Source organism: Haliotis rufescens, unplaced genomic scaffold, assembly GCF_023055435.1.
Source record: "Haliotis rufescens isolate VD_foot unplaced genomic scaffold, xgHalRufe1.0.p SCAF_184, whole genome shotgun sequence".
Taxonomy (NCBI): Eukaryota; Metazoa; Mollusca; class Gastropoda; order Lepetellida; family Haliotidae; genus Haliotis; species Haliotis rufescens.
Window position 1 is genome coordinate 51,132 of NW_025963873.1, and position 66,369 is coordinate 117,500.

A 66,369-nucleotide genomic window follows, 5' to 3' on the forward strand; every position below is an offset into this window, starting at 1 on the left:
TTGTAATAAAGATAAGGCCGTTATCATCTCCCGCCCGACCTGAAATTATTAAAATACTTCTAATACTTTTCTTATCACATCTCTCCCGCTGCAGTTTAAATTTATGTATCGCCCGATTAACCAAAAAGTAAAAAATGCTGCTTCTATTGCATACTAAAAAACCCAACTCTCCTTGATCATTCTTCAGCTATATTTATTAAAAAATCGATTCCAAAGCAAAATGACTAGATCTACGTCATCAATTTAAGGACTGCTTGCGTGTTCTAAACCTTAAGCCTGGCCGCTGACAATGAAAATGACACATATTTATTCCACTTTTTGTCAATTATTACATTACATTACATTACATTACATTACATAACATTAAGCCCAGCCCAGCCCAGCCCAGCCCAGCCCAGCCCCGCTCCGCTCAGCATAAAATATACGCACGCAGGGGAAGACATTTTCAACCACTAGTCGATAGCAACACAACACAGCACGGCAGGAAACAAACATGAATGGTAGATATGAGCCCTATCCCATCCTGTGCTAGATATAATACCTTTTCCACACCCAGAGCAAAGCCATCTTGCTCAAGAGATATATACAGTACTATGCAATATTGTACTGCCATCTAAACCACGCATTATTACAACAATGTTATTGATAGGCCGTAACAACCTCAGTTGATACATTGTCACACTTTCCTCTCACAAGTTGTTGCAAGTAAACTTTATTCTAAAATGTTTCCACGTAAAAGGACAGATGTTCCCACTTGGATTCGAACGTCAACCCTTGCGATTCTGAACTCAGCAACCCTACCCCTCTGCTACCAAGACTCTCGTGATCGAATTGGATATTTGGAGACTATTTATGTTTTTAAGAAATTGTTCTTGAGAAGGGTCAAGGCGATATAGTTACTTATATCCGTTTTGTATCTATAGTGTGGGGTGTGGTATTACCAGCTGATCATTCCGTACATGAGGTATGGGCCGGGCCAGAACACCAACACCATTCTTAAACTTTCTCGGCCGACAGATGTTTCAGTGGCAACACAGGAGAGAGGACACCGGTCGTTTGTAGTTTTATAAATCAGAATATTCATATTGGCAAACACATTTGCGACGAGACTGTGTGCAAAGAGGAAAGTCCCCACATCGTGCAGCTTGTGTTACACAGAAAGTTAAAAAATACCACCGTATCTGGTCCCCTGTACTTTGTTCTTGGAGAAAATGAGTACATTGCAATCATAACCTGCAAAATTCTTCCACTGCTTATCAGTGGCTGTGTGGGCGAATGGGTAGCGTGCTGAACTTACGATATATACAGTGGATGGAATTTCGAGTTCGATCCCACTTGGATGTTTTGTAAATATTAGATTTTGATGACACTGTATAAAGTGTTAATTTAAAGCAGAACATACTTGTAATTCAGAGCACCCGAGGCTGCATGACGATAATTAACCTTTCCACTTTGAATATTAGGCAGGTGACGCTCATCATATCGTCATAATTTATTTTCGTGGAAAATATGGCGCTTTTTCGAAGGAGCTCAAGAGAAGTGCGACCGTCAGATATGAGTTTTATACAAATTTGTCCCTTCCTTTGTCAGACACAGAATATTTGAAATCACAAACTTGTGGCTGAAGTGCATTTCCAACATCAAGGAAATGACGTTTACATACACGCCTTCCTTTCACTGGCCTTAGATTTAGGGGATTTTGAATTTAAAGTTTGAATAGTGCCCTGAGAAATGGTAAAAGTTATATAAATATAACATACAATATTCAACAAAATATTATTCAAAATCAACGAAAAGCTTTGCTCTTTTTCTTTTCGATTCTATCAGTCGTATATGTCTTTGTGGTTGAGGCTTCTTCTGCGTATTTACAAAAGTGGAACTATTATGTAATATGTAGTATTCACCCAGGAACTACTTCTGCCACGTTTTCAACTAATTAGTATGCGCTGGGACACCAACCACCTTGCACCCCTTGCACCCTGCACCCCCACAAAACAAGGACAGAAGGGGCAACTTACTCCAAGACCCAAGTAGTCAAAGGGCAGACAATTAACGGAGGGCATAAAACCACACGTGCCCCGAGTCCTCCTGCCTGGTGTCTTATCAGTCAATCACAACGACGACGACAACAACAACAACAGCTTCAGCATCCTAATGCAGCCGTTTCGTATTCAGGGCACAGATAGAAAAAGGTAGAGTATATGTTAACACTGCAACTTCATGTTCGTCTCCCATTCGCCACTCCAGAAAACCCCTGTGTCTGTCATCCGTATTTCTGCTTTGCAACGTCTTTAAACCTGAACCGAAATAAATACCATTGAATCAGTGAAAGTACCAAATTAATATATCCTCGTCATTAGCTCCACGTTCAGCACAATGTGACCTTTACTTGCCTATTTACTGGTTAGGGATTCCTTCACTGAATTCCCAAATATAAATGCATCAAATCATGAATGACTTGGCCTCGATAGCCTCATAACTTGACTCATATTGTCGATTTGTGCATTTCAATTGTTCTTTAAAATTTGATAAGTAATCAGGCGAATATGTCGTTCATTTCACAGAACGTCGGGGTTTGGGTGGGTGTGGTTTTGGGGTGGGGTGGGTGGGGGGGGGTTGTATGAAAACATCGTTTGGAATTAAAACTTAGTATTTGTTGGTTGGCCATGTCATCAGGACAGATCCGAATCCGTACATGTGTTTAGTGTCGGATCTGCGTCGAGGTTCGCCTGCTGGATGATAACGTTAAGCTTCGTCTCGGGTAGCGCACCTAATTGCCATGGGGATTTTATGGACGCATCAAACAATTGCGAAACAGAACTAAGCGTTATTATTACAGCAACATGACGGCAGTTTGTAAATAATCGAGTCTGGAGGGAATATGCTCGGGATTGTAGGAGTCAATGTTTGCCAAAGACAGGAACAACATAAAAAGACTCCAAACCCAGCTAGACAATTAGTTGTGGAGTCAGAAAGTAGCTTACAAGATGAGGATTTGAAAATATTGTTATCACATATGGCGCCATGGTTTGTGTATTTCATGCATTAGAATTGAAGAATGGATTTTAATCAATTGTTTTGGTATCTCTTTTGAAATGTTGTTGAATATTGCTGACTTGAACATCATGATGTTGATCTTTACTGGTGTTAACCAAGTCAGATTTAGCGATAGTTTTGTTTGAGTACTCCCTTCGTATTGACTCACGTCAGGGATGGTTACAAGTGTAGGCCCAATCAAACGTGCCCGGTCAGGACAACCTTGTCGGTCTCTCGGCAGGCTTACAACTGTACCAGAAAAGATTGAACAAACATACATGTGTACTATACTCAGAGGAATATTGTCAGGGATGGAGTAACTTTGGTCCCAACTGGAGACATTTAGACCTTTGTTCATATTTATGAACTCTTTAGTCTGTAAACTGGAATGTCATTTGATTAGCAGGCATGTTTTAGATAGCACAGGGACACGTTGTGGTGGGAAATATTTGTCTTAATGCATGGTGAAAAAGATAAATTTTTATACCAGAATATTGCTTGATAAACATTAGTTTTATATGGCCTTTTGACATGCACCAAAGGGATAAGCAATATATATTACAAATTAGATAAATATTTGTATACACATGTATAAAGATATGAAATAATGTATGTAAATGATATTTTAGCACTTTCTGTAATCAAAAAAGTTTTTGTCTGGAGTAACAGATGTTGCATTTAATGTTATTGATATACAGGCTGTGCCAAAGACTATTGAGTCAACTTGCCCAAAACTTGGCTCTTTGCTTCATTTTTCATGCATTTTAGTGTTAATTGTATGGTCTAAAGGGACTAGTATTAGTTAAAGGCACATGACTGATCTGAATTTTACTAGACTGCCGCTTTAGACTAGTGGCTAAAGTCGCCAAAAGTACAGGCAACCCCTAGACTAACACCTAGTCAATGAAAACATGTCTTTAAAAATACTATAAAATTGTTTTTTCGAAAGCTAACTAGACCTGGTTAGTTTGATCTAGACTTGCATAGGCTTCTAGTAGAAAGAGAATATAAATTCCACAGTCATGGTGCAGGACACAGGCAACCCATATGTATTCATTCATGGTAATACCCAGAGACATCTCCACGGAGCCTGGGATGTACATATTGCCTTACTGGACAAACATGGGAGCTGGATTAGTGAGAGTTACAGTGTCATTAAGATTGATGTTGTTGTTGTCGCAGGCAGGCATTGTTGGGGATGAGGGATGAGGGATATGGGAGGATGGTGAAACAGAATACTGTGGATACAGATGATGTTATTAGGGAGCCCAGTCTTTGGGGACCCGTGTGGTTTGGATGTCACGGACTTGGCTCATGTCGCCCACCTAACCCTTGTGGGGCTTTACTGACCACGAGGTCGTGGTAGATGTGTTGTTGAAGTGTGACCAGTAATTGGGTGTTTGTAATTGTTGTTTGGAACACATTCATAGCCAATTCATATTCCTGTGACTTGGGATATGTTTGAGTATGAAGGTAATGAACATGTTATCACAATTGTTGGTTGGCCGATAGTTCCAGTGCTGCTCATTCTGGGGTGGTCCAGAGGGTAAAGTGGTTGCTCATCATGATGAAGATCCAGGTTCTATTCTCAACATGGGTACAATATGCAGTCTGCAATTTTTGCCACTAGTCCAAAGCCTGAGTCTGGTAAATTGTTTCCAGTTTCAGCAATAGAAACTAACAGTTTTAGTCCACTAACCCCTAAAATGATAACAAATAGCAAAACCCTGAGGGCCAATTTCTATTAGTCCTATTGGGCAATTTGGCAAGGACTATAGGAGTAGTGCCAATCTCTAATGCTGAGATTAGTAAGAACAGTTGATCATTGTATAGCATCACCACCAGGTATAGCATCACTGTATAGCATCACAACCAGGTATGGCATCACTGTAGAGCTTCACAACCTGGTGTAGCATCACTGTATAGCATCACCACCAGGTATGGCATCACTGTTTAGCATCACAACCAGGTATAGCATCACTGTATAGCATCACAACCAGGTATAGCATCACTTTATAGCATCACCACCAGGTATAGTCTCACTGTATAGCATCACAGCCAGGTATAGCATCACTGTATAGCATCACAACCAGGTAGAGCATCACAACCAGGTAGAGCATCACTGTATAGCATCACTGTATAGCATCACTGTATAGTATCACAACCAGGTATAGCATCACTGTATAGCATCACAACTAGGTATAGCATCACAACCAGGTATAGCATCACTGTATAGCATCACAACCAGGTATAGCATAACTGTATAACATCACAACCAGGTATAGCATCACTGATAGCATCACAACCAGGTATAGCATCACAACCAGGTATAGCATCACTGTATAGCATCACAACCAGTTATAGCATCACTGTTAAGCATCACTGTATAGCATCACAACCAGGTATAGCATCACTTTATAGCATCACAACCAGGTATAGTATCACTGTATAGCATCACAACCAGGTAGAGCATCACTGTATAGCATCACAACCAGGTTAAGCATCACTGTATAGCATCACAACCAGGTATAGCATCACTGTATAGCATCACAACCAGGTATAGCATCACTGTATAGTATCACAACCAGGTATAGCATAACTGTATAACATCACAACCAGGTATAGCATCACCACCAGGTATAGCATCACTGTATAGCATCACCACCAGGTATAACATCACTGTATAGCATCACCACCAGGTATAGCATCACTGTATAGCATCACAACCAGATATAGCATCACTGTTTAGCATCACAACTAGGTATAGCATCACAACCAGGTATAGCATCACTGTAGAGCATCACTGTATAGCATCACAACCAGGTAGAGCATCACTGGATAGCATAACAACTAGGTATAGCATCACTGGATAGCATCACCACCAGGTATAGCATCACTGGATAGCATCACCACCAGGTAGAGCATCACTGTATAGCATCACAACCAGGTATAGCATCACTGTATAGCATCACCACCAGGTATAGCATCACTGTATAGCATCACCACCAGGTATAGCATCACTGTATAGCTTCACAACCAGGTGTAGTCTCACTGTATAGCATCACTGTATAGCATCACAACCAGGTATAGCATCACTGTATAGCATCACAACCAGGTATAGCATCACTGTATAGCATCACCACCAGGTATAGGGGCACAGGTTCGCTATGCAGAGTGGCATCCCTTGGGCACGCCAGAAACCTATGATTGTGGGTTCGAATCCCGGTTCGCCCCGATTATGTTTCTAGGTTTGTCAGCACCATACCCGTGCTCGTGGGTTTCACCGAAGTGGTAAACGTCTGAGACCTGCATCACTTCGGGCTTTCCTCCCACATTAGGCTGACACGCCGCGATATGACTGGAATATTGCTTAAAGCGGCGTAAAACCATACTCACTCACTCACTGTATACTGTGTCTGAGTGGGGTATCTACAGATTATTTACAGATCGCCGTCATATAGCTGGAATATTGCTGAGTGCGGCGTAAAACAACAAACCAACCAACAAAAATCAATTAGTGATATGATTGCACGTTCTTTTCTTTCTGTAGGGTCAGATATTTTCTGCCAAGAACCACCGTATCTACCTCCTGGGCAATCCTGTCATCTTCTGGGGACTGCTTGTTATCAAGGCCTTGTTCCTCGTGTTCTTCGTTATACACAGGATAAAGTTAAAGCGTGGTATTCAAGTACCTGAGCCTATCAAAGGTAAGTGAGAGATCACCGCCTCAGGTTGTATGCTGTCATATCTACTGAACACAGACACTGCTCCTTGACAGACAGGTCCCCAATGTCTGTGATGTGTGCAAATTGTGAACAATCGATTACCTTCTGTTGATTATTTATATATGTAAGATATACATCTGATATCACTTTTGCCTTTCTTTTTGAGCAGAGTATATTATCTATTGATATTATTTATTCTTCATCATGAATCGTGTGCTGGATGTCCTCCTATACGCATAATGCACTGTGACCTACTTCATGCACTGTGACCTACTTCATGCACCATGCACTGTGACCTACTTCATGCACCATGCACTGTGACCTACTTCATGCAGTGTGACCTACTTCATGCAGTGTGACCTACTTCATGCATCATGCACTGTGACCTACTTCCTGCACCATGCACTGTCACCTACTTCATGCACCATGCACTGTCACCTACTTCATGCCCTATCACCTACTTCATGCATCGTACACTGTGACCTACTTCATGCATCATGCACTGTCACCTACTTCATGCACTGTCACCTACTTCATGCACTGTCACCTACTTCATGCACTGTCACCTACTTCATTCACTGTCACCTACTTCATGCATTATGCACTGTCACCTACTTCATTCATTGTCACCTACTTCATGCACTGTCACCTACTTCATGCACTGTCGCCTACTTCATTCACTGTGACCTACTTCATGCATTATGCACTGTCACCTACTTCATTCATTGTCACCTACTTCATGCACTGTCACCTACTTCATGCACTGTCACCTACTTCATTCACTGTGACCTACTTCATGCATTATGCACTGTCACCTACTTCATTCATTGTCACCTACTTCATGCATTGTCACCTACTTCATGCACTGTCATCTACTTCATGCACTGTCACCTACTTCATGCACTGTCACCTACTTCATGCATTATGCACTGTCACCTACTTCATTCACTGTCACCTACTTCATTCACTGTCACCAACTTCATGCACTGTGACCTACATCATGCACTGTCACCTACTTCATGCATCATGCACTGTCACCTACTTCATTCACTGTGACCTACTTCATGCAATGTGACCTACTTAATGCATCATGTGACATACTTCCTGTCTGTTTCCCTTCCAGTGTACAATGAGAAGATGTTCCGGGCGTGCTGGTGGCTGCTGCTGGGCTGGGGGCTGCACTACCTGCCCTTCTGGGGCATGGGCCGCGTCCTGTACTTCCACCACTACTTCCCCGCCTTCCTGTTCAGCGCCATGTTCGGAGGTACAGTAACCTACCCATGCACTGACACCACGGGATCACGTCTTGGGATATTGGGTTAAGACACATGGAGGCTAATGACAGTGTGAGGGTTCAATTGGTTTGGAATCTGGAGATGGATGTTGAGGTGGCAATGATGTTGTCATCGAGACTTAATTTGTTTTTACGGAACTGAAAGCAGAAATGACAACCTTCTGATATTGGCATAATCATTACCATATTGTGAGCAGAATTCTGCCACTATGATAAAGTGAAGTATATTATAAAGTTTATGAAAACATCATTGCCATTAATTTTGACTAGTTATTGACCTCGCAACAGGAATTGTCATTTATACAACCATTTGATATATCTAATCACTTGATTTAGCTTGCAAAGTTTAGATGATAATATACAATGCAAAAGATATATATTTTAATCAAAACCATAGTCAATCATGCTAATCAGTGCTAATGGCAAATACGAATCTGCCTTTTGATTTTTTTTTCAAATCGGATTCAAGTGACCTTGTATATCATATCATATCATATCATATCATATCAAATATCATATCATATCATATCATATCATATCATATCATATCATATCATATCATATCATATCATATCATATCATATCATATCATATCATATCATCCATAGCCTGTCCTATTCTATTACTTATGTACCTGAAAACTCATGGTTTATGATGCTGAAACTTGTTAGCAATGGTCTCATTATTGGGGCAATCTATGATGAGCTTGGGTCAATCTTAGCGCTAAGATGATCGTAACTCCCATACTCCAACATAGGCTCACAACAGTCATATCGCTAAGATCTCTTTGTGGAATGGGCCTGCCCTTGTTGCTGTTTTGCTGACACGTCTACTGTCTGCGTGTCACAGGTGTGATGCTGGACTACCTGATCACCCGATTCTGTCTGACACTGCCGGAGAACTGGGCGGTGAAAGTATTCCCCTGGCTGCTGGTGTTAATCATCTTTGTGCTGGTTGGCAGGTAATGTCCTTCACAGACATATATACAGTCAAGAGACTATCTACAGTTTGAAATACACTTCTGATAATACAGTTACCCTGTGTGGCGCTCGGCATTAAGGGGCTACCTCCGTGGTCTAGTGGTAGGTCGTCCACCCAGAGAGCGGAAGGTCCGGGGTTCAATCTCCACCCGCGTCATACCAAAAGACGATAAAAGGTGGTACTTGTTGTTACCCTGTCTGGCTCTCGGCATTAAAGGGCTAAAATAAGGACTGGTCGGCTTGGAGTCAGTATACTGTGTCTGAGTGGGGTATTCATGTTAAACTGCGGCATGGTATCTCAGTGATCTAGCACTATAATTCGGCATCAGTCCGGACCAGTACTAGCAGCCACACAAACACACACACGTGCATGCACGTTGCTATATAAGTGCAATAATCTTGGACACTACGTTAAACCCCATTTCACTTGTCTTCATCCTGTGTGACAACAATATTAATTATCATTTTTAAGCCTTTTTTTCAAATCATATTTTTCATATATCTGTGTATAGAGTAAGAAACAAGGAAATACGCATAGCAGTTTTCCTGATCTGTAGGAGGGGGCACGGGTGGCCCAGTCGTCTAAGGCGCCGCGATTCGCTGTGCAGAGTTGCGTCCCTTGGGCACGCCAGAAACCTATGATTGTGGGTTCGAATCCCGGTTCGCTCTGATTATGTTTCTAGGTCTGTCAGCACCATACCCGTGCTCGTGGGTTTCACCGAAGTGGTAAACGTCTTAGACCTGCATCACTTCAGGCTTTCCTCCCACATTAAGCTTAAACGCCGCGATATAACTGGAATACTGTTAAAAGCGGCGTTAAACCCAACTCACTCACTCATTGATTTTGAGCCAGTGGAGGTTCTATAGAATCGGTGTGATATGGTCAAACTTTTTGGATTTAGTTGCTGTTGCTAAGTTGCTGTAATCTAACATTCCAGTTTTTACCTGTTCTACCCCCTGACGTTCGGCACATCTGGTCCAATGGCCAGTGAAGAAGGGTCCGTGATGAGTGGCCTCAAGTGGATGGACTCATGGGACATATGAAAGATGGTTGTGTGATGTACGAAAGTTTCCTGAGTCCGATTGATGGTGTTGGCAGAGGGTATCCTCCAAGCCATTGCTGCAATACAAGATAAACCTGCCAGCATATTACATTTACAAAACAAATTGTCATTCAACCATCGTCATCATCAACGTGGTCCAACTTGATATTATATTTTCTTGAGCCTAAGGTCCTTTACATGTTTTTGTGTGAACCATACTGGAGTTCGGAATGACAATACTGGTCATTTATTTACAAAATACTTATTCTGTGTAGTTTTACTATTTTAATGGTTTTGTTATTTTTTACAGATTTTATGATCTGGTATTTTGTACATTTAACCTTAAGCAAACCTTATACGGAAGTCATTGAATCCTCAAGTAACAGATCAGTTCAGTTTGTTTTGTTTCCACCGTTCTCGTTCGGACAACAGTGGGAAAATGGCAGCTGTGATGAAGTGATGTAGGAGTGAGTGAGTGAGTTTGGTTTTACGCCGCTTTTAGCAATATTCCAGCTATATCACGGCGGGGGACACCAGAAATGGGCTTCACACATTGTACCCATGTCGGGAATCGAACCCGGGTCTTCGGCGTGACGAGCGAACGCTTTAACCACTAGGCTACCCGACCGCCCCAAGTGATGTAGGAAGTAAAAGTAACAAGGAGAGATGCCTGGGATGTATTCATGAAGTTATCAAGGACTAACCAATCAAAGTCGTGTTTGGATAATATTTCAGAAAAATGAAATGAAATCCAAAACTGAGCGGTAAGATTCTACCGGTCTTGACAAAACTCTCGGCATGTAGAAAACAAAGACATCAAATGTATATGTCAGAATCCGGTGTTTTGTACCAAGCCATGTTCCTCCTCTAACAGTTTATCATGGTCAATTGTTGTATCATAGATTACTGTTTCAATTAATTATGGGGAAGTAGACCTGTATTTGTTTTATCCTTCATTCTGAAGGTTTTGTGCAATTACATGTTGTTAAAATACGGATGTACATTTCTGATACAGTAGATTGCTCTCTCATACTCTGTGAGGTGCATCGTAGATAGACTTGAGGTGCATCGTTGATGGACTTGAGGTGAATCGTAGACTGACTTCAGGTGCATCGTAGACTGACTTCAGGTGCATTGTAGATGGACTTTAGGCACATCGTAGACTGACTTGAGGTGAATCGTAGACTGACTTCAGGTGCATCGTAGACTGACTTCAGGTGCATCGTAGACTGACTTATTCATGCAGTAATTCATTCATTATTGTGTGTATATAATAGACCTGGACCCCGCTTCAGGAAGCAGTCTTAACGCTACGGCTATCGTTGATATATGTAAACTATGAGCGTTACAATCATCTTAGGGTTACAACTATCGTAATAGGCGGAATCCCGCCATTTTTATGGAACATTTTTTTATGAATCCCCCTAATCTCTACTCCCCCACCCCCCTTCTTAAACAACCTTCACCCATACAACAATGTAGAAAAGTAATTGTCTTGCAAGTCTTTTGTACGTATGCCATTGCAAATGTTGGCTTGTGTTTTGTATTGTTTATGGTTGTCACATTCCATTCAAAGTGTATGCAATAGATTGTGAGGGTAGCATGTTATGGTTCTTGATGATAGTCATGTTTGGGTAACCATGGTAACACATATCATTACACAGAGATGACAACAACGTAGGACAACATTATGCAGATATATATTCATCTTCCCCGTCATATATCACTAGTACTATATTTATGATGCTTACTTATGATAACAAGTCAAAATTAAGATCACATGCTGATCCTGTCAAATGCATCTTCCCTAGGCAATAGAATCAACTAGCCTTTATATCAAAGTCTTTTTTCCACCCTTGCCACATCAAGCCCACTTTCCTGTGCTAAAAGTCAACATCAATGATTTAACGCTGCCTGTCTTTGTTAACATGAATATGTCTCTTCATCTTGTAACCCCCAAAACGATTGCCTATGTTTTTGTGTCATGGATGAAGACGTGAATGTTTTCGTTATCTCATGAAAGAGGTCATCATCGTCTATGGTAGTCGTCATTTTTGTGAAGCTGTACGAGATCAGAACAGCGATCTGATTGGATATCGTGGTTTCATTATAAGGGGCGCAACTCTTGATCTACGCGAGGTGGCGCCAGGGTCGAGCCAAGAAAAGTGGCCTTAGTGTGGCAAGGGTAGATACTAGGCTTTGATATAGGCTAGTGGACAAGGTTGCCTTGGGAAGATGACCAAAATATTTTGTCCAATCATATAACATATAACATGTAATCCTGGTACTGGCGGGTGTATATTTCCAAGGATAATGGTTATGTTGAAGCACATGCCACTATGCCATCTACACAATGCTGTATCCTGAATATCTTATGGTGAATGTATTTTGTAATCATGTGCTATATCATATATCTGTTAGTATGATAAGGGGTCTGTATAGGAGAAAACATTTATTTTTATAGTTTGTGGAAAGTACTTTCAAAAAGGAGCTCAAGAAGTGTGCATGCTGATACTGAACGTGAACGAATATGATTGTGTTATCGAAGACGTCAATTGAAATTGTTATGATTGTTATAAGATATGTTTATGTGAATGAGAGCTAGACTTTGTTCATTTCAACACATGCATATCTAGGACTTATTTAAATATAAGGTTTAAATGTATCAAAAAGGCTGATTTAGAGGTTTTTAAAAAAGCATTTTAACATTTAAGCATGAGCAAGTCTTTGACCCAAGATGATTTTTTTGGGACACGTAGATCAAGACTATAAAAATTTGCCAAAAAATTCGTCTTGGTCACAGATTTGCTCATAGTTAGATTTGGTTTTAAGTTGGAAAAATCAGCATTTTTTCTAATATTAGCCTTTCAGAAGTAAAAGAACTCACAAGTGTAAGAAAGAACAGCGTTTCTTGTCAACCATTCGAATTTTTTTTAGAAATGTCATTACATACAAAATTTGTCAGAACTTTAAGATTTATTATTTCTAATTGTCCAAAAAGGGCCCTTACCCTACATCGTGTTTTATGAAATCAGACATTCCAGACTATAAGAGGGATAACTGTGTCAAAGTATTTTTCAAGCGTAGTCAGAAATGGAAGTCGCCAGGTTGAAACGAGTGCCGTAAAGCTCGAGAAAGCTGCTTTCTAATTGGCTGATGTTGACTTCTTGTTAGTCATTTTAGTGGCCGGTCAAAGTTCGCGAAAGGTCGTTCTGACATGACCCGTAAAGGGATGTCCTCAGATCTTTGTTTAGCGCAGCGGGAAGTTAGATCTGATTTTTATGAGATTGCTGGTTGTTGTTAAAAAAATGTTTTGTGGGTCCCAAAACAGCTGTTCCTTCTTGTATGTCTTGATGTCAGAAAAATGTCCAACAAAATCCCCCCCCCCCCCCCCCCGCCCCTACACATCGTTAAACGGCTGATCCAAGATAATCACTAATGACATGAGTTGTCCCCCCTATTCCTGGCATCAAGGTCACATTTGTCAAATGCAATAGTGTTGTTTTTGCCTCTTCCCCCCTCCCCACTTAGAAGACTTGGAAACAGTCTATATTCAATACACACAAAGTATCAGAGAAAACTATATGACAAAAGCAAGCTTTATATCTCGTTACAATAATCATATTGTAACTTCCCTTTTCAGAACGGTTTTTGATATTATTCACCCACAAAAACATAAATTCATAAATATCCAGAATAGTATTTTCACATTAATGTTCCTTGTAACTTTCTTTGTAATGCCAGTATTGATTGATGGGGGGGGGGGGGGGGCGGGCGGTCAGGTAGCCTAGTGGGTAAGGCGTTCGCTCGTCACGCTGAAGACCCGGGTTCGATTCCCGACATGGGTACAATGTGTGAAGCCCATTTCTGGTGTCCCCCGCCGTGATATTGCTGGAATATTGCTAAAAGCAGCGTAAAACCATATTCACTCACTCACTCCATTACCAGAGTCACACTTTTTAACTACCTTGTGAAATTAAAACTTTAACATGGAGGAAGATTGCAATATAAGTGCAATAATCTTTAATGTGATGTTGAACCCCATTTCACTTCACCCCCCTCACCATGGAAGGAAATCTCTCCCATTGTTAAAACGTTTTGCATGAAAGTATCATTTATAGTATTTAACCTTTATGAATAGTTTAATTACATCTTGATATCATGTTTTTCAATATCTGTTATTAAAATAAATAAAATTTCTTTATGTGAGTGTGATAATATTTTAGCAAATGGATAAAAATATGCACATTTAGTCTTTCCCTTATATTTCTTACATGTAGAGACTTATACTGATGTCAGATGGTGTTATGACTTAGACTACAGTGTAGTGGCATTAGAGTTTAAAGAACTTAACAGTGCTATTCTCATCGCATGTTTGCTGTATGCAATATTAATTCGCGATCTATGGCAAAATAGGAATCAATTGGTATTTCATTTGATACAAAGTGACCTATCTGATGATTTGACTTTTTGTCTGTTATCATTGGCTGAATAGCCTCATTTTTGTGACAGATTTTTTAAAAACTTTTGTGTTGTTAAAACCTTACATTTCAGTATAAGGTCACCATCTGACCTCCTCCAAATCCAGAACATACAAATCAAAATCATATACACCATGTCAATAAAACAGTCCGCGTGATTTTTGTACTCGAGGTGGATGTTGATATGATTACTGCTGACTTTCAAGAGTACATGGCGCATGATGCTTTAGTTACTCCTATCAGTATTTGAACATGATGATCTTGCTGCAAGATTCTGCAGTGTGACCTGACACATTCCAGTGGCCATCTTCCCGAGGCAAGAGAGTTAATTGACTTTAAAAGTCCAGTTTCCACCCTTGCCGAACTAAGCTGGAATTACTGGGCTCGATTGTAGCGCCACCAGTGGCTGTTACCAGTCATGTCCCTTCTAAGCCTCTACTATGGACCAATCAGATCCACCTCTCGTTTCACCTGGGTTTGCTTCACACAAAATGGTGGCGCCCAGTCAGGACGATCTGATCGATAATCAAGATCTATATTGTGATAAAACGGGTCTTACATCGCGAAATGCGTCAAATCACGTGAGCACCTTGATTAAAAACATGAAAAGATTTGGAAAATAGCTGCTGACAACGAGTTGGCGGTGCATATGCTTTGCAAATCCTGCAATCGACCGAAATCTGCATGACAGCTTACGAACCGGATTTCGATTTTGGTGCGCGATTTTGATTGGACTATGCATAGACTGGTTAGTTCAGCCAAAATGTAACTCCATAATACCAGCTTAGTTCGGCAAGGGTGGAAACTGGACTTTTATAGTCAGTTAACTCACTTGCCTCGGGAAGATGTCCAGTGGCTGGGCAACAATATCACTTGTGTGTATAAGTATGATATTGTCTTGAAGTATGTTATATTTTGTGCAATACACATTACTTCTCTTAAATCACAGCATTTCTTGTAAATCCTTGCAATAAGCAGATGGTATTTAACTGATATCTAATCTACAGTGGTCCCTCGCTACAACGCTACCAATGGGGTCCAAATAATTGGTGGGCGTTATAGACGATGAGCCGTTTAACCGAGGCCGAGGCGGGGGAGCGCGCTCGGCAAATCTCAAATCATCAATATGTGTTTATCTCACGTCACGTCAAAATAGTATATATTTTTATGGACCTAGATCTACCTGTAATATCATACATTTATTAAATGTGTCACATTTCACAATGTCTGAAATACGTATTCCATTTCAATTTATCATTTTTTATGTTTTAAAACAGATTATTAGAACTCCATTCAGCGATAAACGGTTGATTATGCAATGAGAAGCGTTATGTGCAAATGAACAACGAACAATAATACAATTATGTCTGTGTAAAACTCTCAGTAATAAAAGTGTACATAAATTTTGGGAGCCATGCGTTACCGCGCGTAGTAACCGAGGTAGCGCTTTATCGAAGAGCGCAATAGCGAGGGATCACTGTATTTGTGACTGTTGTTGGGTGTGTGAAAGGTGTTATCCATATTGCTATGCATATATCAGCTCTCCCGTCCATGTATGATCTGCTGAGAGTAAGGAATGCTATGCATATTTCACAGTGAAAAATACCCATGGACAAACATACCAACTTGCTGATGGTATGGTTGAATTTTATTGTGTTAAATGTTTTGTGATAAGCTGAATTTTGTGATAAGCTGATCAGTCATATAAAACAATGATTATCACTTTTTTCAGTCTTATTCTTGAAAATTGTATGTATATATGTTACTGTTGACAATGCATTGAAATGGAGCACATGGAATATTTGTTGTGCAGTATTTGTGCACTTTAGTGATCAAATTCATAATGTATTTTTCTATGATTGATTGTATGTTGTAATTTTTCTGTTTCTAAGTTATATCATTTTATTATTTGTCAATAAATGCACCAATAGAATGCTAATTTGTTGAAAGTGATCCCTCGCTACAATTCTACCTTCGGGGTCCAAATAATTGATGAGCGTAATAGATGATCAGCGGTTTTATGAAGGTCGAGTTGTAGGTGGTGGATGACCAACAAAACAGTTTACATGCTCTGCCTACCTAACACGATCTACGTTGCACGTTTCTGAGTTTCAAAAAAAGATTAGAATAGAAGTTATTTATGATTCTTAGTGTAAAAAAAGATTTATCGAGTATTAATATGCGCTTTAAAATAAAACATCACATCGTATTGCTTCAGGTGAATAAGCAGGTAGAATCTAGATCTATAACAAACATGGTCAATAAAAGTATGAAATTTTATATACAACATCACCAGACATGATGATTTACCATTTAAAATGTATATCCTGCTCTCAAAGGCATTGTTTTATAAGTAGAGATTAAGATTACCGTGGGGGGTATGGGTGGCTCAGTCGTCTGAGGCGCCGTGATTCGCTGTGCAGAGTTGCGTCCCTTGGACACGCCAGAAACCTATGATTGTGGGTTCGAATCCCGGTTCGCCCCGATTATGTTTCTAGGTTTGTCAGCACCATACCCGTGCTCGTCGGTTTCACCGAAGCGGTTAACGTCTGAGACCTGCATCACTTCGGGCTTTCCTCCCACATTAAGCTGACACGCCATGATATAACTGGAATACTGTTAAAAGCGGCGTTAAACCCAACTCACTCACTCACTCACTAAGATTACCGTGTGTAATTTCTCGTAAACTAAGCCGGAAATAGCAATCAGCTGTGCACAGATTTCCTCCCAATTTGTATTTGGTCTTTATGTTTATGGTAATGCCAAGAAAACATGATGACAGAAACAAACTTCTTCACTTTATGTGTTTTCAGATTTGTTGGTGTCATTGAGTTTTCAGTGCTCAGAACTTTCAGTTTTGTCATCCACATTGTTCAGCTTCCCATGCATTAAATGAGGCCTGAGAGTCTGAAAACTTAGACTGTTTCACCACATTGAAAATGCTAAAGTTTCCTGTAGTTTTTCCAAGCACTCTCCTTCTACATGTACCCTTCTCTGCAAATAGCAGCAATAATACTGATTTGACGTATTGCAGTATTCACTCACTCCTAGTGTACTCATCACAGGGAATAGCAGCAAGATTGCTGGTGTGGCATTATGCAGTACTCACTCACTCCTAGTGTACTCATCACAGGGAATAGCAGCAAGAGTGCTGGTGTGACATTATGCAGTACTCACTCACTCCTAGTGTACTCATCACAGGGAATAGCAGCAAGAGTGCTGGTGTGACATTATGCAGTACTCACTCACTCCTAGTGTACTCATCACAGGGAATAGCAGCAAGATTGCTGGTGTGGCATTATGCAGTACTCACTCACTCCTAGTGTACTCATCACAGGGAATAGCAGCAAGAGTGCTGGTGTGACATTATGCAGTACTCACTCACTCCTAGTGTACTCATCACAGGGAATAGCAGCAAGATTGCTGGTGTGGCATTATGCAGTACTCACTCACTCCTAGTGTACTCATCACAGGGAATAGCAGCAAGAGTGCTGGTGCAGCGTTATGCAGTACTCACTCCTAGTGTACTCATCACAGGGAATAGCAGCAAGATTGCTGGTGCAGCGTTATGCAGTACTCACTCACTCCTAGTGTACTCATCACAGGGAATAGCAGCAAGATTGCTGGTGCAGCGTTATGCAGTACTCACTCACTCCTAGTGTACTCATCACAGGGAATAGCAGCAAGATTGCTGGTGCAGCGTTATGCAGTACTCACTCACTCTTAGTGTACTCATCACAGGGAATAGCAGCAAGATTGCCGGTGCAGCGTTATGCAGTACTCACTCACTCCTAGTGTACTCATCACAGGGAATAGCAGCAAGATTGCTGGTGCAGCGTTATGCAGTACTCACTCACTCTTAGTGTACTCATCACAGGGAATAGCAGCAAGAGTGCTGGTGCAGCGTTATGCAGTACTCACTCCTAGTGTACTCATCACAGGGAATAGCAGCAAGATTGCTGGTGCAGCGTTATGCAGTACTCACTCACTCCTAGTGTACTCATCACAGGGAATAGCAGCAAGATTGCTGGTGCAGCGTTATGCAGTACTCACTCACTCCTAGTGTACTCATCACAGGGAATAGCAGCAAGATTGCTGGTGCAGCGTTATGCAGTACTCACTCCTAGTGTACTCATCACAGGGAATAGCAGCAAGATTGCTGGTGCAGCGTTATGCAGTACTCACTCACTCCTAGTGTACTCATCACAGGGAATAGCAGCAAGATTGCCGGTGCAGCGTTATGCAGTACTCACTCACTCCTAGTGTACTCATCACAGGGGATAGCAGCAAGATTGCTGGTGCAGCGTTATGCAGTACTCACTCACTCCTAGTGTACTCATCACAGGGAATAGCAGCAAGATTGCTGGTGCAGCGTTATGCAGTACTCACTCACTCCTAGTGTACTCATCACAGGGAATAGCAGCAAGATTGCTGGTGCAGCGTTATGCAGTACTCACTCCTAGTGTACTCATCACAGGGAATAGCAGCAAGATTGCTGGTGCAGCGTTATGCAGTACTCACTCACTCCTAGTGTACTCATCACAGGGAATAGCAGCAAGATTGCTGGTGCAGCATTATGCAGTACTCACTCACTCCTAACGTACTCATCACAGGGAATAGCAGCAAGATTGCTGGTGCAGCGTTATACAGCATTCACTAACTCACTCCACATGTACTCATCACAGGGAATAGCAGCAGGGGGCACGGGTGGCCCAGTCGTCAAAGGCGCTGTGATTCACTGTGCAGAATTGCGTCCCTTTGGCACGCCAGAAATCTATGATTGTGGGTTCGAATCCCGGTTCGCCCCGATTATGTTTCTAGGTTTGTCAGCACCATACCCGTGCCCGTGGGTTTCACCAAAGTGGTAAACGTCTGAGACCTGCATCACTTCGGGCTTTCCTCCCACATTAAGCTTACACGCAGTGATATAACTTGAATACTGTTAAAGCGGCGTTAAACCCAACTAACTCATTTAATAGCACCAAGATTGCTGTTGCAGTGTTATGCAGTATTCACTCACTCACTCTACATGAACTCATCACAGGGAATAGCGGCCAGACTCCTGGTGCAGCATTCTGCAGTATTCACTCACTCACACTACACCTATTTTTCCAGACCACGCACTTCTTGCCTTTTATCTCCAATTGAATCTGTGTCCTCAATCGAGGGTTATGCACTAGTAATGACGTTATAAACTACCGGGCAAAAGAAAGTTTTCACCGACTTCACTTGACCAAACACCAAACACAAAGGCATATGTGAGATTTATGATGATTAATTTATAAACAGAAATCATTTTCTATGAATAAGAATGAAAATGCATTGTAATGCCGATATTGCATTTTTTTGCAATACACAAAGAAAGAGTCAAGGGGGCCAAATTAAAAATTACACAAATCAGAGTTCATTGAAAAAGTGCATGAAGAGTCCATTAATGACACAGTAGTAAGGTAACACGTCATCAATAGCGAGTGTGACCACCCTGGGCATCCATGCACGCCAACACACGCCTCCTCATTGACGTCAGTCGGCGGATAACGTCAACAGGAATCCTGTTCTATAAGTTCAATAGTGTCTGTTCAGCGAACCGACAGAAGCTTGGAGGCGTTACATGTTGTCTCAGCTGACGATCAAGATGATCCCAGAGATGTTCAATGGGGTTCATGTCTGGAGAACAAGGTGGCCAGGGCAATACGTTGACGTTAACGTTGTTCAGGTAGTCTTGATCAATTCGGGCGGTGTGAGGCCCTGCGTTGTCTTGTTGCAAAATTAATCCTCTTGGCTGATGTTGAATAAAGGGCAAAAGGTCTCAACACTTCATCACTGTATCGCTGAGCATTCAGGTTTCCTCGGATGATAGCCAGCCGTGTTGTAATCTGGCCACAAATGCCACCCCATACCATGACGCCTCCACCTCCAAACGGGTGAACTTCTCTAATGCAGTTTGGCGCCAGTCGCTCTCCCCTTCGTCGAAAAACTCGAGCTCTGCCATCGTTCCCGAACAGACAGAACCGACTTTCATCTGTAAAGAGCACTCTCGCCCAGTCACGTCGCTGCCACCGACGTACAGTTCGTGCCCATTGCAGTCCGCGTTGACGGTGTAGACGGGTCAAGGCCATTCCACGGAAGGGTCGGTAGGCTCGTATACCAGCCGTACGAAGTCGTCGAAGGACTGTTCGTCTGCTGATGGCATTCCCTAGTGCTGTTGCCTCCGTTGACGTCGCCGTCATACATCTGTTTCGGAGGTGAATATGCCGGATGTAGCGCTCTTCGGCCGGTGTTGTCACTCTCGGTCTTCCCGATCTTGGCCGGTCTTGAGTCTGTCCTGTCTGTAGGTTCTGGCTATCTGACGTAGAGTAGACCCAATATTGGCCACACCGATCGTTCTGTCTCGTTGCCATTGTGCAAGTCTGGGCATATTCTTGGTGGTTTTTTGCTTACTGAATGCCTGCTCTGTCCAACGTCGGTATTTATGCCACAATCACGCACGTGCATTTGGACCAATGTCTCAAAATCACGTTTTGCACGTTTTCAACAATGCATGATTTGGAAAGCTGCTTTCGAAAATCTGCGTTGTTGTCGTCATGTTGCATTTGGGCGAATGTTTTCTGCGGGGATTCAAACCTGTACCAGCTGTTTTGCTTTTTATACAACTATTTTTAAAGTGAAAGATTTCCTTTGCCCGGTAGTTTATATCAGACATACACTGAACGTGAAACGAATCATTCTCAGTATTGCTGATTGAATATTTCTTGAGATGAACTTGACCTGCATGTGTTGGAGTGAATGAGAATGGATTTACATGTCTTCAGGCATAATCTAGCATAATCGCATCAGGGAACACTAAGATTGTGTCTTCACCCATTGTACCATGTGTGGCATCAGACGGGACTGGATGTCTCGCATGCAAATTATCCATGAATCATTTGATCTTTAATAAGTGAATGACACTGAGCATTCGGTTAACTGTTTCTGGCAGGCCTTGAAAACGTGTTCACGATGTCAACTGTATGGCTGCACGAGGCATTGCTATTAAACACTGTTAAAGAGTGGATGGACTTCATATAAATTTTGTCTGCATCATCTTTAAATACGTATCAACAACACGATTTACACGTTTACATCAAAATAGGCCTGAACACATGTAATGTGTTTGTTTGGACTAGTGAATTTTAAATTTGTGAAAATATTTCTGCATTTCATCGCAATTATACACTGTTGGACCCACTTGTTTCTGTTCTGTGATTTAAAGTTTGACCTTAACCTCCTTTAGTTTTTAAGTACATACACGAGGCACACTTACATTCAGTCTAAGGGTTACTGGATTACGTGACTGACCACCACAGTGGAACTACGCAGTGGAACTACGCAGTGTCTGCAGGATACATACAACACGCAGGTATTGTGTTAGACCGTGGCTTGCTTCTGTCAACGCATGTAGTATTTTAAAGAAACGCCACGCCACTGACTGTAACACGTCCGGCGCCCGCGGCTTGCTTCTGTCAACGCATGTTTTATATTAAAGATACGCCACTCCAATCACTGTAACACGTCCGGCGCTCGTGGCTTGCTTCTGCAAACGCATGTTTTATATTAGGGGGGTCATAGAACTACGGGTCAGGTCCAAATACTATGGGGTTCTAAATATTTCTTTACACCGGCGCTCGAGGCCTGCTTCTGTCAATGCAAGCATTATATTACAGATACCACACGCCGAAAACCGTAATTCATCCGGCTTGTTTCTATAAACATGCAGGAAATTCAAAAAATGCATCTTATGTGTCTCTCTTAACTGCATTTGCTTCCTCGAAACAAATGTTATGGTAATAAGTTTGGTGCGTCCCTTTGATAGGTTAACGTTCAATGTCTGCAAATGAAAAATGTAACACGTCCAACATCCGGCTTGTTTTGTCAACACGCAGTATGTGAAGAAATGCAACCTACCTTTTCTTTCTGTTCATTGTTTCCTGTGTCTAATCTTAAAAACTGTTTAGTACTTTCTTCTAATATGTTTTAGCACATCTTCTTTCCATGTTTTGTCCATCTTCCCGAGGCAAGGGAGTTAACTGACTTTAAAAGTCCAGTCTCCACCATTGCCAATCTAGGCAGGAACTCCTGGGCTTGATCGTAGCGCCAAGTGTGGTTATTACGAGTTATGGCCCTTCTAAGCCTCTCCTAAAGACCAATCAGATTCCACCTCTCGTATCACTTGCATTTGTTCCAAACAAAATGGCGGCGCCCAGTCAAGACATTCTGCTCGATAATCAAGATCTATATTGTGATAAAAGAGTGCTTACATCGCGAAGTGCATCAAATCACGTGAGTACCTTGATTAAAAACATGAAAAGACTTGGAAAATATCTGTTGACAATGAGTTGGCGGTGCATATGTTTTGCAAATCGCACCACAGTTTACGGACCGAATTTCCATTTCGTTGCACGATTTTGATTGGACTAGCAAACACCCGTACGTCCACCCAAAATGTAACTCCATAATACCAGCCTAGTTTGGCAAGGGTGGAAACTGGACTTTCATCGTCAGTTAACTCTCTTAACTTTTGTCATGTCATTATGTTGTTTTCAGGTGTTTTTTTTATATTGTCTTGTTGCTTGCATGTGCTTTGTTATGTTGTCATGTTGTTTTCAGGTGTTTTTGTATATTGTCTTGTTGCTTGCAGGTGTATTGGTATGCTGTCATGTTGTTTTCAGGTGCTTTTGTATATTGTCTTGTTGCTTGCATGTGTTGTGTTATGTTGTCATGTTGTTTTCAGGTGTTTTTGTATATTGTATTGTTGCTTGCAGGTGTTTTGGTGTGCTGTCATGTTGTTTTCAGGTGTTTTTGTATATTGTCTTGTTGCTTGCAGGTGTTTTGGTATGCTGTCATGTTGTTTTCAGGTGCTTTTGTATATTGTCTTGTTGCTTGCATGTGTTTTGTTATGTTGTCATGTTGTTTTCAGGTGTTTTTGTATATTGTCTTGTTGCTTGCAGGTGTTTTGGTATGTTGTCATGTTGTTTTCAGGTGTTTTTGTATATTGTCTTGTTGCTTGCAGGTGTTTTGGTATGTTGTCATGTTGTTTTCATGTGTTTTTGTATATTGTCTTGTTGCTTGCAGGTGTTTGGTTATGTTGTCATGTTGTTTTCAGGTGTTTTTGTATATTGTCTTGTTGCTTGCAGGTGTTTTGGTATGTTGTCATGTTGTTTTCAGGTGTTTTTGTATATTGTCTTGTTGCTTGCAGGTGTTTTGGTATGTTGTCATGTTGTTTTCATGTGTTTTTGTATATTGTCTTGTTGCTTGCAGGTGTTTGGTTATGTTGTCATGTTGTTTTCAGGTGTTTTTGTATATTGTCTTGTTGCTTGCAGGTGTTTTGGTATGCTGTCATGTTGTTTTCAGGTGCTTTTGTATATTGTCTTGTTGCTTGCATGTGTTTTGTTATGTTGTCATGTTGTTTTCAGGTGTTTTTGTATATTGTCTTGTTGCTTGCAGGTGTTTTGGTATGTTGTCATGTTGTTTTCAGGTGTTTTTGTATATTGTCTTGTTGCTTGCATGTGTTTTGGTATGTTGTCATGTTGTTTTCAGGTGTTTTTGTATATTGTCATGTTGCTTGCAGGTGTTTGGTTATGTTGTCATGTTGTTTTCAGGTGTTTTTGTATATTGTCTTGTTGCTTGCAGGTGTTTTGGTATGTTGTCATGTTGTTTTCAGGTGTTTTTGTATATTGTCTTGTTGCTTGCAGGTGTTTTTGTATGTTGTCATGTTGTTTTCAGGTGTTTTTGTATATTGTCTTGTTGCTTGCAGGTGTTTTGGTATGCTGTCATGTTGTTTTCAGGTGTTTTTGTATATTGTCTTGTTGCTTGCAGGTGTTTTGGTATGTTGTCATGTTGTTTTCAGGTGTTTTTGTATATTGTCTTGTAGCTTGCAGGTGTTTTGGTATGCTGTCATGTTGTTTCCAGGTGTTTTTGTATATTGTCTTGTTGCTTGCATGTATTTTGTTATGTTGTCATGTTGTTTTCAGGTGTTTTTGTATATTGTCTTGTAGCTTGCATGTGTTTTGGTGTGCTGTCATGTTGTTTTCAGGTGTTTTTGTATATTGTCTTGTAGCTTGCATGTGTTTTGGTATGTTGTTATGCTGCTTTCAGGTGTTTTTGTATATTGTCTTGTTGCTTGCAGGTGTTTTGGTATGTTGTCATGTTGTTTTCAGGTGTTTTTGTATATTGTCTTGTAGCTTGCATGTGTTTTGGTATGTTGTTATGCTGCTTTCAGGTTTTTTTGTATATTGTCTTGTTGCTTGCATGTGTTTTGGTATGTTGTCATGTTGTTTTCAGGTGTTTTTGTATATTGTCTTGTAGCTTGCATGTGTTTTGGTATGTTGTTATGCTGCTTTCAGGTGTTTTTGTATATTGTCTTGTTGCTTGCAGGTGTTTGGTTATGTTGTCATGTTGTTTTCAGGTGTTTTTGTATATTGTCTTGTAGCTTGCATGTGTTTTGGTATGTTGTTATGCTGCTTTCAGGTGTTTTTGTATATTGTCTTGTTGCTTGCAGGTGTTTGGTTATGTTGTCATGTTGTTTTCAGGTGTTTTTGTATATTGTCTTGTTGCTTGCATGTGTTTTGTTATGTTGTCATGTTGCTTTCAGGTGTTTTTGTATATTGTCTTGTTGCTTGCATGTGTTTGGTTATGTTGTCATGTTGTTTTCAGGTGTTTTTGTATATTGTCTTGTTGCTTGCATGTGTTTTGGTATGTTGTCATGTTGTTTTCAGGTGTTTTTGTATATTGTCTTGTTGCTTGCAGGTGTTTTGGTATGTTGTCATGTTGTTTTCATGTGTTTTTGTATATTGTCTTGTTGCTTGCAGGTGTTTTGGTATGTTGTCATGTTGTTTTCAGGTGTTTTTGTATATTGTCTTGTTGCTTGCAGGTGTTTGGTTATGTTGTCATGTTGTTTTCAGGTGTTTTTGTATATTGTCTTGTTGCTTGCAGGTGTTTTGGTATGCTGTCATGTTGTTTTCAGGTGTTTTTGTATATTGTCTTGTTGCTTGCAGGTGTTTTGGTATGCTGTCATGTTGTTTTCAGGTGTTTTTGTATATTGTCTTGTTGCTTGCAGGTGTTTTGGTATGCTGTCATGTTGTTTTCAGGTGTTTTTGTATATTGTCTTGTTGCTTGCAGGTGTTTTGGTATGCTGTCATGTTGTTTTCAGGTGTTTTTGTATATTGTCTTGTTGCTTGCAGGTGTTTTGTTATGTTGTCATGTTGTTTTCAGGTGTTTTTGTATATTGTCTTGTAGCTTGCATGTGTTTTGGTATGTTGTTATGCTGCTTGCAGGTGTTTTGTTGCGTTGTCATGTTCTCAGGTGTTTTGGTATGTTGTTATGATGCTTGCAGGTGTTTTGTTGCGTTGTCATTTTGTTTTCAGTTTTTTTTGTGGAGTACTGTACAGAATGAAGTTTGCAGCTCTCCTGCTTCTGGGAATGTTGATGGCACGAGCACAGAATTTTGGTATTAGTACCAATAGAATACTTCATATTGTTCCATAGTCCATAACTGGTATTAATCTTCTAAAACTGTTTGTCGTTCAAGGCTTTCCAAAGTAAAACGTCAGTCAATTATCCACGATTGTCCCATAACTGTGACGTTATAGCCGATAAAATATATGCATATAAATTCATTTACTTTTACATAAATTATTCACTCTTATGATGGGTCTTTTTAAAGATTAAATCGAACTGTACAAAATGAAGTTAAACAGAAGTGTTTGACACCCATCTCTTTCAAACTTTCCCAAAACCTTTGTCAGCTCCATTTGGACCCCAAACCCTACTTTAACCAATAACCTTACTCCTGCAGATAGATGTGACGTTGTCAACTTCTTGTGGTGGATGAACGACCTCTGTCATTTGACCCTTCTCAGATATTACGTCACCCTCGACGGTGTTCTGACACAGCAAGACATCCACAGCACCCTCAACGCTGTCTGCAGGTAAACCTTGCACATCTTCGCTTACCCAGGGTATAATATCTCCATTCTATTGTCATAAATACCCTTTACCAATTCGCTGCCTTCCCACAACTTGGTTTCGAATGATGAGATGCTAAAAATAGCCATCCAATCAAATTGCACAGGTGAGCGAGGGACGTTCGGTGCTAAGTTGGATATAATAGAGAAGTCGAAGATGATGTCACGAAGCCGTGATGGCGAATGGGTTCAGGGTTTTTAATGGACGAACACTTCGTCCAACAAATAAAGTTATCTCATTTAAAAAATATATCTACAGAATATAAATAAAATCCAAATGGACCCCAGAACAATGCTCATTTTCTAGACTTATCAAATCATTCTACACTTGAATTGGTTCATTTTATAATTTATTCTCTAGGGTCTGGGAGACAGACTTGGAATTGATCTTAAAATGGAGATAGGATATATTTGTATGTACCCTTTGTAAGCACCGGACATCTGAGGAGCATCAAATATTGTACACAAGCCATCACGTGCGACGTGTTGTGTGATATTTTTGCTGTTGTGAAAGTGTTACATCAGTTCATTCCACATTAACTGATCAACAAAACAATCTGATACCTAGACCCTGTTCTGATGTGTGTTAATGAAGATTACACAACAGCTCGGACCTTGCTCTACACGAATAAACGCCGATGGGTTAGATTAGAAAAGCACTTCTAGTTCCATATTACAATCAAAAGTGTCTACGGTGTGAGTATGGCTTTACGCTGATTTGAGCAATATTCCAGCAATATTACGACAGGGGACATTAGGGCTTCACATATTGTAACCATGTGGGAAATGGAACCCGGGCCTTCGGCATGACGTGTGGACGCTTTAACCATCAGGCTACCCCACCGCTCCGGGGACAGTAACAATCAAAGGTAGATATTCACATGAGTTAGATATTTGGTTCTGCGTTCTACACTTGGGATTAGTATTCTACAGACAAACTTCAATATTTAAATACTTTTTAACATGCCGTTTTTTTAATTGCCACTTTGATTGCCGCTTTGTTGTTAAATCGTGAATGACTACAGTCACAGCATTTGCCCAATGACATGCATATGCATACATAAGTTTCACAAAGTAACTTACCGGGAAAAAGATAGTTACCCTTGTTTGATGGGGGGGGGGGGGGGGGGGCACGGGTGGCCCAGTCGTCTAAGGCGCCGCGATTCGCTGTACAGAGTTGCGTCCCTTGGGCACGCCAGAAACCTATGATTGTGGGTTCCAATCCCGGTTCGCCCCGATTATGTTTCTAGGTTTGTCAGCACCATACCCGTGCTCGTGGGTTTCACCGAAGTGGTAAACGTCTGAGACCTGCATCACTTCGGGCTTTCCTCCCACATTAGGCTGACACGCCGCGATATGACTGGAATACTGTTAAAAGCGGCGTTAAACCCAACTCACTCACTCACTTGTTTGATGGTAGCTAAAAATGAAACAAACAAGAAATGGGTGTATATTTCAATGGTGATGTATGTTAATGGTGTGGTTTGATAACGTTTGAAATCTTTAGGTCAAATCAAACTTTCTTTTGTCCGATTGTTTTTTTTAATGTGCAGCTTACGTTAAAACTGAACGGGCCGTGTTGGTCTTGAGTGTTGTGAAGACATATCGCTCAATTAGCTACAGGTGGATAACAGTTCGTTTTCAAACAAAACCAAATCATCATCAATTACAATTTCCATATAGCTTTTGCATCTCTAGGACACATTATTCTGATGGTCATCTTTTACCAGCTACTACTGACATGTCCTCACGGGGACACAGTTTATTTCATGGTACAGTAAACTACGGTTATAACGAACACGCTTTTAACGAACTAACGGATATAACGAACTAACTTTTTTGTCCCAACTATATGCTGTTGTTATGCTGTATATATGCTTATAACGAATTACGGTTATAACGAACTAAAATTAGTAGTCCCTTTGAGTTCGTTATAACCGTACTTTACTGTATTAACAACTGGGTGCACAGCTGTTACAGCGGGGATATATCATCACATGCATCTTATCAACACATCCACCAATGTTGCCATTCTGTTGACTCGTGGTGGTGGCAACAACTTAGGTCGTATTTAGTTTCTTTTAGATCTTTTGGCTTGAATTATTTGTATATCACTTCGGGACAGGATTTTATGTTTCTCTGTCGTAGCACGGACTTGTATAACTTATATAGGTCCGTGGTCGTAGTAAGCGACTGCTGTCGTTCACACTTGTTCCGAAGTGATATGCTATAATATTGTAAAAATACGGTAGGCACCCGCCTTTACTGTGCAAGAGTGTAGGGCGGCGAAACAAAAGGCACTTAAATCACAATATCGTCCAAATTTAGACTCATCATTAGACAGCGTTTAGAATCATTCACTAGATCCACCATTTCGATCTAATACCTGCTGGGTTGTCTCTAGTCCTGCACCATGACCGTGGAATATATTTATTTTATGAAAAAATAATAATCTAGAAATGCATACAAAAGCAAGTCTAGTCAGCTCAAGCTAGCTCTGAAATCAGCATAGGGAATTTTTTTTATTTTTAGAGTCAAGAAGGATATTGTGTAATATAAGATTTCAGAGACTAAATGTAAGTCTAGGTTGTCTCCTTCCAGTGAAGTTACCGAGGAGCGACGTCTGTGTGCATTCCAGCGGACGGTGACCTGTGACAACCGCGACACCCTCCGCAGCTTTGCTGCTGTCAACGGCATCTGTATCGACGACCACCCCTCACCCTATGCCCTGCAGCGTAAGTACAGGAACATCCACGCTAAAGGTTCAACAAAATTCACCTCTCAAATCACCTCTCCCACCTCTCTCTCACTTTTTACGATTTACATGAACAGTAAATTGAAGTGTACTGCGAAGTGTGACTGTTTGGCCAGCATCATTACTGAGAAAAGTTACGCAAAGTAAGGCTAGCATTTTGTTTCGCTGTTGTAGTACTTGCGTCCATCCCTCCCCGAGTGAACGCTTCATGCATGGTAGGGGAAGCGACTGGAGTCATCCGCAGCTGTACCGAAGTGGTTGCGTGGAGAGCAGCCTTTGGTTTCAACCGCTCCATGTCGGAGGCCGCCATTGTTCAGCATCACCAGATGTAGGTATCATTATCAAACCAAAGAACACAATCCGATGGCGATAGTCCAGCATTGTGAAAAGTGCTTTTATATCTTGTTGGAATCATCTTCCCGAGGCAAGGGAATTAAAAGTCCAGTTTCCACCCTTGTCGAACTAGGCAGGAATGTCTGGGTTCAATCGGAGCGCGATCAGTGGCGATGATGAGTTATGTCCCTTCTATGACCCTTCGATCGAGAGATTCCACCACTCATATCACTTGTATTTTCTTCGAAATAAATGGCGGAACCCAGTCAATAGTATCTGATTTTCAAAATCAAAATCTATATTTGAATAAAACAGTCTGACTTCGCGAAGTGCAATAAATCACCTTGAGCATCTTCAATAAATACAGAAAAAGATTTGGAAAATATCTGTTGATGCCGAGTTGTCAGTACACATGCTTTGCAAATCCTGCAATCGACTGAAATCTGCAGAGCTGTTTACGAACCGTATCCTGATTTCGTTACGCGATTTTGACTGGACTGTGTATAAACTCGTTAGTCCAGCCAAAATATAACTCCATAATGCCAGCCTAGTTCGGCGAGGGTGGTACCTGGACTTTCATAGTCAGTTAACTCCCTTGTGTAGGGAAGATGGTTAAAATGAGTGAGTGGGGATTTTTGCTGCTTTTATCTATACATCAGTCATATCACGGAGGGGATCAGATATTGCCGCCTTACAATTTTGGGGACTGAATCCGAGCCTTCAGTGTGACGAGCGAATGCTGCAACCATTAGACTACCCCCGATTCCGTTGCTATGTTTACCAGAAGTACTGACAGTTGACCCAATGCCATGTTTCACTGTCACAGATTCGGTTCCTCATTCACAGTTTGGGGTTGACAATTGGTCTTCAGGAACCCATGCTGAACAACAAAAAATATGCTGATTTAGTTTCTGTCAACAGATTTACATCTATTTGCTGATCTGGAAACTGCAGTCCATATACATTTATATTTCTTGTCATTATGCAAGACTAATATTTGTACAAGTTTATCCAAGCCCTGTGGCCCTGAAACAAACAGGGCCCTGTTCCACAAAGTTTTCTTAGTCGTATTCGCAACCTTTATATTCATAACGTTCATCGCAGCGCTAAGATCACTTTGTGGAACGACCCTGTCTGCTTCAGGTGAAAGGTATGCAACCAAACACTTTATAATATTAAAGAATTACCCCGCCTGTTGTGATCAATAACATACTAGATTGATGGAGTGAATATGTTATGAAAAGACATAAATATGATACTAAGAAATAATATATCCGATCACAAGTTGATTCCTCAATACAATCGATCACAAGTTGATTCCTAACTACAATACAAGTTCCAAGCATATATTACTTTTCCATTTCAGTCAGGTGAACAGGGGCGTATTATGTATGTACTCGGGAGCGGACGGCAGAATGGCGCGGTGTGCGGAGGAGGAGGGGAAGTTGGAGGGGTTGAAGGCTGCCTACCTGTTGTTCCTGCTCGCATACGCTCCCCCGGGATTCACCTATAACCATACCTACATCACCGATACCACTGACAGACATTAGACATCGCCTTCATAAACAGTGTCACTGACAGACGAGGGCTGATGTCCATGTAGCCTCAGTAGCAACTAGTCTCTAGGCTACGGAGTAACTGCAAATTGACTGATGTCCACGTAGCCTAGAGTAGCAACCATTGCCCCCATACGGACCGTCTCTAGGCTACGGATTAACTGTACATTTGCTGGTGTCCATGTAGCCCTCAGTAGCGACTAGTCTCTAGGCTACGGAGTAACTGCAAATTGACTGATGTCCACGTAGCCTAGAGTAGCAACCATTGCCCCCATACGGACCGTCTCTAGGCTACGGATTAACTGTACATTTGCTGGTGTCCATGTAGCCCTCAGTAGCGACTAGTCTCTAGGCTACGGAGTAACTGCAAATTGACTGATGTCAACGTAGCCTAGAGTAGCAACCATTGCCCCCATACGGACCGTCTCTAGGCTACGGATTAACTGTACATTTGCTGGTGTCCATGTAGCCCTCAGTAGCGACTAGTCTCTAGGCTACGGAGTAACTGCAAATTGACTGATGTCCACGTAGCCTAGAGTAGCAACCATTGCCCCCATACGGACCGTCTCTAGGCTACGGATTAACTGTACATTTGCTGGTGTCCATGTAGCCCTCAGTAGCGACTAGTCTCTAGGCTACGGAGTAACTGCAAATTGACTGATGTCCACGTAGCCTAGAGTAGCAACCATTGCCCCCATACGGACCGTATCTAGGCTACGGATTAACTGTACATTTGCTGGTGTCCATGTAGCCCACAGTAGCGACCACTGCCACAATACGGACCGTCTCCGGGCTGCAGAGTAACTGTAAATTGACTGACATAAATGTAGCCTTCAGTAGCGACCACTGCCACAATACGGACCTTCTCTAGGCTACGGATTAACTGTAAATTGACTTGACATAGATGTAGCCTTCAGTAGCGACCACTGCCACAATACGGACCTTCTCTAGGCTACGGATTAACTGTAAATTGACTGACATAGATGTAGCCTTCAGTAGCGACCACTGCCACAATACGGACCTTCTCTAGGCTACGGATTAACTGTAAATTGACTGACATAGATGTAGCCTTCAGTAGCGACCACTGCCACAATACGGACCTTCTCTAGGCTACGGATTAACTGTAAATTGACTGACATAGATGTAGCCTTCAGTAGCGACCACTGCCACAATACGGACCTTCTCTAGGCTACGGATTAACTGTAAATTGACTGACATAGATGTAGCCTTCAGTAGCGACCACTGCCACAATACGGACCTTCTCTAGGCTACGGATTAACTGTAAATTGACTGACATAGATGTAGCCTTCAGTAGCGACCACTGCCACAATACGGACCTTCTCTAGGCTACGGATTAACTGTAAATTGACTTGACATAGATGTAGCCTTCAGTAGCGACCACTGCCACAATACGGACCTTCTCTAGGCTACGGATTAACTGTAAATTGACTGACATAGATGTAGCCTTCAGTAGCGACCACTGCCACAATACGGACCTTCTCTAGGCTACGGATTAACTGTAAATTGACTGACATAGATGTAGCCTTCAGTAGCGACCACTGCCACAATACGGACCTTCTCTAGGCTACGGATTAACTGTAAATTGACTGACATAGATGTAGCCTTCAGTAGCGACCACTGCCACAATACGGACCTTCTCTAGGCTACGGATTAACTGTAAATTGACTGACATAGATGTAGCCTTCAGTAGCGACCACTGCCACAATACGGACCTTCTCTAGGCTACGGATTAACTGTAAATTGACTTGACATAGATGTAGCCTTCAGTAGCGACCACTGCCACAATACGGACCTTCTCTAGGCTACGGATTAACTGTAAATTGACTGACATAGATGTAGCCTTCAGTAGCGACCACTGCCACAATACGGACCTTCTCTAGGCTACGGATTAACTGTAAATTGACTGACATAGATGTAGCCTTCAGTAGCGACCACTGCCACAATACGGACCTTCTCTAGGCTACGGATTAACTGTAAATTGACTGACATAGATGTAGCCTTCAGTAGCGACCACTGCCACAATACGGACCTTCTCTAGGCTACGGATTAACTGTAAATTGACTGACATAGATGTAGCCTTCAGTAGCGACCACTGCCACAATACGGTGGGTGGGTGAGTTCGGTTTTACGCCGCTTTTAGCAATATTCCAGCAATATCACAGCAGAGGACACCAGAAATGGGCTTCACACATTGTACCCATGTCGGGAATCGAACCTGGGTCTTCGGCGTGACGAGCTAACGCTTTAACCACTAGGCTACCGACCGCCCCGCCACAATACGGACCGTCTCTACTGTACATTGGCTGAACATGAACTCAATAAATAGATACGATGAATGATATCGAAATATGTTTGGTTTGGGTTTTTTTACACGTCACCTCAACGTTTTCGCATACGTCTGAACAGCGACAAAACAAGTGCAGGTAAATACGCGTGCGCGGTATGGTGGTCGCATATCAAATGTATCCTTACGTCGCTATTATTTGAAACCTCTGATTGATTGATCAGTCAGAAATGGATGTTCTCTGTTGCTATTTTAGTGTTGTAGTTAAATTGTCATTATGGTGTGCATGAAACATCAAATGTACTTTGTATATTACTTCATTTATTTGCCGTTTCTAAGGCAGACAACACTATGTCCATACTTATTTATCATGTGCCAAATTTCAAGTGTTTTGAGGTACAACGTATTGATTATATGTCCGTCGAGATCTCAAACTCCCTTCAAGTCTTCTTCATACTAACTTTGACTTACGAAATACCCAAGGTCTTGTGGACTCGTGTTGTTGTTGTTGTTGTTGTTATTGTTGTTGTCGTTTGCCAATACCATATTTTAGCTGCAAAACCCGTTTTCTTCTCCAACACGTTCTCAAATATTAATTCTCTCTCGCCATGATGATTTGGAAGGGCGACGTAAGGTGCGTTTCCTTGGCAACAACCCACATGACGGAAATGGCTATGGATTTGTATCTTTGCGTGTAACAGGTCTGTCGGCAGACCTTATGGTGTCTTCAGACCGATGTTGCAAGACAACTTGGTACATCCTCAAGTGCAGATGTTGATGATTTAAAATGGATAATATTATTATGATTATACTGAGTGACTACGAGGTCCTTGAAAACGGAAGAATGTCTGATATTGAATGAACTCTCAAAGTTTGTCCTTTTTGAATAAGTCAAAATGTTGAAACAGAATATCCCTTTACTTTTGTAAGTCAATTTTCTAAAACTCAGAGAGAATAAGTGAGTGAGTTGGCTTTCAACGCCGCTTTAATCAGTATTCCTGTTATATCATGGTGTGTCAGCTTAATGTGAGAGGAAAGCCCGAAGTGATGCAGGTCTCAGACATTTACCACCTTGGTGAAATCCATGAGCACAGGTTTGGTGCAGACAAACCTTAAACCATAATTGGGTGGAACCGGGATTCGAACCCACAATCATAATTTGCTGGCGTGCCCAAGGGACGCAACTCTGTACAGCGAGATGCGGCGCCTTAGACGACTGGGCCTCCCTTGTCGGCACAATAACAAGTAGATCTCAGGTCGGATTGCCAATGAAAATGTTATAAAGTGTTACTTGAAGAGTTTTTATACAGTTCAATTCAAATGAGGGGTAGCCTTGTGGTTGAAGCGTTCGCTCGTCACGCCGAAGACCCGGGTTCGATTCCCGACATGGGTACAATGTGTGAAGCCCATTTATGGTGTCCCCTCGCCGTGATATTGCTGGAATACAATGTATTTTTAAAAGCGGCGTAAAACCATACTTACTCAATATTTATTATATATATTATATTATATATACAGCAGTATCAATATATCTGCCAATGAACATTGAATAACAACTCTGTTATCACCACAACGTGATTATCATTCTAAGAAATGCGATCGTGGGCTGGCACACTATCTACAACACGACACACTGACAGATGCTTCTGACTACTGTGATTCAAGTGACTGTTATCAGGACCGTCCTTAACAGAGCATCACGCTGGTCACATGTCCAGCTCGCGCAACTGTGGGAAACTTACCTATGTATTCCGTAAGTAAACGAAACCTTTTACAGCATTAGAGGATACAGTTTATACAGTCGTATGGACAGTTTTAAACGACATCTTCATATCGCAATTAGAATCAAAGAGCGAAACAAATAATATAAAGCAAGTTGGTTTTCTCGTTATTGTGAAACTGTAGAATAACCTGTGTCAATTGTCCGCCGAAACATATTCCATTGACCTAAAAGGCAATATAGTAGTAAATGTTATATGAATGGATTACTGAAAATCAATGATGACACACTCTTATTTAGTATACAGTAAACTACGGTTATAACGAACTCGAAGGGACCACTAATTTTAGTTCGTAATAACCGTAGTTCGTTATAAGCATATATACGACATTTATACAACAAATAGTCGGGACTGAAAAATAGGTTCGTTGTATCGGTCAGTTCGTTATAACCGTAGTTTACTGTATCTGATATTCGGACTTACATATACATGCATTGAGTTCAGATATGACGTCACGTATTGCAATAGTGATATACTGAAAAAACGTTATATTTTTATGAAATTGTGTGCTTAATTTTCACTACATTCATGATCAGTGGCGATCCGTGAAGGTCCTTGGTAGAATAGGTCTTCAGCAACCCATGCTTGCCGTAAGAGGCGACTAACGGGATCGGGTGGTCAGGCTCGCTGACTTGGTTGATGCATGTCATCGTATCCCAATTGCATAGATCGATGCTCCTGACATCAATCATTGGATTGTCTGGTCCAGACTCTTTTATTTACAGACCGCCGTCATATAGCTGGAATATTGCTGAGTGCGGCGTTAAACAACAAACAAATCATGATCCCGACCTTTTTGTTGTTTAGTATGTACTCTTAAAAAGGTAGGAGATCATGAATCATAAAATCATAATCATAAATCATAAATGTTAATACCAAGTAATAGAACAAAGATTAGTGTTGACGATAAACATTATGCAAGAACGTTTATGTCTGTAAACCTGAACCCCAAAACACAACCTATACCTCACGCAGTAGCGCCACACACCTGCGTAGAGCGTCATTCCTGCTTTTGACACTTACAAAGAGTGAGTGAGTGAGTGAGTTGGGTTTAACGCCGCTTTTAACAGTGTTCCAGTTATATCACGGCGTGTCAGCTTAATGTACGGAGGAAAGCCCGAAGGGATGCAGGTCTCAGACGTTTACCTTCGGTTTCTGGCGTGTTCAAGGGACGTAACTCTTCATAGCGAACGCCGCGATTCGCTGTGCAGAGTTGCGTCCCTTGGGCATGCCAGAAACCTTCGATTGTGGGTTCGAATCCCGGTTCGCCCCGATTATGTTTCTAGGTTTGTCAGCACCATACCCGTGCTCGTGGGTTTTACAAAAGTTGTAAGCGTCTGAGACCTGCATCACTTCGGGCTTTCCTCCCACATTAAGCTGACACGCCGCGATATAACTGGAATACTGTTAAAAGCGGCGTTAAACCCAACTCACTCACTGTACTCGAAATCATAGTAGAAAACACATTGTGTCTCTTATCTATTTATAAATAATTGTGAGAGTAGAAATCGATCTAATGTGTGAAATGTACAATTTAGTGTTATTTTCTTTGGAATCCCTCGCCTATTTATAAAATATATTTATGTGATTTTCGGATTATAAACAGGTTTCCATATTCTACTATTTGAAAGAAGGAAGGAACATCTAATCAACATTTACAAATAGTCTCCTGTATCCACACGTGTGAGAAAATATGCGAGGATCATTATCCTTTATTAACTGTTCAATAGAATGTCTTTTTATTAATTGTGATTTAAGCAGGACCCGGTCGGGACACGGAGAAAGTAGCTTATCATATCAGTGGCTTGTGGCCTATCTAACGAACAGAAACGAGTGCAGGTCATATCTTCTGATTTAGATATGACAATATCAAGTATTGGTCTGTCTGTCGCCCTTTGGGATCTCTATTCTCTAGTTTTACAAGTTATTTGTCCTTACAGGTTTTGTGTTAAAACATGCAAACAAATAAATCATGCATGTATTCTAACTGGTGTGTACTTATATTCAGTATGATTTAAGCAAAGGGCTTAATGAATATGCATGGTTCACCAAGTATTCCTGTGTCATGTACGTAGACTAACGTAGGGAGTATGCCTGTTTATCTACCACCCATCCCTCGGCAGGTGTGTTATGTACGAAGACTAACGTAGGGAGTATGCCTGTTTATCTACCACCCATCCCTCGGCAGGTGTATTATGTACGAAGACTTACGTAGGGAGTATGCCTGTTTATCTACCACCAACCCCTCGGCAGGTGTATTATGTACGAAGACTTACGTAGGCAGTATGACTGTTTATCTACCACCCATCCCTCGGCAGGTATATTATGAACCTTGACATATCCATCACTGGGGTGTCTTTAGCAAATATTCAACAGATGACACAGTTACATTGCTCTCCGAGCGGTCCATGTACTCGAAATTGTAAGTCACTACAGCAAGAACGTATTATGCTGCACACATGGTCCATTGACTCTTGGAGTTCAGGGACAGAGGAAGCTGGGTTGGGGATCGGTTGGAATCTAGAGACAGAGAAAGCTGAGTTGGGGATCGGTTGGAATTCAGGAACAGAGAGAGCTGAGTTGGGGATCGGTTGGAATTAAGGAACAGAGGAAGCTGAGTTGGGGATCGCTTGGAATTTCGAGACAGAGGAAGCTGTTGGGGATCGGTTGGAATTCAGGGACAGAGAAAGCTGAGTTGGGGATCGGTTGGAATTCAGGGACAGAGAAAGCTGAGTTGGGGATCGGTTGGAATTCAGGAACAGAGAGAGCTGAGTTGGGGATCGGTTGGAATTCAGGGACAGAGAGAGCTGAGTTGGGGATCGGTTGGAAGTCAGAAACAGAGGAAGCTGAGTTGGGGATCGGTTGGAATTTAGAGACAGAGGAAGCTGAGTTGGGGATGGGTTGAAATTTAGACACAGAGGAAGCTGAGTTGGGGATCGCTTGGAATTTAGAGACAGAGAGAGCTGAGTTGGGGATTGGTTGGAATTGAGGAACAGAGGAAGCTGAGTTGGGGATCGGTTGGAATTTAGAGACAGAGAAAGCTGAGTTGGGGATCGGTTGAAATTTAGACACAGAGGAAGCTGAGTTGGGGATCGGTTGGAATTTAGAGACAGAGAGAGCTGAGTTGGGGATTGGTTGGAATTGAGGAACAGAGGAAGCTGAGTTGGGGATCGGTTGGAAGTCAGGGACAGAGGAAGCTGAGTTGGGGATCGGTTGGAAGTCAGGAACAGAGGAAGCTGAGTTGGGGATCGGTTGGAATTTAGAGACAGAGAAAGCTGAGTTGGGGATCGGTTGGAAGTCAGAAACAGAGGAAGCTGAGTTGGGGATCGGTTGGAATTCAGAAACAGAGGAAGCTGAGTTGGGGATTGGTTGGAATTCAGGAACAGAGAGAGCTGAGTTGGGGATCGGTTGGAATTCAGAAACAGAGGAAGCTGAGTTGGGGATCGGTTGGAAGTCAGAAACAGAGGAAGCTGAGTTGGGGATCGGTTGGAGTTCAGGGACAGAGAAAGCTGAGTTGGGGATCGGTTGGAATTTAGAGACAGAGAAAGCTGAGTTGGGGATCGGTTGGAATTTAGAAACAGAGGAAGCTGAGTTGGGGATCGGTTGGAATTTAGAGACAGAGGAAGCTGAGTTGGGGATCGGTTGGAATTCAGAAACAGAGAAAGCTGAGTTGGGGATCGGTTGAAATTTAGAGACAGAGGAAGCTGAGTTGGGGATCGGTTGGAATTTAGAGACAGAGAAAGCTGAGTTGGGGATCGGTTGGAATTTAGAGACAGAGGAAGCTGAGTTGGGGATCGGTTGGAATTTAGAGACAGAGGAAGCTGAGTTGGGAATCGGTTGGAATTTAGAGACAGAGGAAGCTGACTTGGGGATCGGTTGGAATTTAGAGACAGAGGAAGCTGAGTTGGGGATCGGTTGGAATTTAGAGACAGAGAAAGCTGAGTTGGGGATCGGTTGGAATTTAGAGACAGAGAAAGCTGAGTTGGGGATCGGTTGGAATTTAGAGACAGGGGAAGCTGAGTTGGGGATCGGTTGGAATTTAGAGACAGAGGAAGCTGAGTTGGGGATCGGTTGGAATTTAGAGACAGAGGAAGCTGAGTTGGGGATCGGTTGGAATTTAGAGACAGAGGAAGCTGAGTTGGGGATCGGTTGGAATTTAGAGACAGAGGAAGCTGAGTTGGGGATCGGTTGGAATTTAGAGACAGAGAAAGCTGAGTTGGGGATCGGTTGGAATTCAGAAACAGAGGAAGCTGAGTTGGGGATTGGTTGGAATTCAGGAACAGAGAGAGCTGAGTTGGGGATCCGTTGGAATTCAGAAACAGAGGAAGCTGAGTTGGGGATCGGTTGGAAGTCAGGAACAGAGAAAGCTGAGTTGGGGATCGGTTGGAATCCAGGGACAGAGGAAGCTGAGTTGGGGATCGGTTGGAAGTCAGGAACAGAGGAAGCTGAGTTGGGGATCGGTTGGAGTTCAGGGACAGAGAAAGCTGAGTTGGGGATCGGTTGGAATTTAGAGACAGAGGAAGCTGAGTTGGGGATCGGTTGGAATTTAGAGACAGAGGAAGCTGAGTTGGGGATCGGTTGGAATTCAGGAACAGAGAGAGCTGAGTTGGGGATCGGTTGGAATTTAGAGACAGAGGAAGCTGAGTTGGGGATCGCTTGGAATTCATAGAAAGGGGAAGCTGAGTTGGGGATCGGTTGGAATTCAGGGACAGAGGAAGCTGGGTCAGTGATCGGTTGCAATTCAGGGACAGAGGAAGCTGAGTGAGGGATCGGTTGGAATTCAGGAACAGAGAAAGCTGAGTTGGGGATCGGTTAAAATTCAGAAACAGAGGAAGCTGAGTTGGGGATCGGTTGGAATTCAGGGACAGAGGAAGCTGGGTCAGTGATCGGTTGCAATTCAGGGACAGAGGAAGCTGAGTGAGGGATCGGTTGGAATTCAGGAACAGAGAAAGCTGAGTTGGGGATCGGTTAAAATTCAGAAACAGAGGAAGCTGAGTTGGGGATCGGTTGGAATTTAGAGACAGAGGAAGCTGAGTTGGGGATCGGGGTTGGAATTTAGAGACAGAGGAAGCTGAGTTGGGAATCGGTTGGAATTTAGAGACAGAGGAAGCTGACTTGGGGATCGGTTGGAATTTAGAGACAGAGGAAGCTGAGTTGGGGATCGGTTGGAATTTAGAGACAGAGAAAGCTGAGTTGGGGATCGGTTGGAATTTAGAGACAGAGAAAGCTGAGTTGGGGATCGGTTGGAATTTAGAGACAGGGGAAGCTGAGTTGGGGATCGGTTGGAATTTAGAGACAGAGGAAGCTGAGTTGGGGATCGGTTGGAATTTAGAGACAGAGGAAGCTGAGTTGGGGATCGGTTGGAATTTAGAGACAGAGGAAGCTGAGTTGGGGATCGGTTGGAATTTAGAGACAGAGGAAGCTGAGTTGGGGATCGGTTGGAATTTAGAGACAGAGAAAGCTGAGTTGGGGATCGGTTGGAATTCAGAAACAGAGGAAGCTGAGTTGGGGATTGGTTGGAATTCAGGAACAGAGAGAGCTGAGTTGGGGATCCGTTGGAATTCAGAAACAGAGGAAGCTGAGTTGGGGATCGGTTGGAAGTCAGGAACAGAGAAAGCTGAGTTGGGGATCGGTTGGAATCCAGGGACAGAGGAAGCTGAGTTGGGGATCGGTTGGAAGTCAGGAACAGAGGAAGCTGAGTTGGGGATCGGTTGGAGTTCAGGGACAGAGAAAGCTGAGTTGGGGATCGGTTGGAATTTAGAGACAGAGGAAGCTGAGTTGGGGATCGGTTGGAATTTAGAGACAGAGGAAGCTGAGTTGGGGATCGGTTGGAATTCAGGAACAGAGAGAGCTGAGTTGGGGATCGGTTGGAATTTAGAGACAGAGGAAGCTGAGTTGGGGATCGCTTGGAATTCATAGAAAGGGGAAGCTGAGTTGGGGATCGGTTGGAATTCAGGGACAGAGGAAGCTGGGTCAGTGATCGGTTGCAATTCAGGGACAGAGGAAGCTGAGTGAGGGATCGGTTGGAATTCAGGAACAGAGAAAGCTGAGTTGGGGATCGGTTAAAATTCAGAAACAGAGGAAGCTGAGTTGGGGATCGGTTGGAATTCAGGGACAGAGGAAGCTGGGTCAGTGATCGGTTGCAATTCAGGGACAGAGGAAGCTGAGTGAGGGATCGGTTGGAATTCAGGAACAGAGAAAGCTGAGTTGGGGATCGGTTAAAATTCAGAAACAGAGGAAGCTGAGTTGGGGATCGGTTGGAATTTAGAGACAGAGGAAGCTGAGTTGGGGATCGGGGTTGGAATTTAGAGACAGAGGAAGCTGAGTTGGGGATCGGGGTTGGAATTCAGGGACAGAGGAAGCATGGTCGGTGATCGGTTGCAATTCAGGGACAGAGGAAGCTGAGTGAGGGATCGGTTGGAATTCAGGAACAGAGAAAGCTGAGTTGGGGATCGGTTGAAATTCAGAAACAGAGGAAGCTGAGTTGGGGATCGGTTGGAATTTAGAGACAGAGAAAGCTGAGTTGGGGATCGGTTGGAATTTAGAGACAGAGGAAGCTGAGTTGGGGATCGGTTGGAGTTCAGGGACAGAGGAAGCTGAGTTGGGGATCGGTTGGAATCTAGAGACAGAGGAAGCTGAGTGGGGGTTCGGTTGGAATTCAGGGACAGAGAAAGCTGAGTTGGGGATCGGTTGGAATTCAGAAACAGAGGAAGCTGAGTTGGGGATCGGTTGGAATTCAGGGACAGAGGAAGCTGAGTTGTTGATCGGTTGGAATTCAGGGACAGAGGAAGCTGAGTTGGGGATCGGTTGGAATTCAGGGACAGAGAAAGCTGAGTGAGGGATCGGTTGGAATTCAGGGACAGAGAAAGCTGAGTTGGGGATCGGTTGGAAGTCAGGGACAGAGGATGCTGGGTCGGTGATCGGTTGCAATTCAGGGACAGAGGAAGCTGAGTGAGGGATCGGTTGGAATTCAGGAACAGAGAAAGCTGAGTTGGGGATCGGTTGAAATTCAGAAACAGAGGAAGCTGATTTGGAGATCGGTTGGAATTTAGAGACAGAGAAAGCTGAGTTGGGGATCGGTTGGAATTTAGAGACAGAGGAAGCTGAGTTGGGGATCGGTTGGAATTTAGAGACAGAGGAAGCTGAGTTGGGGATCGGTTGGAGTTCAGGGACAGAGAAAGCTGAGTTGGGGATCGGTTGGAATTTAGAGACAGAGGAAGCTGAGTTGGGGATCAGTTGGAATTCATAGAAAGGGGAAGCTGAGTTGGGGATCGGTTGGAATTCAGGGACAGAGGAAGCTGAGTTGTTGATCGGTTGGAAGTCAGGGACAGAGGAAGCTGGGTCAGTGATCGGTTGCAATTCAGGGACAGAGGAAGCTGAGTGAGGGATCGGTTGGAATTCAGGAACAGAGAAAGCTGAGTTGGGGATCGGTTGAAATTCAGAAACAGAAGGAAGCTGAGTTGGGGATCGGTTGGAATTTAGAGACAGAGAAAGCTGAGTTGGGGATCGGTTGGAATTTAGAGACAGAGAAAGCCGAGTTGGGGATCGGTTGGAATTCAGGGACAGAGGAAGCTGAGTTGGGGATCGGTTGGAATTCAGGGACAGAGGAAGCTGAGTGAGGGATCGGTTGGAATTCAGGAACAGAGAAAGCTGAGTTGGGGATCGGTTGGAGTTCAGGAACAGAGGAAGCTGAGTTAGGGATCGGTTGGAATCTAGAGACAGAGGAAGCTGAGTTGGGGATCGGTTGGAATTCAGGGACAGAGGAAGCTGAGTTGGGGATCGGTTGGAATTTAGAGACAGAGAAGGCTGAGTTGGGGATCGGTTGGAATTCAGGGGTATAGTAGACGAACTGGGGATTGGTTGACGACAATGGCAGCATGGTATATATTTGTATAGAGTAAATATCCTAATGAGTTGCCAATCGGTACGAGGGGCGTTCAATACGTTTTGCAACTTCAATATAAGACCAAGTCGCAGAATATCTTTTGACCTTTTATTTTTCAATATCATCTCCATTCACCTCAATACACTTATTTCATTTGTCCTTCAAGCTGTTAATACCACTTTCATAGAAATCCGCAGATTGACCCTCTGACCACGCCTCTGTGGCAGCCTTTATGTCCTCGTCATCCTGGAGGCGCCTTCCACGAAGGGAAGCTTTCATTTGCCGGAACAGGAAATATTCACTGGGGGCTAAGTCTGGGCTGCAGGGTGGGTGATTTAACTGAGAAATAAAAGTGCAAAATATATTCTGCGACTTGGACTTATATTGAAGTTGCAAAACCTATTGAACACCCCTGGTATATACCCTGGTAAATAAAGCTTAACGTCGTATAGTGTGAACACATGACCGAGTGCTTACAGAGATTGTATTGTGATACAAGCTTTCGTAATAACAGGTAACACGTATGTATGTAGCGTGATTAAGTCTACTTCTATAACAAGAATGTATTCATGTACTGATAACGCTTCATTGATGCTATGTGAAATACACTCAGTGAACTGATAATGAAATGCACCGTAATTTCTGTGATAATGTATGACGAAGCTACTGACATGTTATGTCATGTACGACTAGCTTATCAAATCTACAGCACGACACGATCACGGCGAGAGTTCAATGAGATGGTATGTCACGAGATGGTATGTCACAGCCCAAATCCAGGGTAGATCACGACTACAGAATATTAAACACCCGGGACATTGACATTTGTCGAAGAAAGTAAGTGAGTGAATATGGTTTTAGGCCGCTTTTAGCAATATGTTCCAGCAATATCACGGCGGGGGACTCCAGAAATTGGTTTCACACATTGTACCCATGTCGGGAATCGAACCCGGGTCTTCGGCGTGACGACCGAACGCTTTAAGCTACCCGACCGCCCCTTGTCGAAAAAGAAGGAATCCTTCTTCCTTGATTTTATGAAAGATCGTTATAAGTACAGCAGAACACGGATATAACGAACTACAAGGGGCCAGAGAAATCAGTTCGTTATATCTGTTGTTCGTTATACACGTTTTCGCTCGGAAACGTCCGCCATCTTGGATAAGACAAAACACAATACGCGTTATTGCAGTGTTACACGTGAAATCTTCATGGCCTAATTTCACTGCAAGTTCGTCAGCTTTGGTCTGCAGTAACGGACCACTAAACGGAATAATTTCGCTTCTCGCGTATTTTCACGATTTTGGAATGTCAAATTCCATTGCAATGTATTTCTTGGTTTTTATGCCAGTATCAACAGCATTAATAATTCTCAATTTCGTGTCTAAACTGATAGCTTTCCTCTTACTATTGCCCGCCATGATAGCATATGCAAGTGAACTGACACAGTCAAACCACTACAGTGAACTGAAATAAGTCGGGTGCTCAGCTCTGACACAATATCCATGTCCTGTCACGTGAAGACTGGAATTAAAGACTGTGAAGATTTGCGTATATTTTGACACATCGCGGTATTCGTTATTTTGTAAAAACATGAATTCTGAAAAATCTTATCCATGTTATGTTTCTGTAACGTTATTAACACAGAATATAACAGCTAATGCAATGCCATTTGTTAAAGGAACTTTCCGAAATTGTAAATAGTCACCACACGAAGAATGTATTAAGTTCATACAGTTGAATGCCCAAAGTAGTGACAACAGTGCAGTAGCATGGTGAATGGCCTTCAGCCAAGACCTGGTGACAACAGAGCAGTGCCTGCTAAACGGTCTTTAACCAAGACCTGATGACAACAGAGCAGTGCCTGCTGAACGGTCTTTAGCCAAGACCTGATGGCAACAGAGCAGTGCCTGCTGAACGGTCTTTAGCCAAGACCTGGTGACAACAGAGCAGTGCCTGCTGAACGGTCTTTAGCCAAGACTTGATGACAACAGAGCAGTGCCTGCTGAACGGTCTTTAGCCAAGACCTGATGACAACAGAGCAGTGCCTGCTGAACGGTCTTTAGCCAAGACCTGATGACAACAGAGCAGTGCCTGCTGAACGGTCTTTAGCCAAGACTTGATGACAACAGAGCAGTGCCTGCTGAACGGCCTTTAGCCAAGACCTGATGAGAACAGGGCGGTACCTGCTGAACGGCCTTTAGCCAAGGCCTGATGACAACAGGGCGGTGCCAGCTGAACGGTATTTAGCCAAGACCTGATGACAACAGAGCAGTGCCTGCTGAACGGTCTTTAGCCAAGACCTGATGACAACAGAGCAGTGCCTGCTGTAGGGCCTTTAGCCAAGACCTGATGACAACACAGCAGTGCCTGCTGAACGGTCTTTAGCCAAGACTTGATGACAACAGAGCGGTACCTGCTGAACGGTCTTTAGCCAAGACCTGATGACAACAGAGCAGTGCCTGCTGAACGGTCTTTAGCCAAGACCTGGTGACAACAGAGCAGTGCCTGCTGAACGGTCTTTAGCAAAGACTTGATGACAACAGAGCAGTGCCTGCTGTAGGGCCTTTAGCCAAGACCTGATGAGAACAGGGCGGTGCCTGCTGAACGGTCTTTAGCCAAGACCTGATGACAAAAGAGCGGTACCTGCTGAACGGCCTTTAGCCAAGACCTGATGAGAACAGAGCGGTACCAACTGAACGGCCTTTAGCCAAGACCTGATGACAACAGAGCGGTACCTGCTGGACGGCCTTTAGCCAAGACCAGATGACAACAGAGCAGTACCTACTGAACGGCCTTTAGCCAAGACCTGATGGCAACAGGGCGGTACCTGCTGAACGGCCTTTAGCCAAGACCTGATGATGACAGAGCGGTACCTACTGAACGGCCTTTAGCCAAGACCTGATGACAACAGAGCGGTACCTACTGAACGACCTTTAGCCAAGACCTGATGACAACAGAGAGGTACCTACTGAACGGCCTTGACATACTGTACAGATTAGATATACTCAAAGGCAGTAAACGTGATAATATACATGTATGAAAAACGAATTGGTGATACGGAGAATGTGGCTTTACAAATAGATTTATCATTGATAATCTTCTTATTGAACTTTGATGATTGAATAACAGGTTGTGGAAATAGGGAAAAGGTATTGAACGAGTTTATTTCGCCATCAACCTTTTCTTAATTACAGGATTTAAGGTACATTTTACATTTTATTTGTGTATCTTGAAGTGGTGCTTATGTAGCAGTTGGTGTGAAATATATATATATAACAGTATTACATCTTACGAATCACTATCTCTCCACCCCGAAAAGCTACCTGGCTTCACGGTGACAGTGCTGTTTACAAATGACATGAACCCGGGGAACAATCCCTGTCTGTAGTTATGGCCAACATGTCAACAATGAAAGTGCCATTGTTAAGTATGGGGCGGTCGGGTAGCCTAGTGGTTAAAGCGTTCGCTCCTCACGCCGAAGACCCGGGTTCGATTCCCGACATGGGTACAATGTGTGAAGCCCATTTCTGGTGTCCCCCGCCGTGATATTGCTGGAATATTGCTAAAAGCGGCGTAAAACCAAACTCACTCACTCACTCACTCACACTCACCATTGTTAAGTATGGATGAATACCGTCGTTTGTAGCTGTCGACGACGAACGAGGGGGACTGCTTATTTTTGTGACTATTTAGTATGTGGCCCTGACATAGTGGTCAGTGTGTGTTACTTAATCGTGTGGGGTTTTAAATAGATTTCATCAAGATTTTAATCTGTATGGGCACAATGTGTGAAGCCCATTTCTGGTGTCCCCCGCCGTTATATTGCTGGAATATTGCTAAAAGCGGCTAAAAACCATACTCACGCACTTACTAATAAGCTGCAGTTCTGATTTCGAACGTATGACATATTCTAAAGGGTTACCGGCAGCCATTGTTGTATGCATCGATAGGCTGTCCTTAAATCGGTATTTTCATACACACGGCTTAATTTAAATAGGTATCAGTAGGGCAAAGGATACCTCTTTTTAAACAATCAGAAGCAAGCATTCTTCAATGTCAGGGTAGAATTACCAGTAACCCACCCATCTAGAAACATAATCGGGGCGAACCGGGATTCGAACCCACAATCATAGGTTTCTTGCGTGCCCAAGGGACGCAACTCTGCACAGCGAATCGCGGCGCCTTAAACGGACAGCTAAACATAATCAGGAGAAACGGGATTCCAACCAACGATCACGTGTTTCTGGCGTGCCCAGGGGACGCAACTATCGAGGTGCCTTAGACGACTGTGCCACCCGTTCCCCTTGGATGGTGTCTAATCGTGTCTTTGAATAAATATCTACTCAAAGAAAAAATGCTAGATTGAAACTGTTTATACGAATCCTAAAGCTGTGAATAAACATCAATATTCAGTTTATATTATTTATAATTTCATAACAACACTAAATCAAGTATTCGTCCTTCAACCATTTTCCAAAATTATTAATTATTATTTATTAATTTTATTATTATTATTTATTATATCATTTTCGAAAAGTGAACAAGTGTATGACTGAGTGAGTGAGTGAATGAGTTGGGTTTAACGCTGTTTAACAGTATTCCAGTTATATCACGGCGTGTCATCTTGATGTGGGAGGGAAGCCCGATGTTGGTTTATGAATAAGTAACCGTGATTTGATATTACGAGTGGGTTTGTTTTTTTTGGTTTTGGTTTCGTTTTTTTGGTGGTTTTTTTTTGCGTTTTTTGGTGGGTGTGTTTTTGTTGTTGTTTTTATTGGATGGGCACGCCAGAAACCTATGATTGTGGGTTCGAATCCCGGTTCGCCCCGATTATGTTTCTAGGTTTGTCAGCACCATACCCGTGCTCGTGGGTTTCTTGGTGAACGTCTGAGACCTGCATCACCAAGAACTGATGACAACAGAGCAGTGCCTGCTGAACGGTCTTTAGCCAAGACCTGATGACAACAGAGCAGTGCCTGCTGAACGGTCTTTAGCCAAGAACTGATGACAACAGGGCAGTGCCTGCTGAACGGTCTTTAGCCAAGACCTGATGACAACAGAGAAGTGCCTGCTGAACGGTCTTTAGCCAAGACTTGATGACAACAGAGCAGTGCCTGCTGAACGGTCTTTAGCCAAGACCTGATGACAACAGAGCAGTGCCTGCTGAACGGTCTTTAGCCAAGAACTGATGACAACAGGGCAGTGCCTGCTGAACGGTCTTTAGCCAAGACCTGATGACAACAGAGCAGTGCCTGCTGAACGGTCTTTAGCCAAGAACTGATGACAACAGAGCAGTGCCTGCTGAACGGCCTTTAGCCAAGACCTGATGACAACAGAGCGGTACCTACTGAACGGTCTTTAGCCAAGACCTGATGACAACAGAGCAGTGCCTGCTGAACGGCCTTTAGCCAAGACCTGATGACAACAGAGCGGTACCTACTGAACGGTCTTTAGCCAAGACCTGATGACAACAGAGCGGTACCTACTGAACGGCCTTTAGCCAAGACCTGATGACAACAGGGCGGTACCTGCTGAACGGCCTTTAGCCAAGACCTGATGACAACAGAGCGGTACCTACTGAACGGTCTTTAGCCAAGACCTGATGACAACAGAGCGGTACCTACTGAACGGCCTTTAGCCAAGACCTGATGACAACAGAGCGGTACCTGCTGAACGGTCTTTAGCCAAGACTTGATGACAACAGAGCAGTGCCTGCTGAACGGTCTTTAGCCAAGACCTGATGACAACAGAGCAGTGCCTGCTGAACGGTCTTTAGCCAAGACCTGATGACAACAGAGCAGTGCCTGCTGAACGGTCTTTAGCCAAGAACTGATGACAACAGAGCAGTGCCTGCTGAACGGTCTTTAGCCAAGACCTGATGACAACAGAGCAGTGCCTGCTGAACGGCCTTTAGCCAAGACCTGATGACAACAGAGCGGTACCTACTGAACGGTCTTTAGCCAAGAACTGATGACAACAGAGCAGTGCCTGCTGAACGGTCTTTAGCCAAGACCTGATGACAACAGAGCGGTACCTACTGAACGGTCTTTAGCCAAGAACTGATGACAACAGGGCAGTGCCTGCTGAACGGTCTTTAGCCAAGACCTGATGACAACAGAGCGGTACCTACTGAACGGTCTTTAGCCAAGACCTGATGACAACAGAGCAGTGCCTGCTGAACGGCCTTTAGCCAAGAACTGATGACAACAGGGCAGTGCCTGCTGAACGGTCTTTAGCCAAGACCTGATGACAACAGAGCAGTGCCTGCTGAACGGCCTTTAGCCAAGACTTGATGACAACAGAGCAGTGCCTACTGAACGGTCTTTAGCCAAGACCTGATGACAACAGAGCAGTGCCTGCTGAACGGCCTTTAGCCAAGACCTGATGACAACAGGGCGGTACCTGCTGAACGGCCTTTAGCCAAGACCTGATGACAACAGGGCGGTACCTACTGAACGGCCTTTGACATACTGTACAGATTAGATATACTCAAAGGCAGTAAACGTGATAATATACATGTATGACAAACGAATTGGTGATACGGAGAATATGGCTTTACAAATAGATTTATCATTGAAAATCTTCTTATTGAACTTTGATGATTGAATAACAGGAAATGGGGAAAAGGTCTTGAACGAGTTTATTTCGCCATCAACCTTTTCTTATTTAAAGGATTTTAGGTACATTTTACATTTTATTTGTGTATCTTGAAGTGGTGCTTATGTAGCAGTTGGTGTGAAATATATATATATAACAGTATTACATCTTACGAATCACTATCTCTCCACCCCGAAAAGCTACCTGGCTTCACGGTGACAGTGCTGTTTACAAATGACATGAACCCGGGGAACAATCCCTGTCTGTAGTTATGGTCAACATGTCAACAATGAAAATGCCATTGTTAAGTATGGGGCGGTCGGGTAGCCTAGTGGTTAAAGCGTTCGCTCCTCACGCCGAAGACCCGGGTTCGATTCCCGACATGGGTACAATGTGTGAAGCCCATTTCTGGTGTCCCCCGCCGTGATATTGCTGGAATATTGCTAAAAGCGGCGTAAAACCAAACTCACTCACTCACTCACTCACTCACTCACTCACTCACTCACTCACTCACTCACTCACTCACTCACTCACTCACTCACTCACTCACTCACTCACTCACTCACTCACTCACTCACTCACTCACTCACTCACTCACTCACTCACTCACTCACTCACTCACTCACTCACTCACTCACTCACTCACTCACTCACTCACTCACTCACTCACTCACTCACTCACTCACTCACTCACTCACTCACTCACTCACTCACTCACTCACTCACTCACTCACTCACTCACTCACTCACTCACTCACTCACTCACTCACTCACTCACTCACTCACTCACTCACTCACTCACTCACTCACTCACTCACTCACTCACTCACTCACTCACTCACTCACTCACTCACTCACTCACTCACTCACTCACTCACTCACTCACTCACTCACTCACTCACTCACTCACTCACTCACTCACTCACTCACTCACTCACTCACTCACTCACTCACTCACTCACTCACTCACTCACTCACTCACTCACTCACTCACTCACTCACTCACTCACTCACTCACTCACCATTGTTAAGTATGGATGAATACCATCGTTTGTAGCTGTCGACGACGAACGAGGGGGACTGCTTATTTTTGTGACTATTTAGTATGTGGCCCTGACATAGTGGTCAGTGTGTGTTACTTAATCGTGTGGGGTTTTAAATAGATTTCATCAAGATTTTAATAAGCTGTATGGGTACAATGTGTGGGGCCATTTCTGGTGTCCCCCGCCGTTATATTGCTGGAATATTGCTAAAAGCGGCTAAAAACCATACTCACGCACTTACTAATAAGCTGCATCTCTTCTTTCGAACGTATGAAATATTCTAAAGGGTTACCGGCAGCCATTGTTGTATGCATCGATAGGCTGTCCTTAAATCGGTATTTTCATACACACGGTATAATTTAAATAGGTATCAGTAGGGCAAAGGATACCTCTTTTTAAACAATCAGAAGCAAGCATTCTTCAATGTCAGGGTAGAATTACCAGTAACCCACCCACCTAGAAACATAATCGGGGCGAACCGGGATTCGAACCCACAATCATAGGTTTCTTGCGTGCCCAAGGGACGCAACTCTGCACAGCGAATCGCGGCGCCTTAAACGAACAGCTAAACATAATCAGGAGAAACGGGATTCCAACCAACGATCACGTGTTTCTGGCGTGCCCAGGGGACGCAACTATCGAGGTGCCTTAGACGACTGTGCCACCCGTTCCCCTTGGATGGTGTCTAATCGTGTCTTTGAATAAATATCTACTCAAAGAAAAAATGCTAGATTGAAACTGTTTATACGAATCCTAAAGCTGTGAATAAACATCAATATTCAGTTTATATTATTTATAATTTCATAACAACACTAAATCAAGTATTCGTCCTTCAACCATTTTCCAAAATTATTAATTATTATTTATTAATTTTATTATTATTATTTATTATATCATTTTCGAAAAGTGAACAAGTGTATGACTGAGTGAGTGAGTGAATGAGTTGGGTTTAACGCTGTTTAACAGTATTCCAGTTATATCACGGCGTGTCATCTTGATGTGGGAGGGAAGCCCGATGTTGGTTTATGAATAAGTAACCGTGATTTGATATTACGAGTGGGTTTGTTTTTTTTGGTTTTGGTTTCGTTTTTTTGGTGGTTTTTTTTTGCGTTTTTTGGTGGGTGTGTTTTTGTTGTTGTTTTTATTGGATGGGCACGCCAGAAACCTATGATTGTGGGTTCGAATCCCGGTTCGCCCCGATTATGTTTCTAGGTTTGTCAGCACCATACCCGTGCTCGTGGGTTTCTTGGTGAACGTCTGAGACCTGCATCACCAAGAACTGATGACAACAGAGCAGTGCCTGCTGAACGGTCTTTAGCCAAGACCTGATGACAACAGAGCAGTGCCTGCTGAACGGTCTTTAGCCAAGAACTGATGACAACAGGGCAGTGCCTGCTGAACGGTCTTTAGCCAAGACCTGATGACAACAGAGAAGTGCCTGCTGAACGGTCTTTAGCCAAGACTTGATGACAACAGAGCAGTGCCTGCTGAACGGTCTTTAGCCAAGACCTGATGACAACAGAGCAGTGCCTGCTGAACGGTCTTTAGCCAAGAACTGATGACAACAGGGCAGTGCCTGCTGAACGGTCTTTAGCCAAGACCTGATGACAACAGAGCAGTGCCTGCTGAACGGTCTTTAGCCAAGAACTGATGACAACAGAGCAGTGCCTGCTGAACGGCCTTTAGCCAAGACCTGATGACAACAGAGCGGTACCTACTGAACGGTCTTTAGCCAAGACCTGATGACAACAGAGCAGTGCCTGCTGAACGGCCTTTAGCCAAGACCTGATGACAACAGAGCGGTACCTACTGAACGGTCTTTAGCCAAGACCTGATGACAACAGAGCGGTACCTACTGAACGGCCTTTAGCCAAGACCTGATGACAACAGGGCGGTACCTGCTGAACGGCCTTTAGCCAAGACCTGATGACAACAGAGCGGTACCTACTGAACGGTCTTTAGCCAAGACCTGATGACAACAGAGCGGTACCTACTGAACGGCCTTTAGCCAAGACCTGATGACAACAGAGCGGTACCTGCTGAACGGTCTTTAGCCAAGACTTGATGACAACAGAGCAGTGCCTGCTGAACGGTCTTTAGCCAAGACCTGATGACAACAGAGCAGTGCCTGCTGAACGGTCTTTAGCCAAGACCTGATGACAACAGAGCAGTGCCTGCTGAACGGTCTTTAGCCAAGAACTGATGACAACAGAGCAGTGCCTGCTGAACGGTCTTTAGCCAAGACCTGATGACAACAGAGCAGTGCCTGCTGAACGGCCTTTAGCCAAGACCTGATGACAACAGAGCGGTACCTACTGAACGGTCTTTAGCCAAGAACTGATGACAACAGAGCAGTGCCTGCTGAACGGTCTTTAGCCAAGACCTGATGACAACAGAGCGGTACCTACTGAACGGTCTTTAGCCAAGAACTGATGACAACAGGGCAGTGCCTGCTGAACGGTCTTTAGCCAAGACCTGATGACAACAGAGCGGTACCTACTGAACGGTCTTTAGCCAAGACCTGATGACAACAGAGCAGTGCCTGCTGAACGGCCTTTAGCCAAGAACTGATGACAACAGGGCAGTGCCTGCTGAACGGTCTTTAGCCAAGACCTGATGACAACAGAGCAGTGCCTGCTGAACGGCCTTTAGCCAAGACTTGATGACAACAGAGCAGTGCCTACTGAACGGTCTTTAGCCAAGACCTGATGACAACAGAGCAGTGCCTGCTGAACGGCCTTTAGCCAAGACCTGATGACAACAGGGCGGTACCTGCTGAACGGCCTTTAGCCAAGACCTGATGACAACAGGGCGGTACCTACTGAACGGCCTTTGACATACTGTACAGATTAGATATACTCAAAGGCAGTAAACGTGATAATATACATGTATGACAAACGAATTGGTGATACGGAGAATATGGCTTTACAAATAGATTTATCATTGAAAATCTTCTTATTGAACTTTGATGATTGAATAACAGGAAATGGGGAAAAGGTCTTGAACGAGTTTATTTCGCCATCAACCTTTTCTTATTTAAAGGATTTTAGGTACATTTTACATTTTATTTGTGTATCTTGAAGTGGTGCTTATGTAGCAGTTGGTGTGAAATATATATATATAACAGTATTACATCTTACGAATCACTATCTCTCCACCCCGAAAAGCTACCTGGCTTCACGGTGACAGTGCTGTTTACAAATGACATGAACCCGGGGAACAATCCCTGTCTGTAGTTATGGTCAACATGTCAACAATGAAAATGCCATTGTTAAGTATGGGGTGGTCGGGTAGCCTAGTGGTTAAAGCGTTCGCTCCTCACGCCGAAGACCCGGGTTCGATTCCCGACATGGGTACAATGTGTGAAGCCCAATTCTGGTGTCCCCCGCCGTGATATTGCTGGAATATTGCTAAAAGCGGCGTAAAACCAAAGTCACTCACTCACTCACTCACTCACTCACTCACTCACTCACTCACTCACTCACTCACTCACTCACTCACTCACTCACTCACTCACTCACTCACTCACTCACTCACTCACTCACTCACTCACTCACTCACTCACTCACTCACTCACTCACTCACTCACTCACTCACTCACTCACTCACTCACTCACTCACTCACTCACTCACTCACTCACTCACTCACTCACTCACTCACTCACTCACTCACTCACTCACTCACTCACTCACTCACTCACTCACTCACTCACTCACTCACTCACTCACTCACTCACTCACTCACTCACTCACTCACTCACTCACTCACTCACTCACTCACTCACTCACTCACTCACTCACTCACTCACTCACTCACTCACTCACTCACTCACTCACTCACTCACTCACTCACTCACTCACTCACTCACTCACTCACCATTGTTAAGTATGGATGAATACCATCGTTTGTAGCTGTCGACGACGAACGAGGGGGACTGCTTATTTTTGTGACTATTTAGTATGTGGCCCTGACATAGTGGTCAGTGTGTGTTACTTAATCGTGTGGGGTTTTAAATAGATTTCATCAAGATTTTAATAAGCTGTATGGGTACAATGTGTGGGGCCATTTCTGGTGTCCCCCGCCGTTATATTGCTGGAATATTGCTAAAAGCGGCTAAAAACCATACTCACGCACTTACTAATAAGCTGCAGTTCTGATTTCGAACGTATGACATATTCTAAAGGGTTACCGGCAGCCATTGTTGTATGCATCGATAGGCTGTCCTTTAATCGGTATTTTCATACACACGGCTTAATTTAAATAGGTATCAGTAGGGCAAAGGATACCTCTTTTTAAACAATCAGAAGCAAGCATTCTTCAATGTCAGGGTAGAATTACCAGTAACCCACCCACCTAGAAACATAATCGGGGCGAACCGGGATTCGAACCCACAATCATAGGTTTCTTGCGTGCCCAAGGGACGCAACTCTGCACAGCGAATCGCGGCGCCTTAAACGGACAGCTAAACATAATCAGGAGAAACGGGATTCCAACCAACGATCACGTGTTTCTGGCGTGCCCAGGGGACGCAACTATCGAGGTGCCTTAGACGACTGTGCCACCCGTTCCCCTTGGATGGTGTCTAATCGTGTCTTTGAATAAATATCTACTCAAAGAAAAAATGCTAGATTGAAACTGTTTATACGAATCCTAAAGCTGTGAATAAACATCAATATTCAGTTTATATTATTTATAATTTCATAACAACACTAAATCAAGTATTCGTCCTTCAACCATTTTCCAAAATTATTAATTATTATTTATTAATTTTATTATTATTATTTATTATATCATTTTCGAAAAGTGAACAAGTGTATGACTGAGTGAGTGAGTGAATGAGTTGGGTTTAACGCTGTTTAACAGTATTCCAGTTATATCACGGCGTGTCATCTTGATGTGGGAGGGAAGCCCGATGTTGGTTTATGAATAAGTAACCGTGATTTGATATTACGAGTGGGTTTGTTTTTTTTGGTTTTGGTTTCGTTTTTTTGTGTTTTTTGGTGGGTGTGTTTTTGTTGTTGTTTTTATTGGATGGGCACGCCAGAAACCTATGATTGTGGGTTCGAATCCCGGTTCGCCCCGATTATGTTTCTAGGTTTGTCAGCACCATACCCGTGCTCGTGGGTTTCGTGGTGAACGTCTGAGACCTGCATCACTTCGGGCTTTCCTCCCACATTAAGCTGACACGCCGTGACATAACAGGAATACTGTTAAAACCGGCGTTAAACCCAACTCACCCACTCACTATTATGTGGAGTTTGAACATCTGCTGAGGTTCAACTGAGACTTTGCTATGTTTATCTATTTTTGACATCAATCTTGTTGCATGATAAAGACACTAAATTACTGTAAGTGCCCTAAATAAAACGAATGTTTTTTTTTTGTGTGTGTTTCAGACAGTCGTCAAAGGCCCTGTCGCCTACTTGGCTTGGGTAACCACTTCATATTTGTGTCACCTCTCAACGAAATGTTTCTTGACAACCTCACAAAGACATGTTCCCTGGATCCCCGGCCTTGTCTGGGCGTGTCTGGCTACATCATCACAGATGGGTCTCTGTCTCCTGATGATGAAACAGGCTGTCCAAAACAACGCCCCTACCAGCGGTGTAAGGCGCCACCTGCCGGCACTCGGCCACCTCGTCGGGACACTCTGTAGTAACTGTAGCATGACATTCTTAGAGGCTTCCTCAACCATTGCCATCAGACTCATGGAACCTATCACAACTGCCCTTTTAGATGCATTGGTATACAGAACATCACTTCCAGTGTCGGTGCAAACCAGCCTACCATTGGTCGTGATTGGGTGTATCATTTTCACTGGTCAGTCCTTTAAAAACATCGATCACCTGTCGGGGATAATATTTGCACTTATGTCAAATTTAGGTTTTGGTTTGAGGAACATTGCCATAAAAAATAAAGGCGAATGTGAAATTAAAGTGCGTTCACGCCACGCACTGATCTTCAGTTTCTTAGCATGGACGTCAGTGGCCATTTTGGATATTCATAAACTCGGACCTGGTATGCATGTTGTGTTCCTTCTTTCGTCATCAACAGAGTTTCACGTGTTGTACTCGTCCCTGTCGACGTGTGTGGTGCTTAGGGAGGTGTCAGTTATCACACATGCCGTCCTTAACAATCTGAAGCGGCTCCTCGTAGTGATGTTTCTAGTGTTGGCTGGATCGAGGTCCCTGTCGCTCTCAAACCTTGGAGGACTTACTTTAGCAGTTTTGGGCCTTGGAATATATACTATGGGGAAGGATACCTCAACAGGTTTAAGAGTTGAAACAGGTAAGACATTGTGAGAACACACCAGTCATGGAAGATCTTATTTGCAAGTGAACTATAGTTTATTATGCCTCAAAGTGAGATTGACCAATCAGAGAGCAGAACTACTAACCCCATATGAGCCCGTATACCGTCAGTAAAAAATGGCTGTTACTGACTTCATATGACACCGTGTACCGTCAGTGACAGCCATCTTGGATTTTCCAACACCCACCTCACATATTTGACATGAAACGTCTGGTACCGAAATTCATAATTCGGTACTGTTTTGTGTTTTAATATCATTAATTTGATGTGCAAGGACATTAATATGTTTTTAGATCACGTTCGTGACTTTATTGATAATGATTATAGTTACAATTGTCAACAAGGTTTGGCCTCTAAGGTCTGAAGAGTAGTCTCCCCTTGACCCTTAACGTCAACGGTTGTAATGAAAGTGTCACGTTTTCGTTTTGACAAGACCTGTACGATATGGATTATCAGATAGTGTAAACTTTTCGTGTCTTTAGTTGACGCCTCGCCCAATACTTCTGCGAACCTAATATGACACCGTATACGGCAACAAAAGACACCATAACTAATAATATAGCTCCGATAGAGAATACCGTCCCGGGTCATTATGCCTTGTATTGGAAATGGACCCCTAATGCTAACAAAAAAAACATTAAACAATCCTCGTGCAGGATTCTATCTTGTAAAGGAAACGATTAAGTACCAGAGAAAGGTCAGCGTCTGTAATAATTGCGATTTCATAACATAAAAAATCATTTTTAATATGAGGTGAGGTGAAATTGGGTTTAACGTCGCGTCCAAGATTATTGCACTTATATAGCGACGTGCATGCACGTGTATGTGTGTGTGTGGCTGCTTGTACTAGTCCGGACTGATGCCGATTTATAGTGCTAGCTCACTGAGATACAAAAAAGCCGCAGTTTAACATGAATACCCCACTCAGACACAGTATACTGACTCCGAGCCGACCAGTCCTTGTTTTAGCCCCTTAATGCCGAGCGCCAGACAGGGTAACAACAAGTACAATCTTTTAACGTCTTTTTGTATGACGCGGCCCAGGATCGAACCCTGCACCTTCCGCTCTACCACAAGACCACGGAGGCGGTCATTTTTTTTTACATTTTTTTTTTAATATGAAGATAGCATGTCAATGGTTAATATTTACTTCATTATAAAGAACTGTTTTAACGTCTCTTTTTTTTTATTGGCACTTTCAGGTCTCAAGTATCGAAAGCAAATACTGTTTCTTCTACTGGCACTAAGTTGCGGAGTATACACAACACTAAGTCTTTCGGTTCAACCAGACAAACGGGAGCCTTATGAAAAGCTAAAAATAAACACCTCTCATTGGATGTCTGTCCTCAACAGGCTAGACAACATCACTCACGTCCGTCCAAACAAACAACCATCTCCAAAGGCTTTCCGAACCTACCAGAAATGGAATTAAGTGGATCATCCTAACAAGACAGATTTCTACCTACCTTTCTTAAACAAAAGCAATGATCTTATCACTGAGATGCAACGTGTGCAGGTCAACATATTCCAAACTCTTCTAAGAAATTATGAATATGCATTTCTGTTTGACATTAACGCCTTTGAGAACAAAGGAGACCCTGCCATAACCGTCGGCGAAGTTTATCTCCTGAGACGGCTGGGCATTCATCTCGTATACTACTGTAACACGTGTGTGTGTGAGGAAAGTGGGGTCCTGGATAAAGCCCTCTCGTTAAGCAGAAACTACAGTAGAGAGAACACAGTTGTGTTGCTGCACGGAGGAGGCAATCTCATTGGCTATTTACAAAACGACGTTCTTCGGGACCAGATTCTAAGCCGTTTTTATGAGCATTTTAACATTTTGATGTTCCCACAAAGTATATGGCTAAAAGGAGGTCACCTACCCGCGCACAGAATGGTGTATGTGAAAGAAATTTACCAAAAGTATCCAAATATTACATTCCTTTTAAGAGACAGGAAGTCCTTTGCTATAGGACGAGAACTCTTTCCGAGGCAAACGCTGTTCTTAGTGCCAGACATCGTGTTTCAAATAGGATCTATCCCTAGGTTTATGTCTCCAATATACGACATACTGTGGCTCCGACGGGCTGATGATGAAACACCCAACTACACCATCCCGTCCTTAATGGGGCCTTACACTGTACACGTGGCAGACTGGACATCATTCATATCACCTAAAGGCGAGACGTCCATGGAGAATGCCTTTCTTCACACCAGTACTGGCGCCATGTTTCTTCAGAGAGGGCGAGTGGTCATTACTGACCGTCTGCACGGACATATCCTCTCCACACTGTGCGGAATCCCCCACGTCATGCTGGACAATCCTGCGCGAAAGCTGACGTCATTTCACGAGACCTGGACGAAAGGCTTGACCACAGCGTTGATGGCCAAATCCAGTGAACAGGCATTGAAGCTAGCTGTTGATATTCTGGAAAAACGAAACCATTCTCTGCCCGGACTCATAGCTTATAACGACGTGAGAGAACATTTACCTTGAAGAACTACTAGAAAGGAAGAAACATAGTATTTCGCTATCGGTCCGAGAAGAACAGACTAGTCAAAACAGAAATGCGGCACATTATTCGAGCAGAGGCCATATATCAGTAATCATATGTACATGAAACATACTAAACACATACGTTAGACATCCTTCAGACAATTATCAGACGTAAAATAGACATATACGTTAGACATCCTTCAGACAACTATTAGACATAAGCTATACATCTACATTATACAGCCTTCAGACAATTATCAGACATCAGCTATACACATACGTTATACAGCCTTCACACAATTATCAGACATAAGCTATACATATACGTTAGGCATCCTTCAGACAATTATTAAACAAAAGCTATACACATACGTTAGGCATCCTTCAGACAATTGTTAAACAAAAGCTGTACATCTACATTATACATCCTCCAGACGATTGTTAAACAAAAGCTATACACATACGTTAGGCATCCTTCAGACAATTGTTAAACAAAAGCTACACATCTACATTATACATCCTCCAGGCGGTTATCAGACAAAAGCTACACATCTACATTAAACATCCTCCAGACAATTGTTAAACAAAAGCTGTACATCTACATTATACATACTCCAGACAATTATCAGACATAAGCTATACACATGCGTTAGACATCCTTCAGGCGATTATCAGATAAAAGCTATACACATACGTTAGACATCCTTCAGACAATTGTTAGGCGTAAACTAGACACGTACGTATACATCCTTCAGACAATTGTTAGACATAAGCTTTTCATATGCATTATACATCCTCCAGACGATTATTAGGGGTAAACTTGACACATACATTGGACATCCTTCAGACAATAATTAGACGTAAGCTATACACATACGTTAGACATCCTTCAGACAAGTGTGTGTGTGTGTGTGTGCGTGCGTGCGTGCGTGCGTGCGTGCGTGCGTGCGTGCGTGCAACATCACGATTGTAAAGTGTTCTGTGGGACCTGTGCTAGCTTCTGATACTGGCATCGTATACACCTGGTGTAACAATGATTCGTTATTCATGACAGTTATTAATCCAGACAATTTGAGTTGAGGACGCCATCGCCCATATAATAGGTTTTTACTGTATATGAAATAATAGTTATTATCACATCGGCTACCACAACATCTAGGATCGTCTTTGAAACCTTTCCAATATAAACTATCCTTTAACACATTATCACCATGCCTTACCTAGATTTTCCTTCTCAAAACATTTGATAAATACACCAGGGCATGTGTGTTTCTTGGGTGTTGGCTGTCCTTGAAAATATATCATATAAGAGCTGGCTTGTAGGTTGTATAAGAACCAACTGTGTATGTCAATATATCTCTGAGATATGTATTATTTGATTATGATGCATTTTGTGAAACAGGGGCAATTTACGTTTTCTTTCAAAAATATTCTAGAGGCTGCTATCACGATTGTAAAGTGTTCTGTGGGACTTGTGATTGCTTCTGATACTGGCATCGTATACACCTGGTGTGAAATAACCTTGGTCTTTTTATAGACGTCTTGCACTTTTGGAGATCTTCTGCAATATTATGTTAAATGGATTGTAAAGGCGTCCAGTATATGCGGGGTTTAATGTACACAGGACTATTACGTCATTGTTCTGTCACTTAACTATGATTGAATGTACGAGATTACCTGTATGCCTTGTAAATCAAGCTATATGTAACATAACACCACAATTAAACTATTCAACAAGAACCTTGCACTATCGTTAAGTCAGTCCTCCCTTCGCCAAAATTATTTGATTTGCAGATTTTGCTTTTCGACAGTTATCTCCCCAAGTAATCCGACATGGTCATATTATAACGAGAATTCATGGGTCTATAATTAGAGTCAACTATTATGGGTCGGGTGGTCAATTTCCGCAGACTCGGCCTGGATCGTTGCTTGTGTTTTCAGGTACTGGCTTTTTTGGTCCAGACTCAATTTACATACCTGATATCACTTCGTACTTTCCGATAAGCTGAGTTCAAATGGGGTTAAAGATAGTATTGTATTCATCTGTCTAAGTGTATACACGTATGTGTGTTTCTGCTTGTAGTAGCCCAGAGGTATGCCAGTTTGACAGTGCTCGCCCACTGTGATACCATGCGTGGTTAAATATGAGTGAGTGAGTTGGGTTTAACGCAGCTTTTAACATTATTCCAGTTATATCACGGCGTGTCAGCTTAATGTGGGAGGAAAGCCCGAAGTGATGCAGGCCTCAGACGTTTACCACTTCGGTGAAACCCTCGAGCATGGGTATTGTGCTGACAAACCTAGAAACATAATCGGGGCGAACCGGGATTCGAACCCACAATCATAGGTTTCTGGCGTGTCCAAGGGACACAACTCTGCACAGCGAATCGCGGCGCCTTAGACGACTGGGCCACCCGTGCCCCCGGTTTAATATGAATGCCATTCAGACACATTATACTGAGTTAGAAATATGGCCAATATATAAAGACATTGCACTTTACGGGTAGATGCTCTGTCCACTAGACCACGGAGGATGTGTTTAAAATAAAAGTCAACCTCATGTTACTGTTTAATTGTGATGTCTCTTTATGGAAATGGTTTGTGTTTGTTCTCTTCAAACGTAATGTAAAAACATGTTAATGAAGCTAAGGATCCATAGACTTTACTTTGTTACAACAAAATACCAAAGACATAATCACACATACTGACAAGATACCCCAATTATCATCTGTTTAATGTTCAATCTATCTCAGTACTATGCTCATTCCTTCTGAGGTCTAGATGGGGGCACGAGTGGCATAAGACATAGACATAAGCTATTCATATACATTATACATCCTCCAGACGATTATTAGGCCTAAACTAGACACATGCGTTATACATCCTCCAGTGTGTGTGTGTGTGTGTGTGTGTGTGTGTGTGTGTGTGTGTGTGTGTGTGTGCTTGTACTAGTTCGGTCTAATGCCGATTTTATAGTGCTAGTCAACAGATATATCATGCCACAGCTTAACATGAACCCCACCCAGACACATTATCCTGACTCCGAGCCGACCAGTCCTTGTTTTAGCCCCTTAATGCCGAGCGCCAGGCAGGGTAACAGCAAGTACCATCTTTTAACGTCTTTTAGTACGACGCGGTCGGGGATCGAACCCCGGATCTTCCGCTCTCCGCGGACGCACTACCACTAGACCACGGAGACTATCTAGAAATAGGACGTTCGGCATTGTCTTTGGGTATAAACTCATTGGTGACACATTATTGAACAAATGACTTTGCATGTGTTTGTGACGATGGCCTTGGTTGGGGCAGGATATGCTCACCTTTTGTCGACCACCGGGTTTGTTTGTTTCCTTGTTGTTTAACGCCGCACTCAGCTATATTCCAGCTATATGACGGCGGTCTGTCAAATAATCGAGTCTGGACCAGACAATCCAGTGATTGACATCATGAGCATCGATCTACGCAATTGGGATCGATGACATGTATCAACCAAGTCAGCGAGCCTGACCACCCGATCCCGTTAGTCGCCTTTTACGACAAGCATAGTTGCCTTTTATAGCAAGTATGGGTTGCTGAAGAACTATTCTACCCCGGAATCTTTACGGGTCTCGATCACCTGGTATCATCACTATTTGATAGTGATTCATAACACTTTGCTCATGATAGAGTCGGAATCGTACAACCTAATTGGAATCGTACAACATCACGATTGTAAAGTGTTCTGGGGGACTTGTGCTAGCCTCTGATACTGGCATCATATTCACCTGGTGTAACAATGATTCGTTATTCATGACAGTTATTAATCCAGACAATTTGAGTTGAGGACGCCATCGCCCATATAACAGGTTTTTACTGTATATGAAATAATAGTTATTATCACATCGGCTGCCACAACATCTAGGATCGTCTTTGAAACCTTTCCAATATAAACTATCCTTTAACACATTATCACCATGCCTTACCTAGATTTTCCTTCTCAAAACATTTGATAAATACACCAGGGCATGTGTGTTTCTTGGGTGTTGGCTGTCCTTGAAAATATATCATATAAGAGCTGGCTTGTAGGTTGTATAAGAACCAATTGTGTATGTCAATATATCTCTGAGATATGTATTATTTGATTATGATGCATTTTGTGAAACAGGGTCAATTTACGTTTTCTTCCAAAAATATTCTAGAGGCTCCTATCACAATTGTAAAGTGTTCTGTGGGACTTGTGCTTGCTTCATATACTGTTATAGTTATAGATTCATGATGAGTAAATTAATATGGTTTCATCTCGCATCATCAATTGTTTCTGTTGTCTGCAGCAAAACATGAATAATAGATTAATATAAGTTTACCTATTTTCGGCATTTCTAAAGTTACTCCCATAGTTGCCTTTAATTTGTTGCAATCATCCCAAGATGACTCTTACGTTACAGGCTGTAACTTGCTTCTAATGAATGGATGGTTTAATAATTGTAATATATCGTTAATGTTCAACACCATTTACAGTAAACATGTGGCAATGAAGATGTATGCCAAATGTAAGAAACAAAATTCGTTTGAATTGGTTACCACAAAGCAGCTTAGTTCAAAGAAAACTGCTACAACTGTCTTCAAAAACACAAGATGAGGTACAAATTATGATATTATCAGAGTTGGTCTAAATAGATCTTCAATATTTTATATTCATGTAGGTATACATCTAGGTGACACGGGAGCAGTTCAGATATTAAAAGTTCGTTACAAACATGCACACTGTCGTTGACAGAGTACACACCGACCTACACAGTGAGTTCGATATAGCCGTATGTGTTATAAGCATGTCCATCAACTATATATATCAAGTTTACATGATGAAATATACAGCAAATGGCCGGGACAAAAAATCAGTTTGTTATATCCGTCCGTTCGTTATAAGTGTGTTCGTAATAATAAACGTAGTTTACTGTACCTTTTTTCATAAAAAATAAAGCATGCGGTGTTTATCATTAAAAAACAACATCTATCATACAACATAACAATATATCATATAAATAATTATTGAATCCATTATTTAGATATATAGCAAGAAGAACATGCATGAATGAACGAACGAACGAACGAACGAATGAATGAATGGACGCATTTTATAACAAACAACAACACACTTGATTATTGACTTACTTTTAAAACAAACAATATGCACCAAAGTTTCAAGACATTTCCGGCTAAATACCCCAGTGAGAGACTAAATGCCGTTCACATAATGTATCCCTATTGGGATTTCAACTAAGATAGAACAGTAAGTATTTTTTGCCAGAGATTGCCAATTTCAGATCAATTAATTTATATAAAATCCATCTTTCACTCTGATACAATATGTCTCTGCATCAAGATCTGACAACACCATAGGAAACTACCTCAGGCGAACTTTCTAATGAGACAATCATCGTTGAGACTTCTAAATTCTCGGTATGAGTGAGCTAAGCATTTAGAGCAAGAGGTTTGTTCTCAAAAGTTATCATAAATGGACAGTTCTGAATGGAAATAAAAAAAAGGCTGTGCCATTGTATGGTGGATATGGATACGCCCTGTCTTTTCTGAGTGCCATTTGATTTACACCAAAAGGGAGTACCACAGATGGAATATTGGTGTTTTCTTTCATTAAAATCAAAATGTCCAAATCAAGGTGGTCAAGAAATGAAGCCGAATCATTGAAGAAAGCTGACATCCCTCCTCCATACAGAATTGGCGATGCAGGTTTGTTTCAGGGTCTACCTGACGCGTCTTTCTATGGAGGGTTGGTCACATTTTCATTCAGAGAGGAATTTAAGTACAAACTCTGACTTTTATGATCTCATGAGATTAACCACTTTTCCCTTAAAGCTGCTCTTTAGGTTCTGGACAGACATTCTAAAATCCTTATTTTGGAAACAGAGACGGGGTCCAGTCTACATAAGACACTCACTCACTCCTTCACTCAGTGGTCACCCGCAGACTCACTCATTCGCTGACTTGGTTGATGCATGTCATTGTATCCCAGATGTGTAGATCGATGCTCAGGATGTCAATCACTGGATAGTCTGCTCCAGACCATTTACAGATAGCCGTCATATACTTGAAGTATTACTGAGTGCGGCGTTAAACAACACTCACTCACTCACTCGGGCGGTCAGGCTAGCTCACTTGGTTGATGCATGTCATTGTAACCCAGATGTGTAGATCGATGTTCATGATATCAATCAATGGATAGTCAGCTACAGACCATTTACAGACCGCCGTCATATAGTTGAAGTATTACTGAGTGCGGCGTTAAGCAACACTCACTCACTTACTCGGGCGGTCAGGCTCGCTGACTTAATTGATGCATGTCATTGTATCCCAGTTGTGCAGATCGATGCTCATGTGGTCAATCACTGGATAGTCAGCTCCAGACCATTTACAGACCGCCATCATATAGCTGGAATATTGCTGAGTGCGGCACTAAACAAACAAACACTCCCAGGTGGTGTCCCAATCAAGCACCACCTATCCATGCCCAGCTGCTATTTTGTCCACCCAATCCACAATTAGCTGCCTTCCACTGATGGATGGATGAGACACCATGACACTGCAAACAGTACCTCCCATGTAGAAAAAAACAAGTATGAAATACGCATATCCCCTGCCAATCCCAAGCAATCAAAAGGCACCAGTTCCCCACTAGATCTGTCTATGTGCCATGTTTGGTTAAGATATCTCTCATGTTTTTTTAGTTCTGTTCCGGAAACGAAAAG

The 66,369-nt window shown here is 42.7% G+C and overlaps 3 protein-coding genes across 4 annotated transcripts; all 3 read left to right on the forward strand.

Annotated features, from left to right (window-relative positions):
- Nucleotides 1-6,586: 6,586 nt before the first annotated feature.
- Nucleotides 6,587-10,601, forward strand: LOC124127432 (protein O-mannosyl-transferase 2-like; the record flags this gene model as incomplete). Its single annotated transcript, XM_048398686.1, has 4 exons — nt 6,587-6,743; nt 7,885-8,025; nt 8,905-9,016; nt 9,974-10,601. Coding segments are annotated over 4 exons (516 nt in total), but the record flags the coding sequence as incomplete, so codon positions are not given.
- Nucleotides 10,602-25,919: 15,318 nt separating this feature from the next.
- LOC124127438 lies at nt 25,920-33,567 on the forward strand. 2 transcript variants are annotated; one of them, XR_007221918.1, is made up of 6 exons: nt 25,920-26,044; nt 26,393-26,525; nt 29,163-29,296; nt 29,491-29,644; nt 31,016-31,275; nt 31,417-33,567. XR_007221918.1 is itself a non-coding variant. In XM_048398687.1 (5 exons), the coding sequence occupies exons 1-5, from the start codon at nt 25,921-25,923 to the stop codon at nt 31,197-31,199; spliced, it is 729 nt and encodes a 242-aa protein (XP_048254644.1). In that variant the 5' UTR covers nt 25,920; the 3' UTR covers nt 31,200-33,567. The 2 variants fall into 2 exon arrangements, 1 of the variants encoding a protein (XP_048254644.1); XM_048398687.1 differs by having other exon boundaries at nt 31,016-33,567.
- A 1,613-nt stretch (nt 33,568-35,180) lies between these two features.
- On the forward strand, nt 35,181-58,561 carry LOC124129741 (triose phosphate/phosphate translocator, chloroplastic-like). Its single transcript, XM_048398688.1, has 3 exons — nt 35,181-35,263; nt 56,214-57,105; nt 58,332-58,561. The coding sequence occupies exons 1-3, from the start codon at nt 35,255-35,257 to the stop codon at nt 58,559-58,561; spliced, it is 1,131 nt and encodes a 376-aa protein (XP_048254645.1). The 5' UTR covers nt 35,181-35,254.
- Nucleotides 58,562-66,369: the final 7,808 nt, after the last annotated feature.

What these genes read in the sequence shown, in the direction of transcription:
- LOC124127438 (XM_048398687.1), top strand. Translation starts at nt 25,921, where the DNA reads ATGCTTGCAGGTGTTTTGTTGCGTTGTCATTTTGTTTTCAGTTTTTTT. An exon ending in ACCCTCAACGCTGTCTGCAG is followed by an intron (nt 26,526 to 29,162) that starts GTAAACCTTGCA and finishes GTCTCCTTCCAG; the next exon opens with TGAAGTTACCGAGGAGCGAC. An exon ending in ATTGTTCAGCATCACCAGAT is followed by an intron (nt 29,645 to 31,015) that starts GTAGGTATCATT and finishes TTTCCATTTCAG; the next exon opens with TCAGGTGAACAGGGGCGTAT.
- LOC124129741 (XM_048398688.1), top strand. An exon ending in AGGTTTAAGAGTTGAAACAG is followed by an intron (nt 57,106 to 58,331) that starts GTAAGACATTGT and finishes TGGCACTTTCAG; the next exon opens with GTCTCAAGTATCGAAAGCAA.